The 70,464-nt window shown below is 32.1% G+C and overlaps 3 protein-coding genes and 1 pseudogene across 5 annotated transcripts; 2 read left to right on the top strand and 2 right to left on the bottom strand.

Moving 5' to 3' along the window:
• Positions 1-33,978: 33,978 nt before the first annotated feature.
• LOC107643610 (calcium-transporting ATPase 8, plasma membrane-type) lies at positions 33,979-41,333 on the bottom strand. The gene is made up of 17 exons (XM_021123758.2): positions 41,199-41,333; positions 40,999-41,088; positions 40,015-40,098; positions 39,097-39,234; positions 38,933-38,998; positions 38,745-38,843; positions 38,264-38,374; positions 37,808-37,978; positions 37,391-37,450; positions 36,727-36,891; positions 36,524-36,640; positions 36,073-36,171; positions 35,650-35,787; positions 35,468-35,568; positions 34,976-35,019; positions 34,703-34,818; positions 33,979-34,339 (listed from the first exon to the last, which is right to left on the bottom strand). Exons 2-14 carry the CDS (start codon positions 41,086-41,088, stop codon positions 35,470-35,472), a joined length of 1,437 nt encoding a protein of 478 aa, XP_020979417.2. The 5' UTR covers positions 41,199-41,333; the 3' UTR covers positions 33,979-34,339; positions 34,703-34,818; positions 34,976-35,019; positions 35,468-35,469.
• LOC148564654 (calcium-transporting ATPase 10, plasma membrane-type-like) lies at positions 41,199-46,354 on the bottom strand. Of its 2 annotated transcripts, none has more exons than XM_088486574.1 (4): positions 45,839-46,354; positions 42,542-42,658; positions 42,417-42,459; positions 41,199-41,330 (listed from the first exon to the last, which is right to left on the bottom strand). In XM_088486574.1, exons 1-4 carry the CDS (start codon positions 46,004-46,006, stop codon positions 41,275-41,277), a joined length of 384 nt encoding a protein of 127 aa, XP_088342700.1. In that variant the 5' UTR covers positions 46,007-46,354; the 3' UTR covers positions 41,199-41,274. The 2 variants fall into 2 exon arrangements, with proteins under 2 accessions (XP_088342700.1, XP_088342699.1); XM_088486573.1 differs by having other exon boundaries at positions 41,292-41,521.
• Positions 46,355-46,647: 293 nt separating this feature from the next.
• LOC148564653 (uncharacterized) lies at positions 46,648-50,722 on the top strand. Its single transcript, XM_088487069.1, has 3 exons — positions 46,648-46,681; positions 50,065-50,468; positions 50,546-50,722. The coding sequence occupies exons 1-3, from the start codon at positions 46,648-46,650 to the stop codon at positions 50,720-50,722; spliced, it is 615 nt and encodes a 204-aa protein (XP_088343195.1).
• An 11,087-nt stretch (positions 50,723-61,809) lies between these two features.
• Positions 61,810-64,550, top strand: LOC107643615 (uncharacterized; annotated as a pseudogene). The gene is made up of 5 exons (XR_015883349.1): positions 61,810-62,066; positions 62,211-62,541; positions 62,702-63,577; positions 63,619-64,077; positions 64,111-64,550. The product of XR_015883349.1 is annotated as an uncharacterized LOC107643615 (transcript).
• Positions 64,551-70,464: the final 5,914 nt, after the last annotated feature.

The raw sequence follows: 70,464 nt of genomic DNA, 5'->3' as shown, positions 1-70,464 counted from the left end.
TAGGATATTTTAGGGTTTTCAAGGATTTTAAAGGTTTTTTAGAGTTTTCTAGGGTTTTTAGCGTTTTTAGAGTTTTCTAGTGTTTTTCAGGTTTTTTTTTTGGGTTTTTAAGGTTTTCTAGGTTTTTTTAATGTTTTCCATAGTTTTCTATAATTTTTTTAAGTTTTCTAGGATTTTTATGGTTTTATAGGGTTTTCTAGTGTTTTTTAGGATTTTCTTTGGGGGTTTTTTAGTTTTTTAAGGGTTTTCAAGGGCTTTTAGGGTTTTTAAGATTTTTAAGATATTCTAGGGTTTTAGAGTTTTTTAGCGTTTTCTAGGGTTTTTTGGGTTTTTTTAGGGTTTTAGGATTTTTTAGGGTTTTTAGGTATTTTTAGGGATTTCTAGGATTTTCTAGAGTTTTTTAAAGTTTTCTAGGATTTTTTTGGTCTTCTATGGTTTTTAGGGTTTTTTATGGTTTTCTAGGACTTTTAGGGTATTTTAGAGTTTTTTAGGGTTTCTAGGATTTTTAGGGTTTTTGTGAGTTTTCTAGGTTTTTTAGGGTATTTAGGGTTTTCTACGGTTTTTAGGATTTTTTTAGGATTTTCTGGGGTTTTTATTATTTTTTAGGGTTTTCTAGAGTTTTTTATTGTTTTCGAGAATCTTTATGGTTTTCTACGGTTTTTTAGGGTTTTCTAGGGTTTTTAGGATTTTTTAGGGTTTGCTAATGTTTTTCAGGGTTTTTTTAGGGTTTTTAGGGTTTTTTAGGGTTTTTAGGGTTTCTATGGTTTCCTAGGGTTTTTAGGGTTTTTTAGAGTTTTCTAATGTTCTTCAGTGTTTTCTTGGGTTTTCTAGGATTTTCTAGGGTTTTTAAGGTTTTTAGGGTTCTCTAGGGTTTTTTAGGATTTTTAGGGTTTTTAGGGTTTTCTAGATTTTTAGGGTTTTCTAGGGTTTTCTAGGTTTTTAAGGTTTTTTTGGGTTTTTAAGGTTTTCTAGGTTTTTTAATGTTTTCCATAGTTTTCTATTATTTTTTAAAGTTTTCTAGGAATTTTATGGTTTTTTAGGATTTTCTAGAGTTTTCTCCGATTTTTTATGGTTTTCTAGGGTTTTTTAAAGTTTTCTAAGATTTTTTTTTCTTTTCTTGGGCTTTTAGGATTTTTTTTAGGGTATTCTGTGTTTTTAGGGATTTTTTATGGTTTTCGAGGCTTTTTTAAGGTTTTGTAGGATTTTTCGAGCTTTTAGGATTTTTTAGGATTTTTAGGGTTTTTTGGGTTTTTTAGGATTTTCTAGGCTTTTCTAGACTTTTTTAAAGTTTTGTAGGATTTTTTTGGTTTTCTAGGGTTTTTACGGTTTTTTTTTGTTTTCTAGGATTTTTTATTGTTTTCAATGATTTTTTGGGTTTTTTAGGGTTTTCTAAGATTTTTAGGATTTTTTCGGGTTTTCTAGAGTTTTTTAAAGTTTTCTACGTTTTTTATGGTTTTCTTCGGGATTTTAGGGTTTTTTAGGGTTTTCTAGGGTTTTTATTATTTTTTAAGGTTTTCTAGGGTTTTAAGGTTTTCTTGGGTTTTTTAGGGTTCTCTAGGATTTTTAGGGTTTTTTAGGGTTTTCTAGGTTTTTTAGGGTTTTTAGGGTTTTCTAGGGTGTTTAAGCTTTTCTAGGGTTTTTAGGGTTTTCTAGGTTTTCTAAGATTTTTAGGGTTTTTTAGGTTTCTAGTGTTTTTAGGGTTTTCTAGGGTTTCTATGGTTTTCTACGGTTTTTAGGGTTTTCTAGGTTTTCTAGGATTTTTAGGGTTTTCTAGGGTTTTTAAGGTTTTCTAGTGTTTTTAGGGTTTTCTAGGGTTTCTATGGTTTTCTAGGGCTTTTATGGTATTCTGTGTTTTTAGGGTTTTTTTATGGTTTTCGAGCCTTTTTAAAGGTTTTGTAGGATTTTTCAGGGTTTTAGGATTTCTTTTAGGATTTTCTAAGGTTTTTTTGGGTTTTTTAGGGTTTTCTAGGCTTTTCTAGCATTTTTTAAAGATTTCTAGGATTTTTTTTTGTTTTCTGGGGTTTTTAAGGTTTTTTTTTTGTTTTCTAGGATTTTTTAGGGTTTTCAAGGATTTTTTGGGTTTTTTAGGATTTTCTAAGATTTTTAGGATTTTTTCGGGTTTTCTAGAGTTTTTTAAAGTTTTCTACGTTTTTTATGGTTTTCTTCGGGATTTTAGGGTTTTTTAGGGTTTTCTAGGGTTTTTATTACTTTTTAAGGTTTTCTAGGGTTTTAAGGTTTTCTTGGGTTTTTTAGGGTTCTCTAGGATTTTTAGGGTTTTTTAGGGTTTTCTAGGTTTTTTAGGGTTTTTAGGGTTTTCTAGGGTGTTTAAGCTTTTCTAGGGTTTTTAGGGTTTTCTAGGTTTTCTAAGATTTTTAGGGTTTTTTAGGTTTCTAGTGTTTTTAGGGTTTTCTAGGGTTTCTATGGTTTTCTAGGGTTTTTAGGGTTTTTAGGGTTTTCTAGGTTTTCTAGGATTTTTAGGGTTTTCTAGGGTTTTTAAGGTTTTCTAGTGTTTTTAGGGTTTTCTAGGGTTTCTATGGTTTTCTAGGGCTTTTATGGTATTCTGTGTTTTTAGGGTTTTTTTTATGGTTTTCGAGCCTTTTTAAAGGTTTTGTAGGATTTTTCAGGGTTTTAGGATTTCTTTTAGGATTTTCTAAGGTTTTTTTGGGTTTTTTAGGGTTTTCTAGGCTTTTCTAGCATTTTTTAAAGATTTCTAGGATTTTTTTTTGTTTTCTGGGGTTTTTAAGGTTTTTTTTTTGTTTTCTAGGATTTTTTAGGGTTTTCAAGGATTTTTGGGGTTTTTTAGGATTTTCTAAGATTTTTAGGATTTTTAAAATTTTTTAGGGTTTTCTATAGTTTTTTAAAGTTTTCTAGGATTTTTATGGTTTTTTTCGGGATTTTAGGGTTTTTTAGGATTTTTTCGATTTTTAGGGTTTTCTACGGTTTTCAGGGTTTTTTAAGGTTTTCTAGGATTTTTAGGGTTTTTTAGGACTTTCTAAGGTTTTCTAGGGTTTTTTGGTTTTTTTTAGAGTTTTCTAGTATTTTTTAGGGTTTTTTTTGTTTTTAGGATTTTTTTGGGATTTCTAGGATTTTCTAGAGTTTTTTAAAATTTTCTAAGATTTTTTTTGGTTTTTTAGAGTTTTTAGGGTTTTCTAGTATTTTTCAGGATTTTTCAGGATTCTTCAGGGAATTTTCTAGAATTTTGTAGGATTTTTTAGGGAGATCTAGGGTTTTCTAGAGTTTTTTAAAGTTTTCTAGGATTTTTATGGTTTTTAGGATTTCTTTAGGGTTTTCTAGGTTTTTTGGAATTTTTTAGGGATTTCTATGATTTTTAGGATTTTTTTAGGGTTATCTATGGTTCTTTAAAAACCCCTAAAAACCCCTAAAAATCTTAGAAAAACATAAAAAAGCCCTAAAAACTTAAAAAACCTAAAAACCCAACTTTAAAAAACTCTAGAAGGACCAAAAAACCCTAAAACACCTTGAAAACCCTGAAAAACCCTCGAAAACCCTAAAAAACCAAAAACCCTAAAACACTTAGAAAACCATAAAAATCCGAGAAAACTTTAAAAAACTATAGAAAACCTTGGAAAACCCTAAAAAACACTAAAAAGTCCTAAAAAATCCTAAAAATCTTAGAAAACCCTAAAAAAATGCTAAAAATCCTAGAAAACACTAAAAAATACTAAAAAAACCATAAAACACCCTAAAAAACCCTAGAAATTCCAAAAAAAACCCTAAAAACCATAGAAAACCGAAAAAATCCTAGAAAACTTTAAAAACCTATAGAAAATTCTAGAAAACCCTAAAAAACCCTAAAAAACCCTAAAAACCCTAGAAAACCTTAAAAACCATAGAAAACTATAAAAAAAATCTAAAAAATTCTAGAAAATCCTAAAAAATTCTAGAAAATCCTAAAAACGCTACAAAACCCTAGAAAATCTTAAAAATCCTAGAAAACCCTAAAAAACCCTAGAAAACCATAAAAGAACCCTAAAAACCCTTGAAAATCCTAAAAATGCTAGAAAACATGAGAAAAGCCTAAAAACGCTAAAAAATCCTGATAAAAATTAGAAAACTCTAAAAAACTATTAAAACCCTAGAAAACTTTAGAAATCTCTAAAATTCTAGAAAACCCTAAAACACCCAGAAAATGATAAAAAATCCTAGAAAATCCTAACAACCCAAAAAACCCTAAAATTCCTAAACACCCAAGAAAACTCTAAAAAAACCGTAAAAAACCCTATAAACCCTAGAAATACTAAAAAGGCCCTAGAAAACTATAAAAATCCAAAAAAAACCTAGAAAATCCTAAAACATTCTAAAAACCCTAGAAAATCACAAAAATCCCAGAAAACTCTGGAAAACACTAGAAAACCCTAAAAAGCACTAGAAATCATAGAAAACCGTAAAAATCCTAGAAAACCCAAAAAAAAAACGCTAAAAATCCTAGAAAACCATAAAAAAATCCTTAAAAACCTTAGAAAACAATAAAAATCATAGAAAACTTTAAAAAACCCCAAAAACCCTAGAATACCCTAAAAAATTGTAGAAACCCCAGAAAATCCTAAAAATCCTACAAAACACTAAAAATCCTAGAAACCCTACAAAACCATAAAAAACCCTAGAAAACCCTAAAAATTCTAGAAAACTCTAAAAAACCCTAGAAAATCATAAAAATCCCTAAAAAACCTAAAAACCCTAAAAAATCCTATAAAATTTTAAAAACCCAAGAAAACCCTAAAAACAATAAAAAACTCTAGAAAACCCTAAAAAATCTTAAGAAACCCTAGAAAACGCTAAAAAACCATAAAAATCCTAGAAAACCCTAGCAAAACTCCAAAAAAATCCTAAAAAACCACTAGAAAATTCTAGAAAACGCTAAAACCCCGAAAAAGTACTAGAAAACCCTAAAAATCCTAAAACACCTAGAAAACCCTAAAACCCTGAAAAACCATAGCAAACCCTATGAAACGCTAAAAATCCTAGAAAACCCTTAAAACCCTAAAAACTCCTAGAAATCCCTAAAAATCCAAGAAAACCTTAAAAATCCTAGAAAACCCAAAAAAATCCTAGAAAACCCTAAAAAATCCTAGAAAACCATAAAAATCCCTAAAAAACCAAAAAAATCCAAAGAAATTCTAAAAATCCTAGAAAATCCTTAAAAGCCTAAAAAACTCTAGAAAACCTTAAAAATCCTAAAAAATCCTGAGAAACCCTAGAATGCCTAGAAAACCATAAAAATCCTAGAAAACCCTAAAAAAATCTAAAAAATCCTGAGAAATCGCAGAAAACTCTAATAAACCCTAGAAAAATCTAAAAAATCATAAAAACGCTAAAAACCCTAAAAAAAACCTTAGAAAACCCTAAAAACCCTAAAAAATCCTAAGAGACCCTAGAAAACTCTAAAAAAATCATAAAAATACTAGAAAAAAAACCCTAGAAAACTGTAAAAAACCCTTAAAACCCTAGAAAACCCTAAAAAAGCATAAAATTCCCAGAGAACCCTAAAACCCTAGAAAACCTTAAAAAACACTAAAAACCCTAGAAAACTATAAAAATTCTAGAAATCCTAGAAAACACTAAAAAACCCTAAAAATCCTAGAAAACCTTAAAAACCATAAAACACCCTAAAAACCCTAGAAAACCCTAAAAAAAACCCTAAAAACCATAGAAAACCCAAACCCCTTAAAAACCATAGAAATCTATAAAAAATCCTAGAAATTCGAAAAGACCCTAGAAAACCATAAAAACCCCAAAAAATCCTAGAAAACCCTAAAAATCCTAGAAAACTTTACAAAACTCTGGAAAACACTAGAAAACCCTAGCGAATCCTAAATAACTCCAAAAACCATAGAAAACTATAAAAACCAGGGAAAACAATAAAAAACTCTGGAAAACCCTAAAAAGCAATAGAAATCCTGGAAAACGCTAAGAAAACCTAAAAATCCTAGAAAACAAAAAACCCTAAATATCCTAGAAAACCCTAAAAACCATAGAAAATAATAAAAATCATAGAAAACTTTAAAAAACTCTAGAAAACCCAAGAAAACCCTAAAAATCCTAAGAAACCATAAAAATTCTAGAAAACCCTATACCCTAGAAATCCTAAAAGATCCTAGAAACCCATAAAAACCCCTAAAAACCTAGAAAACCGTAAAAATTCTAAAAAACCCTGGAAAACAGTAGAAAACCCTAGAAAACTAAAAAAAAAAACCGAAATACCCAAGAAAATCGTAAAAAAAACCCTAAAAATCTTAGCAATCAATAAAAATCATAGAAAAATTTAAAAAACTCTAGAAAACCGTAGAGAACCCAAAAAAATCATAGAAAACCCTAAAAATCATAGAAAACAATAAAAACCCTAAAATCCTAGAAAACCCTAAAAAAGGTAAAAATCCTAGAAAACTTTAAAAAATTCTAGAAAACCCTAAAACCCCAGAAAACCATAAAAACCCAAAAAACGCTAAAGTTTTTCAAGGGTTTTCTATAGTTTTTTAAAGTTTATTAGGGTTCTCTAGGATTTCTAGGGTTTTCTTTATGATTTTCTTGGGTTTTTAGGATTTTAAGGGTTTTCATTATGATTTTAGGATATTTTAGGGTTTTCAATGGAGTTTAGGATTTTGCAGGATTTTTAAGGTTTTTTAGAATTTTCTAGGGTTTTTAGCGTTTTTAGAGTTTTCTAGTGTTTTTCAGGTTTTTTTTTGGGTTTTTAAAGTTTTCTAGGATTTTTATGGTTTTGTAGGGTTTTCTAGTGTTTTTTAGGATTTTCTTTGGGGCTTTTTTAGTTTTTTAAGGGTTTTCAAGGGTTTTTAGGGTTTTTAAGATTTTTAGGGTTTTTAGAGTTTTTTAGCGTTTTCTAGGGTGTTTCGGGTTTTTTAGGGTTTTTTAGGGTTTTCTAGAGTTTTTTAAAGTTTTCTAGGATTTTATTGGTCTTCTATAGTTTGTAGGGTTTTTTTATGGTTTTCTAGGACTTTTAGGGTATTTTAGAGTTTTTTAGGGTTTCTAGGATTTTTAGGGTTTTTGTGAATTTTCTAGGTTTTTTCAGGGTTTTTTTTAGGGTATTTAGGGTTTTCTACGGTTTTTAGGATTTTTTTAAGATTTTCTGGGGTTTTTATTATTTTTTAGGGTTTTGTAGAGTTTTTTATAATTTTTGAGAATCTTTATGGTTTTCTACGGTTTTTTAGGGTTTTCTAGGGTTTTTAGGATTTTTTAGGGTTTGTTAATTTTTTTTAGGGTTTTTAGGGTTTTCTAGGGTTTTTAAGGTTTCCTAGGGTCTCTATGGTTTCCTAGGGCTTTTAGAGTTTTTTAGAGTTTTCTAGTGTTCTTCAGGGTTTTCTTGAGTTTTCTAGGATTTTCTAGGGTTTTTAAGGTTTTTAGGGTTTTCTAGGGTTTTTTAGGATTTTTAGGGTTTTCTAGAAAACTCTAAAAAATTCTAAAAACCCTAGAAAACTCAAAAAACCCTAAAAACCCTAGAAAACCCTAAAAATGCACAAAATTCCTAGAAAACCCTAAAAACCTAGAAAACCCTAAAATACTAGAAAACCCTAAGAACCCATAAAAATCCTAGAAAAGCCTAAAAACCCATAGAAAGCCATAAAAGAACCCTAAAAACCCAAAAAACACTGAAAAACCCTATAAAACTCTAAAGGATCCGAAAAACCCTACAAAATCTTAGAAAACTCTAAAAATAACCCTTAAATCCCTAGAAAATCCTATATACCCTAGAAATCCTAAAAGACCCTAGAAAACCCAAAAAAAAATCCTAAAAACCCTAGAAAACCATAAAAATCCTAGAAAACTTCACAAAACTCTGGAAAACACTAGAAAACCCTAACAAATCCTAAATAACCCTAAAAACCATAGAAAACTATAAAAACCAGAGAAAACCATAAAAAACCCTAGGGTTTTTAGAGGTTTGCTGTGTTTTTTGGGTTTTCTTGGTTTTGTTTTTTAGGATTTTGAGAGTTTTTTCCAATTTTCTATGGTTTTCTAGGGTTTTTAGGGTTTTCTTGGATTTTCTAGAGTTTTTTAAAGTTTTCTAGGATTTTTTTGCTTTTCTAGGGCTTTTAGGGTTTTTTAGAGTATTCTGTGTTTGAGTAAAGTATCGTTTTTGTCCCCAACGTTTGGGGTAAATCCTATTTGTGTCCCTAACGTTTAAGTCGTCCTATTTGTATCCCTAACGTTTGTAAAAGTGATTCAATATTTTCCTGCCGTCAATTACACTTCATGAACACTTTAGTTTGAGTTTTAAAAATCTTTTCCTGAGGTTAGAATACAAATGTCTAAGATAGAATCGATGATTTACTCTGAAAAATAGCTCATCGAAAGTTGAAACTAATTCCTACAACATTTACATAATTCACTTTTCAAGGGAGATAATTGAATCTAAACACAAATAGTGGGTATAATATTAAAGTTGAACACATCCAAGTGAGAATGAATACATCCAAATAAAAATAATTGAAAAATATAATTTGATTTGTTAGTAGGATAACATTGAATCAATTTTATAAACGTTAAGGATACAAATAGGACGATTTAAACATTAGGGACACAAATAGGACTTACCCCAACCGTTGAGGACAAAAACGATACTTTACTCTTCTGTGTTTTTAGGGTTTTTTTTAATGGTTTTTTAGGCTTTTTTAAGGTTTTGTAGGATTTTTCGTGCTTTTAGGATTTTTTTTTTTAGGGTTTTCTATGGTTTTTTAGGATTTTCTAAGGCTTTTAGGGTTTTTTTTTTTGTTTTCTTGGATTTTTTAGGGTTGCAAAGGATTTTTGGGGATTTTTAGGGTTTTCTAAGATTTTAAGGATTTTTAGGGTTTTTCAGGATTTTAAAATTTTTTAGGGTTTTCTAGGATTTTTATGGTTTTTTTTTTCGGGATTTTAGAATTTTTTTAGGGTTTTCTAGGATTTTTACGGTTTTTAGGGTTTTCTACGGTTTTTAGGATTTTTTAGAATTTTCTAGGCTTTTTAGGGTTTTTTAGAGTTTTCTAGGGTTTTTAGGCTTTTTTAGTGTTTTCTAGTATTTTTTCAGGGATTTTTGGGTTTTTAGAATTTTCTAAGGTTTTAGGATTTTTTTGGGATTTCTAGGATTTTCTAGAGTTTTTTAAAATTTTCTAGGATTTTGATGGTTTTCCAGGGTTTTTAGGGTTTTCTAGTATTTTTCAGGATTTTTTTTTGCGTTTTAGGGTTTTTTATGGTTTTCCAGAATTTTTAGGTTTCTTCAGTGTTTTCTAGTGTTCTTCAGTGTTTTCTTGGGTTTTTCTAGGGTTTTTTAGGAGTTTTTTTTAGGTTTTTTAGGGTTTTCAAAGATTTTTATGGTTTTTTAGGATTTTTTAGGTTATCTAGGATTTTTAGGACTTTTTATGATTTTTTAGGGTATTTTTTTGGGATTTTCATGATTTTTTTCGGGATTTCTTTTTAGGGTTTTCTAGGGATCTTTAAAGTTTTCTAGGATTTTTAAGCTTTTTTCTCTAACATTTAGGGTTTTCTAAGAAATCCTAGAAAACCCTAAAAACCCATGAAAATCTTAGAAAATCCTAAAAACTCTAGAAAAACTTAAAAAACCTAAAAACCCTAGAAAACTTTAAAAAACTCTAGAAAACCAAAAAACCCTAAAACACCTAGAAAACCCTGAAAAACCCTCGAAAACCCTAAAAAACCAAAAAAATCCTAGAAAACCCTAAAAATTCTAGAAAACCTAAAAAAATCATAAAAACTATGGAAAACCATAAAAATCCTAGAAAACTTTAAAAAGTTCGAGAAAATCCTAAAAAACCCTAAACCCAAGAAAACTCTAAAAAATTCTAAAAAGGCTAGAAAACCCTAAAAACCGTTAAAAATCCTAGAAGACTATAAAAAATTCTAGAAATAGTGGAAAACCATAGAAAACTCTATAAATTCCTGAAAATCCTAGAAAACCCTAAAAAACCTTAAAATTTCTTGAAAATCCTAGAAAACCGTAAAAATCCTTAAAAATCCTAGAAAACTATAAAAATCCTAATATACTAGAAAACACTAAAAAAATCCTGAAAATCCTAGAAACCCTAGAAAATCTTAGAAAACTCTAAAAATCCTAGAAAATCCTAAAAACCCCTAAAATTTCTAGAAAACCCTCAAAAACCATAAAAAACCCCAAAAACCCCAAAAAACTTAAAACCATAGAAAACCATAAAAACCCTAAAAGAAAACCCTAAAAAACCATAAAACCCTAGAAAACAATAAAAATCCTAGAAAAATTTTAAAAAACTCTGGAAAACCCTAGAAAAGCCTAAAAAGCCCTAAAACACCTAGAAAACCCTGAAAAGCCCTAGAAAACCCTAAAAATCCCTAGAAAATCCTAAAAAACCTAAAAAATCCTAAAAATCCTAAAACCCCTAGAAAACCCTACAAAATCCTAAAAACCCTAGAAAACTTTTAAACATTGAGAAAATTCCAGAAAACCCTAGAAAACCATAAAAACCCTAGAAAATCCTAACAACCCAAAAAATCCTAGAAATCCTAGAAAACTATAGAAACCCCTAGAAATTTCTAAAAAACCTAAAAAATCCTAAAAACCCTAAAAAAACCTAAAAATCTCTAAAAGACCCTAAAAATTCTAGAAAACTCTAGAAAATCATAAAACCCAAAAAGAATCCTGAAAAACCCTAGAAAACCCTAAAAAATCCTAAAAACCCTAGAAAACTCTAAAAAATGCTAAAAATCCTAGCAAATTCTAAAAAAGCATAAAATTTCTAGAAAAGCCTAAAGATCCTAGAAAACCATAAAAACCCTGGAAAATCTTAAAATTCCTAGAAAACCCCTAAAAATCCTAGAATACCCAAAAACACCCTAGAAAACCATAAAACCCCCCAAAAACCCTAGAAAATCCTAAAAAACCTAAAAACCCTAGAAACATTTAAAAAACTCTAGAAAACTCTAGAAAACCCTAAAAAAACCCTAAAACACCTAGAAAACCCTAAAAAAACCATAAAAATCCTAAAAACCTTAGAAAACCCTAAAAATCCAAGAAAACCCTAAAAACCCTAGAAATCCCTTAAAAGCCCTAGAAAAACCATCAAAAATCCAGAAAACCCTCAAAAACGTTAGAAAACTATAAAAAATTCTAAAAAACCTAGAAAACATTAGAAAACTCTAAAAACCCTAAAAACCCTAGAAAATCCTATAAATTCTAGAAATCCTAAAAAACCTTAGAAAACCATAAAACCCCTAAAAACCGAAGAAACCCAAAAATATCCTAGAAAACTAAAATCCTAGAAAATCCTAAAAAACCATAAAAACCCTAGGAAACTCTTAAAAACCCTAAAAAACCATAAAATTCCTAGAAAACTCTAAAAAACCCTAAAAACCCAAAAAAATCCTGAAAAACCCTAGAAAACTCTAATAAATCCTAAAACCCTAGAAAACTCTAAAAAAAACCATAAAAATCCTAGAAAAACCCTAAAAACCATAGATGACCGAAAAAATCCTAGAAAAATTTTAAAAACCTATAAACGCTAAATAATCCTGATAAACCTTAGAAAACTCTAAAAAACCCTAAAAATCCTAGAAAACTCTAGAAAACCCTAAAAACCCAAAAAAGCATAAAATTCCTGGAAAACCCTAAAAACCTAGAAAACCCTAGAAACCCTAGAAAACATAAAATCCTAGAAAATCCTAATATCCTAAAAAACCCTACAAAATCCTAAAATCCCTAGAAAACTATAGAAATCCTAGAAAACTTTTAAAAACTAGAGAATATCCTCGAAAACCCTAAAAACCCAAAAAACCCTGAAAAACCCTATAAAACTCTAAAAGATCCTAAAAACAATAGAAAAGGCTAGAAAACTCTCAAAAAACCCTAAAATCCCTAGAAAACCCTATAAACCCTAGAAATCCTAAAACACGCTAGAAGACCATAAAAAACCTAGAAAACTTTAAAAAACTCTGGAAAACACTAGAAAACCTTAAAAAATCCTAGAAAACTCTAAAAAGCACTAGAAATCCAAGAAAACCTTTAAAAAACCCCTAAAAATCCTAGAAAACCAAAATTACCAAAAAAATCGTAGAAAACCCTAAAAAAATACCCTAGAAAATTCTAGAAAACTCTAAAAAAACCCGTAAAAACCCTAGAAAAGCTAAAAATCCTTGAAAACTTTAAAAAATTCTAAAAAACCCTAAAACGCCAGAAAAGCATAAAAATCACAATAATGGTAAATTATTTCAAGGGTTTTTAAGATTTTTAAGATTTTTTAGGATTTTTTAGGGTTTTCTATGGTTTTTAGGGTTTTGCAGGAGTTTTAGGGTTTTTTAGAGTTTTCTAGGGTTTTTAGGATTTTTAGGGTTTTTTAGAGTTTTCTAGTATTTTTTAGGGTTTTTTTTGGGTTTTTAAGGTTTTCTAGGTTTTTTAGGGTTTTGCAGGGTTTTCTAGGATTTTTGGAGTTTTTAGAGTTTTTTTTATAGTTTTCTACATTTTTTCAGAGTTTTTTAGGGTATTTAGAGTTTTCTAGGGTATTTAGGATTTTTTAGAGTTTTTTAATATTTTCTAGGATTTTTTTTCTATGGTATTTAGGGTGTTTTTGAGTTTTCTAGGATTTTCAGGATTTTTTAGAGTTTTCTAGGATTGTTAGGGTGTTTTTAGAGTTTTCTAGGTTTTTTCAGGGTTTTTTTAGGATATTTAGGGTTTTCTAGTGTTTCTAGGATTTTTTTGGATTTTTTTGGGTTTTTAGGTATTTTCATGGTTTTTAGGGTATTTTTATGGTTTTTAGGGATTTTTTAGGGTTTTCTAGGATCTTTGGGAATTTTTAGGATTCTCTAGGATTTTTTGGTTTTTTAGGATTTTCTAGAGTTTTTTATAGTTTTCGACAATCTTTATGGTTTTCTACGGTTTTTTAGGGTTTTCTAGGGTTTCCTAGCGTTTTCTATAGTTTTTTTAAGTTTTCTAGGATTTTTATGGTTTTCTAGTGTTTTTCAGGGTTTTTTTTGGGTTTTTAGGGTTTATTAGGGTTTTCTAGGGTTTTTAGGATTTTTTAGGGTTTTCTAGAGTTTTTAGGATTTGTTAAGGTTTTTAGTGTCTTCTAGGGTTTTTAAGGTTTTCTAGGGTTTTTATGGTTTTCTAGGGGTTTTTTGGACTTTCTAGTATGTTTCAGGATTTTTTGGGTTTTTAGGATTTTTTTAGGATTTTTTAGGGATTTAAAGTATTTTAGAGTTTTCTAGTGTTCTTCAGGGTTTTCTTGATTTTTCTAGGGTTTTCTATTGTTTTCTAGGATTTATAGGGTTTTTAAGGTTTTTAGGGTTCTCTGGGGTTTTTAGGATTTTTTGGGTTTTTATGGTTTTCAAGGGTTTCTAAGGTTTTCTAGGGTTTTTAGGATTTTCTACGGTTTTTATGATTTTCTAGTGTTTTTCTGGGTTTTTTTTGGTTTTTCTAGGGTTTTTTAGGGTTATTATGGTTTTTAAGGTTTTCGAGGATTTTTAGAGTTTTTTTAGGGTTTTCTAGGGTTTTTAGGATTTTTTTTTGGGTTTTTTAGGATTTTTCAGGGTTTTTAGGGTTTTTTAGGGTTCTTTAGGTTTTCTAGGATTTTTTAAGATTTTTAGGGTTTTCTAGAATTTTTATGGTTTTCTAGGGTTTCTAGGGGTTTGTAGGGTTTTTAGGATCGTTTTAGAGTTTTCTAGCGGTTTTCAGAGTTTTTTAGGATTTTTAGAGTTTTTTCTGATTTTCTATGATTTTTTTTAAGGTTTTCTTGGGTTTTCTACAATTTTTTTAAGTTTTCTAGGATTTGTTTGCTTTCCTAGGGCTTTTAGAGTTTTTTTGGGTATTCTGTGTTTTTAGGATTTTTTATGGTTTTCGAGGCTTTTTTAGGGTTTTGTAGGATTTTTAGGGCTTTTAGGATTGTTTTAGGGTTTTTAGGATTTTTTAGGGTTTTCTAGGCATTTTTAGAGTTTTTAAAGTTTTCTAAATTTTTTTTTTAGTTTTCTAGGGTTTTTAGGGATTTTTCTTTTGTTTTCTAGGATTTTTTAGGGTTTTCTACGATTTTTAGAGTTATTTAGGGTTTTCTAAGGTTTTTGGGGTTTTTTTTAGGCTTTTTAGGATTTTTTAGAGTTTTCTAGGATTTTTAAGGCTTTTTGGAGTTTTCTAGTGTTTTTTCAGGGTTTTTTGGGTGTTTAGCGTTTTCTAAGGTTTTTAAGATTTTTTTTTGGGATTTCTAGGATTTTCTAGAGTTTTTTAAAATTTTCTAGGATTTTTATCATTTTCTAGGGTTTTTAGGGTTTTCTAGTAATTTTTAGGGTTAAGTACTGAAATCGTCCCTAAGGTAAGTGGCGAAAATCAAATTCGTCCCCGACGTTTTTTTGCTATTAAAATCATCCCGAACGTTTAGAAACACTTTAAAATCATCCTTTCCCAAATTTTTGGACCAAAATACCCTCATCATCATCATTCTCCTCTTCACCTTCATCACCCCACCATCACCACCACCACCACCACCACCACAGACACAAACACAAACACCAACACCTTAACCCCACTCCGGTAACCCCCCACCCCTCACCGCCCCCCCCCCCCCCCTCACCCACTCCCTCACCGTAAACCCCCCACCCCTCACCCCCTCCACCCCCTCATCCCCCACCCCTCACCCACTCCCTCACCCCCTCACTGTAACCCTCCACCCCCTACCCCTCACCGCCTCTCCCTCACCCACTCTCTCACCCCCTCACCCCTACCCCTCACCCTCTCACTGTAACCCTCCACCCCCTCACCCCCTACCTCTCACCGCCTCTCCTTCACCCACTCCCTCACCCCTCACTGTAATACCTCCCCCCCACCCCCTTTCTCATGCCCCTCTCTTCATGTTCATCATCATCATCAACAGAAAATTCAAATATGCACAACAAATTTTACAAAAAATTCAGTCCACAGATTCAACAAATTCAGTTCACAGAAGAAAAAGAAAAAGAAGAAGAAGAAGCGGTGTGCGGTGCGGTGCGGCGGTGAGGGGGTGAGGCGGCGGCGGTGAAGGGGTGAGGGGGCGACGGTGATGGGGGTGAGGGAGTGGGAACTGATGATGATGACGATGATGATGATGATGATGATGGGATGGGATCGGATTTGGGGGTGGGGTTTGTGGGTGGGTGTAGGAGGAAGGGAAATTGGGTGGTTGGGGGGGAGAGAGAAGCGAAGAGATGCTGATGGGTGAGGGTGGGGGTAGGGTTTTTTTTTATTTTTATTAATAGTCAAGGGTATTTTTGTCCAAAAATTCGGGAAAGGATGATTTTAAAGTGTTTCTGAACGTTCGGGATGATTTTAATAGCAAAAAAAACGTCGGGGACGAATTTGATTTTCGCCACTTACCTTAGGGACGATTTCAGTACTTAACCCTAATTTTTAAGAATTTTTTTGGATTTTTAGGGTTTTTCCAGGGTTTTTAGAGTTTTCTAGTACTCTTTAGGACCTTCTAGGGTTTCTAGGATTTTTGGAGTTTTTTAAGGATTTCTATGATTTTTTGGAGTTTTCTAGGGTTTTCAAGATTTATTTTTAGGGTTTTCTAGAGGAATTTAAAATTTTCTGGGATTTTTATGCTTTTTTAGGACATTTAGGGTTTTCTAAAAAATCCTGGAAAACCCTAAAAACCCTAGAAAATTTTAAAAAACTCTAGAAAACCAACAAACCCTAAAACACCTAGAAAACCCTTAAAAACCCTCGAAAAACCTAAAAATCTTAGAAAACCTAAAAATCCTAAAAAACCTAAAATCATAAAAATCCTAGAAATCTTAGAAAACTTTAAAAATCTTGAGAAAATCCTAGAAAATCGTAAAAATCCTAAAGAATCCTAAAAAACGCTAGAAAACCATAAAAGACCCTAAAAAAGTCTGGAAACCCCTAAAAACCATAGAAAACTCTAGAAAGCTCTAAAAACCCAAAAAATCCTGAAAACTCTAGAAAACCCTAAAAAAAATCCTAAAACACATAGAAATCCCTGAAAACCCCTAGAAAATCTTAAAAAATCCTAAAACCCCCTAGAAAATCATATAAACCCTAGAAATCCTAAGTAACCCTAAAAAACCGTAAAATTCCTAGAATACCCTAGAAAACCATAAAAATCCTAGAAAACTCTAAAAAAACTCTAAAAAACCCTAGAAAATCCTAAAAAACACTAAAAAAACCCATAAACACCCTAGAAAACCCTAAAAAACCCTAGAAAACCTAAAAAACCCTAAAAATCCTAGAAAACCATAAAAATCCTAGAAAACATGAAAAAACTTCAAAAATCCTAGAAAACCCTATAAATTTCTAAAAACCCAAGAAAACCCAAAAAATTCTAGAAAACCCTAAAAAATCCTAGAAAACCATAAAGAACCCTAAACACCCTAGAAAATCCTAAAAACCCAAAGAACACTAAAAAATCCTAGAAAACTCTCAAAAATCCTAAAAACCCTACAAAATCCTAAAAATCCTAGAAAATAATAAAAATCCTATAAAATATTAAAAAACTCGAGAAAACCCTAAAAAACCTGGAAAAGAATAAAAATCCCTAAAATCCCTAGAAAACTCTAGTAAATACTAAAAAACCCTAAAAACTAAACCTTGAAAAACCCTAGAAAACTCTAAAAAATCTTAAAAATCCTAAAAACTCTAGAAAACCCTAGAAAACTCTAAAAGACCTCCGTAAAAAAACCTAAACCCTAAACCCTAAACCCTAGAAAATCCAAGAAAAGCCTAGAAAACCCTAAAAAAGCATAAAATTCCTAGAAAACCAAAAAAATCCTAGAAATACCTAAAATTCCTAGAGAAGCCTAAAAACTCCTAAAAATCCTAGAAAATCTTAAAAAAACCCTAGAAAACCATATAAACCCTAGAAATCCTAAAACACCCTAGAAAACCATTAAAACTCCTAAAAACCCTAGAATACCCTAAAAAACCTAAAAACCCTAGAACACCATAAAAATCCTAGAAAACTTTAACAAACTCTAGAAAACCCTAGAAAACCCTAAAAAAACCATAAAAAAAAAACCATAAAGATTCTAGAAAACCCTAAAAAACCCAGAAAACCGTAAAAATTCTAGAAAACCCTAAAAACCCTAGAAAATTCTAAAAACCCAAAAAACCCTGAAATACCCTAGAAAACCATACAAAATCCTAAAAATCTTAGAAATTAAAAAAATCATAGAAAACTTTAAAATACTCGAAAAAATCCTAGAAAACCCTAAGAAATCCTAGAAACCCAAGAAAATCCTAGAAAATCATAAAAAATCCTAAAAACCCCTAGAAAACTATAAAAATCCCTGAAAACTTTACAAAACTCTGGAAAAGCACTATAAAACTATAGAAAATCCTAGAAAACCATAAAAAACCCTGAAATACGCAAGAAAACTCTAAAAACTCTACAAAATCCTAGAAAACACTAAAAAACCCTATAAACCTTAGAAAACCCAATAAACCCTAGAAATCCTAAAAGATCCTAGAAACTATAAAACCCCGAAAATCCCTAGAAAACCATGAAAACCTTGGAAACCCTAAAAATCCTAGAAAATCCTAGAAAACCATAAAAAAAAAAACCCTAAATACCCTAGAAACCCTAAAAACCCTAGAAAACTTTAAAAAACTGTAGAAAACCCTATAAAATGCTAGATAACGCTAAAAATCCTAGAAAACCCTAAAAAAGATTAAAAAAAAACCCTAAAAACCCTAGAAAACTTGAAAAAATTCTAGAAAACACTAAGAATTCCAGAAAACCCCAAAAACCCAAAAACCCCTAAAATTTTTCTATGGTTTTCTATAGTTTTTAAAAGTTTTTCTATATTTTCGAATTTTTAGGCCTTTATTTTAAGTTTTTTTTTTTGTTGTTGTTAGAGTTTATTGAAAAATTTTGATTTACTTTTGGTTTGTTTAGTAGTACTTTTAGGGATTTTAAATTTAAATCAAATCTGATCTAATCCAATAAGATCAAATCTGATTTAAATTAGTTATCTTATCTTATCTTTTAGCTAGTTTGTTTGGGGTGTATTTAAACACCTTCTGGTAAGACAATTTACACAACTTTTGATGAATAAATTTTCAGTTGCTTTTAAGCACGTTTTATTGTGTGAGGAGTGAGGTGAGTGATTTGCTTCGCTTGTTGCATGGAGAAGATTGAGTGATTCAATTTTCATCCCTCTGATCTAGGTTGTCAAAGACAAGTTCTTTGAAGGTCTAGTAGGGAATACCTAGGTTGCTAAGAACAGGTATCTTAGAGGTCTAGTTTTTATGTTTCCGCTGTGTCTTTTTGGGGTATTTATCTTTATGCCAATAAATTCCTTTCGTGATGCCATTCTTTTCTTGTCCCCCTTTCATTAGGATTTTATTACTTTGAATGTATTAATCCCCATTTAAAGTCCCATCAGACACCGTAGAAAATCCTAAAAAACTCTAAAAAATCTTGAAAACCGTAGAAACCCTAAAAAGGGTTAAAAATTCTTGAAAACTCTAAAAACCATAGAAAACCCTAAAAACCCTTAAAAACTCTAGAAAACTATAAAAAATCATATAAATCGTAGAAAATCCTAGAAAACCCTAAAAAACCCTAAAAATTCTAGAACCCTAAAAAACCCTAAATACCCGGAAAAATCCTAAAAACCGTAGAAAACTTTAAATACCATAAAAAAACCCTAAAACCCTATATAACCCTAAAACCCTAGAAAACCCTAAAAAACCTTAAAAATTCTTGAAAACCCTAAAAACCAAAATCATAAAAACCCTTGAAAACCATAAAAAACCCTAAATAACCCTAAAAATCCTTAAATACCCGGAAAAATCCTAAAAAACCTACAAAATCCTAAAAATTCTAAAAAACCATAAAAATCGTAGAAAACTTTTAAAAACCCAAGAAAATCCTAGAAAACTCTAAAAAGGACTAGAAATCCTAGAAAACCCTAAAAAAAACCCTAGAAAACTTTTAAAAACCCTAAAAAACCCTGAAAAATCCTAGAAAACTCTAAAAAAATCATAAAAATCCTAGAAAACTTTAAAAATCCCTAAGAACTGCAGAAAACCCTAAACCCTAGAAAACCGTAAAAATTCCTAAAAATCCTAGAAAGCCATAAAAATCCTAAAAAACCCTAAAAAGCACTCGAAATCCTAGAAAATCCTAGAAAACCATAATAAACCCTAAATACCCTGGAAAGCCCTAAAAAAAAACTATAAAAACCTTATAAACAATAAAAATCATAGAAAACTTTAAAAACTCTAAAAAACCCTAAAAAGCACTAGAAATCCTAAAAAACCCTAAAAAACCTAGAAACCCTTGAAAACCATAAAAAATCCTAAATACCATAGAAAACCGTAAAAAACCCTAAAAATCTTAGAAAACAATAAATATCATAGAAAACTTTTAAAATCTATAGAAAACCCTAGAAAGCCCAAAACAATCCTAGAAAACCCAAGAAACCTCTAAAAATTCTAGAAAATCCTAAAAACTATAGTAAACCATAAAAGCCCTAAAAACCCTAGAAAACCCTAACAATCCAAGAAATCTTTAAAAGATTCTAGAAAATGCTAAAAACCTCTGAAAAGCATAAAAACCCAAAAAACACTAAAGTTTTTATTGTGTTTTCTATAGTTTCTTAAATATTTTTTAGGGTTCTCTAGGGTTTTTTGGGTTTTCTTTATGGTATTCTAGGGTGTTTAGGGTATCCTTGTACTTTTAGTGGTGGTTATGGTTTTCATGGATTTTAAGATTTTTTAGGGTTTTCTATGATTTTTCTTGTGTTTTATAAAGGTTTCTAGAATTTTTATGGTTTTCTAGGGTTTTTAGGGTTTTGCTAGTATTTTTCAGGGTTCTTTTAGGATTTTAGTTTTTTTAGGGTTTCCTAGGACTTTTTGGATTTTTATGCTTTTCTAGGCTTTTTAGAGTTTTTTAGGGGTTTTTAGGTTTTTTTAGGGTTTCTAGGTTTTTCTAGGGTTTTCTAGGATTTTTTGGAATTTTTTCCGGTCTTCAGGGTTTTTTAGGATATTTTGGGTTTTTTAGAAGTTTTAGGATTTTTTAGGGTTTTCTAGGATTTTCTAGAGTTTTTTAAAGTTTTTTAGGATTTTTTAGAAAACCCTAAAAACCATAGAAAACCCTAAAAAACTCTTAAAAACCTAGAAAATCATGAAAAATCCTAGAATACCCTAAAAAAATTCTAAAACACCTAGAAACCCTAAAAATCCTAGGAAACGTAAAAAACTCTAAAAACCCCGAGAAAACCCTAAAACCCTAAAAACCGTAGAAAACCATAAAAATCGTAGAAAACTTTTAAAAATCCTAAAAACACAAGAAAACCCTAAAAACCCTGAAAAATCCTAGAAAACTATAAAAAAAAACCTAGAAACCGTAGAAAACCCTAAAAAACTCTAAAAATCATAAACCGTATAAAATTCTAGAAAACTCTAAAAAATCCTGAAAACCCTAAAAAACCCTAAAAATCCTAAACCGTATAAAACCCTAGAAAACTCTAAAAAACCCTGAAAAACCCTATAAAATCCTAAAAAATCCTAGAAAACCCTATAAAATCCTAAAAAACCCTAAAAAACACTAAAGATTCTTGAAAACCCTAAAAACCCTAGAAAATCATAAAAAATCCTAAATAAAAACCCTAGATAACACTAGAAAACCCTATGAACCCGGGAAAAGTCTAATAGGCCCTAGAAAACCATAAAAACCCCTAAAAACCCAAGAAAACCCTAAAAAATCCTAAAAAATAAAAAAAAGCACTAGAAATCCTAGAAAACGCTAAAAATAAAGAAACACAAAAATCCTAGAAAATCCTACAAAACCATAAAAAACACTAAATACCCTGAAAAACCCTAAAAAAACTTAAAAACCTTGGAAATCTTAGAAAACAATAAAAATCATAGAAAACAACAAAAGTCCTAGAAATCCTAGAAAATTCTAAAAAGCACTAGAAATCCTAAGAAACTCTAAAAAACGATAAAAATCGTAGAAACCAAAAAAAACCATAAAAAATCGAAAATACCCTAGAAAACCGTAAAAAAATTCTAAAAAACTTTAAAAAAAATAAAAATAACAGAAAACATTAAAAACGCTAGAAAACCCAAGAAACCCCTAAAAACTATAGAAAACCATAAAAATTCTAAAAACGCTAGAAAACCCTATAAATCCTAGAAAACTTTAAAAAATTCTAGAAAATCCTAAAAACCTCATAAAACCCTACAAACCCAAAAAACACTAAAGTTTTTCTAGTGTTTTTAGGGTTTTCTTTATGGTTTTCTAGGGTTTTTAGGGTATTTTGAAATTTTTGGTGTTTTTAAGATTTTCTAGGGTTTTCTATGATTTTTTGGATTTTTTGGGTTTTTAGGATTTTTTATGGTTTTTTTAGAGTTTTATAGTGTTTTTCAGGATTTTTTTTGGGATTTTAGGGTTTTCTAGAGTTTATAAAATTTTCTAGTATTTTTACGGTTGATCTTGGGTTTATAGGGTTTTCCTAGTATTTTTCAGGGTTTTTTAGAGTTTTTTAGGGTTGTCTAGAATTTTTTAGAATTTTTTAGGATTTTTAGGTTTTTCTAGGGTTTTTAGAGGATTTTTCGAGGTTTCTACGGTTTTTCAGGGTCTTTTTAGGGTTTTCTAGGATTTTCTAGAGTTTTTTAAGGTTTTCTGGGATTTTTAGGGTTTTTTCGAGTTTTTTAGGGTTTTCTAAGGTTTTCAGGATTTTTTAGGGATTTCTAAGATTTTCTAGAGTTCCTAAAAACCCTTGAAAATCCTAAAAACACTAAAAAACCTGAGAAAAGCCTAAAAACGCTAAAAAATCCTGATAAAAATTGGAAAACTATTAAAACCCTAGAAAACCCTAGAAATCTCTAAAAAACCTTAAAAATCCTAGAAAACTTTAGAAAATTATAAAAACCCAAAAAGAATCCTGAAAAACCCTAGAAAACTCTAAAAAAAATCCTAAAAACCCTAGTAAACCCTAAAAAAGCACAAAATTCCTAGAAAACCCTAAAAATACTAGAAAACCCTAAGAACCCATAAAAATCCTAGAAACCCCTAAAAAATCCTAGAAAACTTTTAAAAAAACTCTAGAAAATCCTAAAAACCCTACAAAAATCTTAAAATCCCTAGAAAACCATAGAAATCCTAGAAAATCCTAAAAACCCAGGCAAACCCTAAAAATCCTAGAAAAGCCTAAAAAACGCATAGAAAGCCATAAAAAACCCTATCAAACTCTAAAGGATCCGAAAAACCCTACAAAATCCTAGAAAACTCTAAAAATAACCCTTAAATCCCTAGAAAATCCTATATACCCTAGAAATCCTAAAAGACCCTAGAAAACCATAAAAACCCCTAAAAATCCTAGAAAATTTTACAAAACTCTGAAAAACACTAGAAAACCCTAACAAATCCTAAATAACCCTAAAAACCATAGAAAACTATAAAAACCAGAGAAAACCATAAAAAACCCGAGAGTTTTTAGAGGTTTGCTGTGTTTTTTGGGTTTTCTTGGTTTTTTTTTTTAGGATTTTTAGAGTTTTTTCCAATTTTCTATGATTTTCTTGGATTTTCTAGAGTTTTTTTGCTTTTCTAGGGCTTTTAGAGTTTTTTAGAGTATTCTGTGTTTGAGTAAAGTATCGTTTTTGTCCCCAACGTTTGGGGTAAATCCTATTTGTGTCCCTAACGTTTAAGTCGTCCAATTACACATCATGAACACTTTAGTTTGAGTTTTAAAAATCTTTTCCTGAGGTTAGAATACAAATGTCTAAGATAGAATCGATGATTCACTCTGAAAAATAGCTCATCGAAAGTTGAAACTAATTCCTACAACATTTACATAATTCACTTTTCAAGGGAGATAATTGAATCTAAACACAAATAGTGGGTATAATATTAAAGTCGAACACACGGACACAAATAGGATTTACCCCAACCGTTGAGGACAAAAACGATACTTTACTCTTCTGTGTTTTTAGGGTTTTTTTTTTATGGTTTTTGAGGCTTTTTTAAATCCAAGTGAGAATGAATACATCCAAATAAAAATAATTAAAAAAATATAATCCAAGGATACAAATAGGACAATTTAAACATTAGGGACACAAATAGGACATACCCCAACCGTTGAGGACAAAAACGATGCTTTACTCTTCTGTGTTTTTAGGGTTTTTTTTTTTTATGGTTTTTGAGGCTTTTTTAAATCCAAGTGAGAATGAATACATCCAAATAAAAATAATTGAAAAATATAATCCAAGGATACAAATAGGACGATTTAAACATTAGGGACAGAAATAGGACTTACCCCAACCGTTGAGGACAAAAACGATACTTTACTCTTCTGTGTTTTTAGGGTTTTTTTTTAATGGTTTTTTAGGCTTTTTTAAGGTTTTGTAGGATTTTTCGTGTTTTTAGGATTTTTTTTAGGGTTTTCTATGGTTTTTTAGGATTTTCTAGGGCTTTTAGGATTTTTTTTTTTGTTTTCTTGGATTTTTTAGGGTTTCAAAAGATTTTTGGAGATTTTTAGGGTTTTTTAGAGTTTTTAGGCTTTTTTAGTGTTTTCTAGTATTTTTCAGGGTTTTTTGGGTTTTTAGAATTTTCTAATGTTTTAGGATTTTTTTGGGATTTCTAGGATTTTCTAGAGTTTTTTAAAATTTTCTAGGATTTTGATGGTTTTCCAGGATTTTTAGAGTTTTCTAGTATTCTTCAGGATTTTTTTTGCGTTTTAGGGTTTTTTATGGTTTTCCAGGATTTTTAGGGTTCTTCAGTGTTTTCTTGGATTTTTTTAGGGTTTTCTAGGAGTTTTTTTAGGATATTCTAGGATTTTCTAGAGTTTTTTTAAGTTTTCTAGGATTTTTTAGGTTATCTTTTTAGGACTTTTTATGATTTTTTAGGATATTTTTTTGGGATTTTCATGATTTTTTTCGGGATTTCTTTTTAGGATTTTTTAGGGATCTTTAAAGTTTTCTAGGATTTTTAAGCTTTTCGCTAACATTTAGGGTTTTCTAAGAAATCCTAGAAAACCCTAAAAACCCATAAAAATCTTAAAAAACTCTAAAAACTCTAGAAAAACCTAAAAAACCTAAAAATCCTAGAAAATTTTAAAAAACTTTAGAAAACCAAAAAACCCTAAAACACCTAGAAAACCCTGAAAAACCCTCGAAAACCCTAAAAATTCTAGAAAACCTAAAAAAATCATAAAAACTATAGAAAACCATAAAAATCCTAGAAAACTTTAAAAAATTCGAGAAAATCCTAAAAAACTCTAAACACAAGAAAACTCTAAAAAATTCTAAAAAGGCTAGAAAATCCTAAAAACCCTTAAAATACTAGAAAACACTACAAAAACCCTGAAAATCCTAGAAACCCTAGAAAATCTTAGAAAACTCTAAAAACCCTAAAATTTCTAGAAAACCCTCAAAAACCATAAAAAACCCTAAAATCCCCAAAAAACTTAAAAACCATAGAAAACCATAAAAACCCTAGAAAGAAAATCCTAAAAAACCATAAAACCCTAGAAAACAATAAAAGTCTTAGAAAAATTTTAAAAAACTCTGGAAAATCCTAGAAAAGCCTAAAAAATCCTAAAACACCTAGAAAACCCTGAAAAGCTCTAGAAAACCCTAAAATCCTAAAAAAAATTCCAAAAAACACTAAAAACCCTAGAAAACCATAAAAATCGTAGAAAACCCTAACAACCCAAAAAATCCTAGAAAACTATAGAAAACCCTAGAAATTTCTAAAAAACCTAAAAAATCCTAAAAACCCTAAAAAACCCTAGAAATCTCTAAAAGACCCTAAAAATTCTAGAAAACTCTAGAAAACCATAAAACCCAAAAAGAATCCTGAAAAACCCTAGAAAACCCTAAAAAACCTAAAAACCGTAAAAATCCTAGAAACATTTAAAAAACTCTAGAAAACCCTAAAAACCCTAGAAAACACTACAAAATCCTAGAAAATCCTAGAAAAACCATCAAAAATCCAGAAAACCCTGAAAAACGCTAGAAAACTATAAAAAATTCTAAAAAACCTACAAAACACTAGAAAACTCTAAAAAACCCTAAAAAACCTTAGAAAACCATAAAACCCCTAAAAACCGAAGAAACCCAAAAAATCCTAGAAAATCCTAAAAAACCCTAGAAAACTCTTAAAAACCCTAAAAAAACCATAAAATTTCTAGAAAATCCTAGAAACCATAGAAAACCCTAAAAACCATAGATGACCGAAAAAATCCTAGACAAATTTTAAAAACCTATAAACGCTAAATAATCCTGATAAACCTTAGAAAACTCTAAGAAACCATAAAATCCTAGAAAACCCTGAAAATCTCTAAAAAACCCTAAAAACCCAAAAAAGCATAAAATTTCTGGAAAACCCTAAAACCCTAGAAACCCTAGAAAAAATCTAAAAATCCTAGAAAATCCTAATATCCTAAAAAACCATAAAAAAACCCTACAAAATCCTAAAATCCCTAGAAAACCATAGAAATCCTAGAAAACTTTTAAAAACTAGAGAAAATCCTAGAAAACCCAAAAAACCCTGAAAAACCCTATAAAACTCTAAAAGATCCTAAAAACAATAGAAAAACCTAGAAAACTCTAAAAAAACCCTAAAATCTCTAGAAAACCATAAAAATCCTAGAAAATCTTAAAAAACTCTGGAAAATACTAGAAAATCTTAAAAAATCCTAGAAAATCCTAAAAATTGCTAATATCCTATAAAACCCTAAAAATCCTAGAAAAATAAAAATACCAAAAAAATCGTAGAAAATCCTAAAAAAATCCGTAAAAAAAAAACCGAAATACCTTAGAAAACAACAAAAATCGTAGAAAACCTTAAAAAACTCTAGAAAATCGTAGAAAATCCTAAAAATCCTAGAAAACCCTAAAAAGGCTAAAAAACGCTAGAAAACTTTAGGATTTTTTTTAGTTTTCTAGGATTTTCAGGGTTTTTTAGAGTTTTCTAGGATTTTCTAGGATTGTTAGGGTGTTTTTAGAGTTTTCTAGGTTTTTTCAGGGTTTTTTTAGGGTATTTAGAGTTTTCCAGTGTTTCTAGGATTTTTAGGTATTTTCATGGTTTTTAGGGTATTTTCATGGTTTTTAGGGTTTTGTAAGATTTTTGGAGATTTTTAGGATTCCCTAGAAAACCATAAAAATCCTAGAAAACATGAAAAAACTTCAGAAAACCCCTAAAAAACCCAAAAAATCCTAGAAAACCCTAAAAAAAACCTAGAAAATCATAAAAACCCAAAGAACCCTAAAAAATCCTAGAAAACTCTCAGAAATCCTAAAAACCCTACAAAATCCTATAAAATATTAAAAAATTCGAGAAAATCCAAGAAAATCCTAAAAAACCCTGGAAAAGAATAAAAATCCCTAAAATCCCTAGAAAACTCTAATAAATACTAAAAAACCCTAAAAACTAAACCTTGAAAAACCCTAGAAAACTCTAAAAAATCTTAAAAATCCTAAAAACTCTAGAAAACCCTAGAAAAACCTAGAAAATCCTAGAAAACCCTAAAAAAGCATAAAATTCCTAGAAAACCAAAAAAATCCTAGAAATACCTAAAATTCCTAGAAAACTTTAACAAACTCTAGAAAACCTTAGAAAACCCTAAAAAAACCATAAAAAAACCATAAAGATTCTAGAAAACGTTGAAAAACTTCAGAAAATCCTAAAAAACCCTAGAAAATTCTAAAAACCCTGAAATACCCTAGAAAACTCTAAAAAATCATAGAAAACTTTAAAAAACTCGATAAAATCCTAGAAAACACTAAAAACCCTATAAACCTTAGAAATCCTAAAAGACCCTAGAAAACTATAAAACCCCGAAAATCCCTAGAAAACCCTTAAAAATCATTAAAAGCCTAGAAAACCATGAAAACACTTGAAAACCCTAAAAATCCTAGAAACCCTAAAGAACACCAAAAATCCTAGAAAACCATAAAAAAAACCCTAAATACCCTAGAAACCCTAAAAACCTTAGAAAACGATAAAAATCATAGAAAACTTTGAAAAACTGTAGAAAACCCTAAAAAAGATTTAAAAACCTTAAAAACCCTAGAAAACCTTAAAAAACCCTAAAAACTTGAAAAAATTCTAGAAAACACTAAAAATTCCAGAAAACCCCAAAAACCCAAAAACCCCTAAAGTTTTTCTATGGTTTTCTATAGTTTTTTAAAGTTTTTCTATATTTTCGATTTTTTAGGCCTTTATTTTAAGTTTTTTTTTGTTAGAGTTTATTGAAAAATTTTGATTTACTTTTGGTTTGTTTAGTAGTATTTTTAGGGATTTTAAATTTAAATCAAATCTGATCTAATCCAATAAGATCAAATCTAATTTGAATTAGTTATCTTATCTTATCTTTTAGCTAGTTTGTTTGGTGTGCATTTAAACATCTTCTGCTAAGACAATTTACACAACTTTTGATGAATAAATTTTCAGTTGCTTTTAAGCACATTTTATTGTGTGAGGAGTGAGGTGAGTGATTTGCTTCGCTTGTTGCATGGAGAAGATTGAGTGATTCAATTTTCATCCCTCTGATCTAGGTTGTCAAAGACAAGTTCTTTAAAGGTCTAGTAGAAAATACCTAGGTTGCTAAGAACAGACATCTTAGAGGTCTAGTTTTTATGTTTTCGCTATGTCTTTTTGGGGTATTTATCTTTATGCCAATAAATTCCTTTTCTTGATGCCATTCTTTTCTTGTCCCCCTTTCATTAGAATTTTATTACTTTGAATGTATTAATCCCCATTTAAAGTCCCATCAGACACCGTAGAAAACCCTAGAAAACTCTTAAAAATCTTGAAAACCCTAAAAATCATAGAAAACCCTTAAAAACTCTAGAAAACTATAAAAAATCATAAAAATCGTAGAAAATTCTAGAAAACTCTAAAAAATCCTAAAAACTCTAGAAAATCCTAGAAAATCCTAAAAAACCCTAAACACCATAGAAACCCTTGAAAACTATAAAAAACCCTACAAAATCCTAAAAATTATAGAAAACCATAAAAATCGTAGAAAACTTTTAACAACTCAAGAAAATCCTAGAAAACCCTGAGAAATCCTAGAAAACTCTAAAAAAATCATAAACTTTTTTTGGATTTTTTACGATCTTCTAGGATTTTTATGGTTTTCTAGGATTTTTTAAGATTTTCTAGAAAACCTTAAAAACATTAAAAACTCCTAGAAAAACCCTAAAAACCCTAGAAAACACTAAAAATCCTAGAGAACCCTAAAAACCTTAAAAATTCTTGAAAGCCCTAAAAATCCCAGAAAATCCTTATAAACCCTAGAAAATTATAAAAAAATCCTAAAAAATGTAGAAAATCCTAGAAAACTCTAAAAAACCATAAAAAATCCTAAATAAAAATCCTAGAAAACCATAAAAATTATAGAAAACTTTTAAAAACTTGAGAAAATCCTAAAACACCCTAGAAAGCACTAGAAAATCCTAAAAATCCTAGAACACCATAAAAAACACAAGAACACCCTAAAAGCCATGAAAAACCCTTGAAAACTATAAAAAAAATTCTAGACACCATAGAAAACCCTGAAAACCCTTAAAAACCCTATAAAATTATAAAAAATCCTAAAATCCTAGAAAAGTCCAAAAAACCTGAAAACCCTAAAAAACCCGAAAACACCTAGAAAATCCTGAAAAACCCTAGAAAACCTAGAAAACCTAAAAAACTCTAAAAACCCCAAGAAAACCCTAAAAACCCTAAAAAATTATACGAACCTTAGAAAACCATAAAAATCCTAGAAAACTTTTAAAAACTCGAGAAAATCCTAGAAAACCCTAATAAACCATAAAAACACAAGAAAACCCTAAAAACCCTGAAAAATCCTTGAAAACTATAAAAAAATCCTAGACACCATAGAAAATCGTAGAAAACTCTAAAAACCCTAAAAATCCTAGAAAACCCTAAAAAACATTTAAAATTCTTGAAAACCCTAAAAACCTTGAAAACCCTAGAAAAATCCTAGAAAACCCTAAAAAACATTAAAGATTTTAGAAATGCCTAAAAACCCTAGAAAACCCTAAAAAACCCTAAAAAATCCCTAAAAATCCTAGATAACCCAAAAAAATCCAAGTAAACCCTAAAATCTATAGAAAAACCATAAAAACCCTAAAAACGCCAGAAAACCCTAAAATTCCAAGAAAATTTTAAAAAATTCTAGAAAACCCTAAAAAACTCAAAAAATACTAAAGTTTTTTAGGGTTTCTTTAGGATTCTCTAGGGTTTTCTTTATGGTTTTCTAGTATATTTAGGGTATTCTGGGATTTTTAGTGTTTTTAGGATTTTCTATGGTTTTTGGGAGTTTTTAGGGTTTTCTGGGCTTTTTAGGATTTTTTTAGAGTTTTATAAAGTTTTCTAGGATTTTTAAGATTTTCTAGGGTTTTTCAGGGTTATGCTAGTACTTTCAGGATTTTTTTAGGTTTTTTAGGGTTTTCGCGTTTTTAGGGTTTTCTAGAGTTTTTTAAAGTTTTCTAGGATTTTTTTGTTTTCTAGGATTTTTTTGGTTTTTTATGATTTTCTAGTATTTTTTTAGGATTTTTGGGGCATTTTACGATCTTCTAGGATTTTTTAGGGTTTAGGGTTTAGGGTTTTTAGCGTTTTCTAGGATTTTTTTGGTTTTTTTACGGTTTTCTAGAATTTTATAAAAGTTTTCTAGGATTTTTTTATGCTTTTCTAGGACATTTAGGATTTTTTAGGATTTTCTACGGTTTTTAGGGTATTTACGATTTTCTAAAAGTTTTCGAGTTTTTTAGGGTTTTATAGAATTTTCTAGAGTTTTTTAAGTTTTCTAGGATTTTTCAGAGTTTTCTAGGGTATTTGGGAATTTCTAAGATTTCTAGAATTTTTTAGGTTTCTTTTGGGTTTTTAAGATTTTTTAGGAATTTTTAAGATTTTCTCGAGTTTCTTATGGTTTTCTAGAGTTTTTTAAAGTTTTCTAGGATTTTTCAGGATTTTTTAGAGTATATAGGGTTTTCTAGAGTTTTTAAAGTTTTCCAGGATTTTTGGGGTTTTTACGAACTTCTAGGATTTTTAGGTTTTTAAAATTTTCTAGGATTTTTATACTTTTCTAGGACATTTTGGATTTTGTAGGCTTTTCAGAGTTTTTAGGATTTTTTTTATCCTTTCAGAGTTTAAACTCTAAAAAACCGTAATAACTGTAAAAAACCTAGAAAACTCTAAAAATCCTAAAAACCGTAGAAACCCTTAGAAAACTCTAAAAAACCCTGAAAACCCTAAAAACCCCTAAAAATCCTAGAAAATCCTAAAAAACAATAAAACACCTAGAAAACCCGAGAAAAACTAAAAAATCGTCAAAAACTTTTAAAAACTCGAGAAAATCCTAGAAAAACCCTAAAAATCCTAAAAAACACTAAAAACCCAAAAAACACTAAAGTTTTTCTTGTGTTTTCTTTAGGCTTTTAAAGTTTTTTTAGAGTTTTCTAGGTTTTTACGATTTTTCAGGGTTTACTATGGCTTTTCTTGTGTTTTATAAAGTTCTCTAGAATTTTTCAGGGTTCTTTTAGTTTTTTAGGGTTTTCTAGGGTTTTTTAAAATTTTTTTAGAGTTTTTTAGGTTTTTACGATTTTTCAGGGTTTTTTTAAGGTTTTTTTTTAGAATTTTTTAGAGCTTTCTACGGTTTTTAAGGATTTTTTAAGGTATTTACGATTTTCTAAAAGTTTTCGAATTTTTTAGGATTTTCTAATATTTTTAGAATTTTTTAGGATTTTCTAATATTTTTAGAATTTTTTAGGATTTTATAGAATTTTCTAAAATTTTTTAAAGTTTTCAGGGTTTTTAGGGTATCTGGGATTTTCTAGGATTTTTTAAAATTTTTTAGGATTTTTAGGGTTTAGGAATTTTTAGGATTTTCTAGAGTTTTTTAAAGTTTTCTAAGATTTTCTAGGATTTTTTTACGATTTTTTATGGTTTTTAAGGAATTTCTAAAATTTTTAGAGTTTTCTAGGGTTTTTCAGGGTTTTAGTGTATTTAGAGTTTTCTAGGGTTTTTAGAAATTTTTAGGATTTTCTTAGTATTTTTGGAGTTTTTTAGGGTTTTCTAGAGTGATTAGGATTTTCTAGGATTTTTTAAAGTTTTCTAAGATTTTTATGGTTTTCTAGGGTATTCTAGGATTTTTACGATTTTTTAGGGATTCTAAGATTTTCTTGAGATTCTTATGGTTTTCTAAGATTTTCTAGGATTTTTTTTTGTTTTCTAGGGTTTTTAAGGTTTTCTAAGATTTTTAGAGTTTTTTAAATTTTTCTACAGTTTTTCAGAAGTTTTTACGGTATTTATGATTTTCTAGAATTTTTAGGATTTTGTTTCATTTTCTAGGGTTTTTAAGGTTTTCTAGGATTTTTTGTCTTCTATGGTTTTAGGTTTTTTTTTTATGATTTTTTCCGGATTTTTAGGATTTTTTATAGTTTTCTAAGGTTTTCTAGAGATTTTCAAGATTTTTTAGAGTATTTAGGATATTTTTCTAGAGTTTTTAAGGTTTTTTTTATGATTTTCTAGGATTTTTGGGGTTTTTTAAGAATTTCTAAGATTTTTATGCTTTTTTAGGACATTTAGGATTTTTTAGGATTTTCAGGATTTTTAGAGAGTTTTATCCTTCTAGAATTTTTAGGGTTTTCTTTCTAGAAAACCCTATAAACCCTGAAAAAACCTAAAAAACCGTAGAAAACCATAAAAAATCCTAGAAACCCTAAAGTTTTTCTTGTGTTTACTATAGTTTTTTAAAGTTTTTTTAGGGTTTTCTAGGATTTTAAAATTTTTTAAGGTTTACTATGGCTTTTCTTGAGTTTTATAAAGTTTTCTACGGTTTTTATAGTTTTCTAGGGTTTTTAGGAGTTTGTTAGTATTTTTCAGGATTCTTTTAGGTTTTTAGTTTTTTTAGGATTTTTAAAATTTTTTAGAATTTTTTTTTATTTTTAGAATTTTTTAGGATTTTTAGATTTTTCTAGGGGTTTTTTAGAGTTTTCTACGGTTTTTCAAGATTTTTTAGGGTATTTACGGTTTTCTAAAAGTTCTAAAAGTTTTAGGATTTTTTTAGGGTTTTATAGATTTTTTTAGAGTTCTTTAAAGTTTTCTAGGATTTTTAGGATTTTTCAAAGTTTTCTAGAATTTTTCACTTTTTTTAGGACATTTGGGATTTTCTAGGATTTTATAGGATTTTCTAGGGTTTTTAGGATTTTCTAGAGTTTTTTAAAGTTTTCAATGATTTTTTTGGTTTTCTAGGATTTTTAGGTTTTTTATGGTTTTCTAAGATTAGAATTTTTCGAATTTTTTAAGATCTTCTAGGATTTTTAGGGTTCTTTAGGGTCTTCTAGAGTGTTTAGGATTTTCTAGAATTTTTTTAAGTTTTCTAGGATTTTTTAGGATTTTCTAGAATTTTTTATTAACGTTTTTTTATGGTCTTCTAGGATTTTTAGGGTTTTCTAGGATTTTTACGGTTTTTAAGGAATTTCTAAAGTTTTTAGGTTTTTTTAAAGTTTTCAAAATTTTTTATAAATTTCTAGGATTTTTAGGGTTTTTTACGATCTTCTAGAGTGTTTAAGGATTTTTTCTAAAATTTTTTAGGTTTCTAAGATTTTTGGGGTCTTTTAAGGATTTTTAAAATTTTCTATAATTTTTAAGATTTTTTTTAAGTTTTTAAAGTTTTTTAGGAAAACCATAAAAACCCTAGAAACCCCTAAAAAACCATAAAAATCCTAGAAAATCATAAAAAAACCTCTAAATAGCCTGGAAAACCCTAAAAAAACTTTAGAAAATCTTAGAAACCAATAAAGATCATAGAAAATTTTAAAAAACTCTAGAAAACCCTAAAAAATCCTAGAAAACTCTAGAAACCCCTAAAAACTATAGAAAATCATAAAAATCCTAGAAAATCCTAAAAACCCAAAAAAAAACACTAAAATTTTTCTAGGATTTTCTATCGTTTTTTAAAATTTTTTTAGGGTTCTCTAGGGTTTTTAGGGTATTCTGAATTTTTTAGTGTTTTCTGAGTTTTCTAGGATTTTTAGTGTTTTCTTAAGTTTTATAAAGGTTTCTAGAATTTTTCACCTTTTCTAGAGTTTTTAGGATTTTGTTAATATTTCTAAAATTTTATGGTTTTCTAGGATTTTTAGGGTCTTGCTAGTATTTTTAGATTTTTTTAGAGTTTTAGGATTTTTATATTTTTCTAGGATTTTTAGATTTTTTTTTTTGTTTTCTAGAATTTTCGAGGATTTTTTTAAAGTTTTTAGAGTTTTCTGCGATTTTTCAGGATTTTCTAGGGTTTTCTAGCGTTTTTAGAATTTTTTTTAAGATTTTCTACGGTTTTCTAGGATTTTTTAGAGTTTTCTAGGATTTTTTAGGAATTTTGTAATTTTTTAGGATCTTCTAGAATTTTTACGGTTTTTTAGGATTTTCTAGAGTGTTTAGGCTTTTTTGGAATTTTTTGAAATTTTCTAGGATTTTTATAGTATTCTGGGATTTTTACGATTTTTTATGGTTTTCTAGGCTTTTTTTAGAGTTTTTTAGGATTTTTACGAATTTTTAGAGATTTCTAAAGTTTTTAGGGTTTTCTAAGACTTTTAGGATTTTTTAGGGATTTCTAGGATTTTCTAGAATTTTTAAAAGTTTTCTAAGATTTTTATGGTTTTCTAAAGTTTCTAGTATTTTTCAGGATTTTTTTAGGTTTTTAAGGTTTTTTAGAATTTTCTAGGATTTTGTAAGGTTTTTAGAGTTTTTTTATGGTTTTCTAGGATTTTCTAGGGTTTTTATGACTTTTAAGAGTTTTTAAGATTTTTAGGTTTTTTTAGAGTTTTTTAGGATTTTTTAGAATTTTTAGGGTTTTCTTGAGTTTTTTAAAATTTTTTAGGGTTTTCAAGAATTTTTAGGATTTTTAGGATTTTTTTAGGATTTTTAGGGTGTTCAAGATTTTTTAGAATTCTCTAGGATTTTCTAGAGTTTTTTTGTTTTCTAAGATATTTAAAATTTTTTTATGGTTTTCAAGAGTTTTTAAGATTTTTAAGATTTTTTAGAATTTTTTTAAATTTTTTATGATTTTTTAGAAATTTTAGGGTTTTATAATTTTTTTGAATTTTCTAGAATTTTTTAAAGTTCCTAGGATTTTCTAGAGTTTTTAGTTTTAAGCCACTGCTTCCAATTAAGCCTGACTGTTGAAGTGAACTTGCCGAGAAATTCGATGATGATGATCTAAACACTAGCAATTTTAGGGTGACCTTGAAAATATTTCATACGAGAGACAAATAACGAGGAGTTAAAATAAGACAAACCTGAAGCACAACAGTTAATCCCACTATACCCATGAAGAGGTAGTTTTTCGTGACTCCACTGAATATGTTAAACTCATCTGGCTTTCGTGCATTGAACTCATTAAAGATCTGCAGTTTTGAACACATTTTTTTAGAATTGAAATAAGATGAGCACACTACAGCAAAGCTACCAAAATGACAACGAATATATGGTGCATGAACTGGGCATGCATTGCCAACCACTAACGCATCACAAGGATTTATAGCAGTAATGTAAATAAGAGTGAGTAGCAAGATATCTCAGGAAAATTGCAATAGGCTTTGGTTTTCTAGATACAATTAGCACCTATTGGAAATTAGCAATCACCATTACAGCACAACCACCAATACTATTATAGAACATGCATAAAAAGATAAGGAAACTAACATTGGTAATTCTTCCAACACAAAACTTTACCATTTAAAATGCAAATGGACTAAAGACAAACTTACTTGAAGATCAGAGTGTTTTTCACTTTAATTGCATGATCATTTTTGTCATGTGTCAGACCCAGTATGCTCCTACCTCGGAAATTCAGAACAAGCAACACAGATACTTGGTACATTGCCTGAAGAGTTCAAATCATAATCGGCAATTCAGTTTACAGAAGAGTATATAGCATAACAACGGTAATTGAAATGCAGGACATCATAAACCAATAGGTAAATAATCCTTGCAGACTACAATGACAAGCAGTTAACTGAGAAATGAGAAACAAAACTCACCTGTATCAGCAAATTTCTCCACATAATATTTGTTGAGAGGTTCTCTGAAAAGGATACAAGACAAAACTCCATGTCAAAAAAACCATTGAAGCACATAGGCACTGCATATATGGCTTGGATAATAAAGCTGCAAATGAAATAGGACCAATATCGATAATGTAAATACAAAATAAATGCAGCCTTCAATATGCTGTTTAGGACTGTTGGCAACAATTTTGTTTCCGAGGGGTATGACTATTATTCATTGCACTTAAAATTTCTCTCCTGTTGAAATAACCAAAATCTTTAGATTTAATAATAAGCTGCACTATTCACACTTTCAATTAAATTTCTTTCTTTATTCTTGGGTGCATCATTCAAAAATGCATCTACAAGGAACAAAATTTTATGACATTCATCCAATTCTTAAGGTGCTGTAACACTAGAAAAACATAGCAAGAAAATGTCATGATCCAAAGAAAAAGGCACAATTAGAGAAACTGAAGTTCCGACCTTCAGCCCACTGGAGGCCAATCCATAAGGTGATCAGTTGGTGGTTCAGTTGCCAATGCTAGTGCTCCCAAAGTATCCATGATAAGATTTACCCACAAAAGCTGTAGAAAGAGCAATAAGTCAGCTGAAACATAAATTGAGGGGCAAAGCCAGAGAGCAAAACACACAGGGAGACAGCAGACCTGCACTGCATTCAGTGGGACATCACCAGAGGAAACAGCAGCAACAACATTTATAACAAGAGCTACTACATTTACTGTAAGCTGAAACTGGATAAATTTCTGAATATTTGCATACACACAACGTCCCCATCTCACAACCTACAAGCACATAGATTTTGAAAGATATAAGAGGTATGCTAAAAATATCAAATTCATGTTCAGCTTGCAAAACACTATACAAAAGCAATCCAAAACGGTGCAATTCAATTATATACAAACCTTTCATTGGTTGGCATATTGACTAACTACCTAAATACCCATCTAGTAATGCCAGAAATAAAATTATTTTTTAAGATGTAAATACTAACCATAAATGATGCATCATTTATTAAGATAATTTAAGAACAAACTAGATCTCTCAAATCGAAAAGAAATAGGTCCAACCTTTACAACTGAAGCAAAATTGTCATCCAAAATAATAATATCAGAGCTTTCTTTTGCAACTTCAGTTCCTTGAATACCCATTGCAAGACCTATATCAGCCTATATTCAGAAAGTATAGAAATAAATTAAAAAGGGAAAAAAGAAAGAAATAGTTCAATTCATTAGAACAGAAAATTCTATGATCAAGAGATAGTAGATTCATACATCGAATATAGAAAAGCATGACATAATGAAATCAGAATCATTAATAAACCTAGGGACTTGTTATCACGTGATTACACAAACAGGAAAACAAGACAGGTATACCAGGGGTAAACAAACTCTCATGGTGTTCAATATACAATTACAAGTATTGACATCGATAAAGATTGTTGTGGTACTTAAAATTTGAGAAAACAACACAATCACTAGCACAAAAAAGAAGATAGTAGTAGTGTAGTAGCAGCCAGACCTCATGTAGTGCAGGAGCATCATTTGTTCCATCCCCAGTTACAGCCACAACATGTCCCTTCCTCCTCAATGCTTGCACAAGTAATAATTTGTCATTAGGAGATGACCGTCCCATAACCTAGTAATCATATTGCCAATAAATATCATTCACCACGAAAAATACCTCTCTTAAGAGCCTGAAAATATTGTTGTCAGGATTCTTACTGATATTGCTTCAGCTATTTCATCTCTCTGTGCATCTGTCATGGCACGAAAAGTTTTTCCTTCAATGATGATTGGCTCTGTAGCTTCAGCAAGGGAATTAAGTATTCCACACTCCACAGCAATTGCTTTTGCAGTTTTGACATTGTCACCAGTGACCATTTTTACCTAGAATTAATCGAAACAAAAAAAAGAAAGGGGCAGAAAAGGATTATTTATAGAATGTAGAAACTGGATATGGAAAGCACCATTGTATTTCATTATCATCAAACGTAGTTATTAATGTTGGTCTTGCTAATCTTTAAGCCGTCAAATTTGAAAGCAATAAACACGTTTGAAAATAAAGAAAAATTTAAGTCCATAGACCAGGGCGTAATTCAGCACTCCGTATGTTATTCCACCTACATGCAATGCATCTGTCTCTAGACGCACAGAGTCAGTGCTTCTTTGGCATCAGTTATAATCACATGAAGTCATTGACAATGAAAGTAGCTGGATTGAATTTTTCTTATTTTTATTATTATAGTCTTGTAGCATATTTTACAACTGCTAACATGGCCACCATGCATATTCTGCTTTCTGTAATGAGCTTCCATCGCATCACCTCCAAGAATACAATGGACACGGTAATTTAACAATTCTATTGAGGATAATTGAAAATAAGTACCTTAACCCCAGATTTTTGGCAAAGCTCCACTGAATCTTTGACTCCAGGTCGACAAGGATCCTGCATGTCAAATATGAGATTAAGAATCAGATATTTAACCAGCAGAAGCGTATCCTAGAGTCAAATGCTATCATAAGTTAGAGTTTATCAATGATTCCCGTGTTAAATCCAAATGCACAGAATCCACTTACAAGATATTGTCATGGACAGTAAATTAAATTAACAAAACTATAATCCCTGCAGAGTCCCAAGTCCCAACCACTTGCAATTAAGCAAACAGATGAGATTGGCAGATAGGAATGAGTGTGCAAAGCACAATAAATTTTAAATTAGAGAAAAACAAAAGCACAAGAAAATATTAATACATTATAAACATCAATGACAATGATAGACATGTATTCAGAGGAAAATACTTGCCTTCAGACCAACAATAGCTAACAAAACAAGATTATCTTCTGGTAAAGACCAGTGAGCCCGTTCTTCTTCAGTGGCTGGAACATTCTCCTTTTCAAATGTTCTATATGCAATGGCAACACAACGTAAACTCTCGGCAGCCATGTCTTCAATAGCTTTTCTGAAAGATACCATCTGCAAGCCAGGAAAATTTCACTATGTAGGACTTTCTCCAGATCAAGCGAGTGAACTACTAAAGGTTGAATCATCCAAACTACATTTGTTTGCTTTGTAAAATAGGTTGACACAGTCCAGTGAAAAACAGAGAGAGAGAGAGAGAGAGAGAGAGAGAGAGAATGGATAATACGCCTTGGCTGAGATTATTTCCAAACAGGAAAAGAAAGTGAAAACAAACAAACAAAAAACAGAAGAATGCCTTTATGAAATCACAGATCAGAATATAAAACTGCTTTATCAAACCTTTTCCTCATCCATGTCTATCAACTGGTCATTTGCATCAATGTACCGTGTACAGCAGGCTAGGACAATCTCAGCAGCACCTTTCCAGTGTATGTGAACTTCAGAGTCAGCCTGCATACAGAGATAAAATTTGCTTATTTAAGGTGCACGATATGATAAAACAGATGATTACATCATTATGCAGTACAAGCATATTGTGATGATATTCCAGTCAACTTGCATACTTTACTGGGTATGCAGATAATCTCACAACTTGAAAGTGAAACGGACATATCAGTGTTTAATTCAGATTTAAGAGTGAGTTGACAGTTATTAATATTTAATATGACATTGGAGTTACTTGTTAGTGCTCATAGATGTGAATGAAACACAGGGACAACACAGGCACAAAATAGTGATCCAACTGAAGCAATTAAAAATAGAAATCCACATTACAAAGAAGATACAGCAGCAATAGCTTAAACTGTCTATGAGAGAATACCGTTTGTACTGCAACTCCGCCTCGTTTTTTCTCAGAATTGAAAGGGAAAACGTGAATAATTGATGATTCCGATCTAGTAGAGTCGAAGTTCATCCCAATCTGATATTTGATTAACATTTACAAGCAACTGTAAGAATATAAGCTTCACACACAAAAATAGGGAATAAACTGTATTACTGAAAACAGACCTCTAATCCCCAATGTAAAATTGCCTTTTCTGTTGGTGATCCGGAAACCTCAACATCGTTACCACCCTGTCAAGGACAGACTTTAGCAGAATGCAGCAGCACCAAAATTATTGTCCATACAGAGAAGAGTAAAACAAAGTGTAACAAGATCAGTTCAAGCAAACCTCAGGGACAAAAACACTGCCATTAGTGTTCTGTGCAACACCTTCAATGAGCAAAGAGTGGAGCTTGGGAGAGAGCTCTGACTTGTTACCAGGAGGATCATTCTTCTTCCCACCAGCATAAGCCTCCACCACAGTCATCTATCATAAAGTATTTTGTGCTCAATCGATATCTTCCAAATTCCATAGAATCAATGAAATTTTGTGCTCCTAATTTACCTTAAATGCGGAAGGCTTATTATATACAACCTAAACTGGTGAGCATCGACATGGGATGCCAGGAGCAACAATACTATGGTTGAATTTTCACCTGAAGTTTCTCCTGGCCTCTACTTTCAACAATTGGAAAATTCTCCATCTGATCAACTCTTATGAAAAATTCTATTTCAGTCAATAGGCACTATCCTTTCTTTCTCCACCACCCACCCACCACGCACGGGCGTGCGGGGCCTTCTAAGTTCTAATACATTCATTCCTGATCTCTTCTAAATCCACTACAATATCCATATATTTATAACTCTTAGCTTAGGCTCTTCTTGACATTCTACTACAAGACATTTTTACAGTAAAAGGCATTGTGCTTCTCCAGCTGTAAAACAAACTTTTCATTTTAAGGATTCACAATCTCTTCTATTCATCTACCAAACCTGAATTCTATGGTTTACATCTCCATCTATTCTCCCGTTTTGTGTGATCTCCGAATTTCACAGCTAAAATAGCACTAGTGAGAATATTGATAAGTCCGGTATGTCAAAATCCATGTGAAGTGTGCAGACGAAGGTTTTAACCCCACCAAGCATGTATTTGATTGCTGAACCACTAAAACAGATACAGCTTCTTGAAGTGTGATCTCCAGAAAATTTATGAAAATTGCCTAAAACCAGAATCCAATGAAAATTCAAATGATACATCCCAACATACCTGATTCATGGTCAACGTGCCAGTCTTATCACTGCAAATGGTTGTTACAGAGCCCATTGTCTCACAAGCGGAAAGCCTCCTCACCTGCAATTCGATGCTTCAGATTTAACAGAGATTCACATGTATGTCAAAATCCAATCAAAGAACAAACACCGACATACCAAAGCTTTATCCGCCATCATTTTCCTCATTGAGTAGGCCAGGATATAACATAGTCAAGAAATGATGCGTAAGAGATAGGGAAAAATAATATATAATATATTCCAAAGAGCAAATTAACAAATACTAGGTACGGATAAATCTTTATCTTTTATCAAAAATACAGCCAGTACTTCAAAAAAAAAATTAAAGGGATCAAAATTATAAAATATAATGAGATACAAGCATAACAGCAAAATTTTACCACCACATTTTCTGGCACCAACAGTAACACATCATTCAGACTATACAATAAACTGTTCCTTCTGTTTTTAACTAAAAAAGGTCAGCTAAAACCAAGACTAAGCAACAGAATGAAGTAAAAGTACTAGGTCAGAGGGAGGGATTGAAACAAAAAAGTAATGCCTCCCCCAAAACTGCAAAAGCAATGCTTCCCCCATCATACCATCCTTCCTCAATACCCTGAAACAGAAAAGTAGCTCTGCTGAAGGCTAAATCAAGATAGACCATGATATGCTCCAGTATACTCTTAGAGTAAGGGAGGGATTGAAAGTAGCTCTGAACAGGCTACTAACAGTTGTATTATTTACATAATATAAAACTACCAAGAAGCAAGAAGAACAAGGAAACGAGAGAAGAAAAACTCAAATTTCCAGTCAAAGTCAGCAAGACTGAGCTGGTAATAAAAGGAAGTATGTGAAGACCAGAATAAATATTTAAGTATAATATTTGCATGCAGATAGAGGGAAAAAAACAGGCCAAGTTACAGTGTCAATCCCCACACTAAACAAATTATTGCATCATAATTTTGCCACCAAAGCTCACCTCAGATTTTATCCCAATGCCAATGAAGCCGCTGCAGCTACCATTAAAATAATCAAAGTCAGATCCTTGCAAGCATCCCACATAAAACATCTGTAGAAGGAAACCGAAACAAATAGGTCACTACAATATCACTCGGCCAATAACATCGGATACTACAGAAGCATTAAGGATCCAATGGTTCATAATGCGCTAAAATTTACCCAGAAACTTCTTCCTTTCTTTCGAGGATAATCATTGGAACCAAATGCATTCCTTCGTTTTAGTAAGTCAGCATCATCACCATGAATCCCCTTCTCTAAATTGGTTTTCAACAAATTTGATATCCCAGCAACCTGATAGTGATTCAGAACAAAAAAGAGTGATCAACATCATTACAAAGTTGAGAGAGAAGGAAGGTCCACAGCAAACTTGCCCCTCCATATTGCTGAAGAGCAACGGTATCATGCTCCCCTTGAAACTGAAGCAAGTTGCTCTTGTCCAATTGGAAATTCACCAGCAGAGGCCGCAGGAGGCTTTGTGGTTTCTACCAGTAATTAAAATGCATTCATCATCGATAAATGTCCAACCACATCATATCAGATGAAAATAAAATACAGCTTGGAACTACCCAGAAATAGTTATATAAATCCTTCAAACATTGAATTGCACTAGTGGATTACTCGGCACTAATCTATCCTTTATTCAATGTGTAAAATAGTAACAAATGTGAGATTAGTTGAGGTAGTATGTTGGCATTAATACAAATGATTTTGGGTTCAAGTCTTTGAGAACGGGAAAAAAAAATATATTCCATTAAATCATTGGACACCAAAAAGGGGATTTCCCTTAATATATTGTATAGGTTTTTCAAGAATAAGAAGGGAGGTAGTTCACAGAACAAAAATTGACCCAAAAAAAAAAATCCCCTTTAACCCATTTATTTATTAAACATGCATAATTAGTCAAGATGGTGACTATTTTACACTCTAAGATCTCAAGTTTTAAGTTTTGAGATACCCAAAAAATATATTTTTTCATGGAGATATATACTACAAAGGGTATCGCGCGCGTGCCCACAGGGTTTTGTTTTTGTGGGGGGGGCATCAAACCCCTCCCATATAACTTTTAATGCCCCCCCCCCCCCCATATAACTTGATTAAAAGGTTTTGGGTTCAAATCTTTGATATAACAAAAAATAAATGTTTAATAGGTTATATATAATGAAGGGTATTTTAGGGTAAAAATTGGACATCAACCCTTCTCATATTAACATTAACATTAATAAATTGAAAACAAACATTTAGCCAAAAAAAAAAATTCAAGTCCAAGATGATGATCATGACAGGAACTTTTATCCAGATGATTATTTATTTGTAAGTATTGGGAAACACCATACTTAAGTATCCAAAAATAACAATGAGCGTGATCTGATTACTCACCAATCACTTGACCATCCCCGGCTGCTTTGAAAAGATATGCTGCCTAGAAGGCCAAAATGCATATTCAGTACACTTATATTTTTGTAACACCAAAATGATAGACATTCCAGTTGAAGGAAGCATACCCTAATGGCTTGTGCATGAGCTCTAATCTTTCTCAATATTTGTGTCTTCTCTTCTTGTTTTTTCAAGTCCAAGGTGTAACGAAATCGACGAGAAGCATTAAGCACCAGTGCTGCTTGCTAAAGATAAATAAAATAAAAAAAAAAAAAAAGGATTTCTCCTCTCATTATTTAAGAAAAAGTTACCTCCCCAGTAACACACACACACTAAGAAAAACAACACTCCATCAGATAGAATAAACAAAAATGAGAAGAAATTCGTTATAATTCCTCAAGCAAATTTTGAGAGCAGAAGTTTGCATTACTTGTGCTCCTTTGAATCTCATACAAGTCAAACTCATCATGAACAGCAACAACAATGAAGTCTTGTCCTAATCAGGCGAAAGTGCTCGATCATGAATCATATTCAGTTATTCGCATTTAAGCATTAAGTCAAGTTTCCCTTTCTTTTTAGTAACTTCACCTATGATTCTTCTTCTAAGTCTTCCTCTACCTATGGTTACTAAACTACCCTTCGTTTCATTTACTCTCTCCTTACTTGGGCATCTACAGTCTTCTCCGTTCGAGCCTTTAAAAGTCTAGGTTTCTTTTAATAACTTCACCTGGAAAAGGGTAAAATAGCCCGTCTCAAGCCTGGATAAAGGTAGACCTTTGTATTAGACAGTCAACGGCCAATATAAAATGTTGTCAAACCTTATAAAATAGATCCAAAATGGGACGAACGAAACTGATATGTTTAATTTTATCTTGACTCTTCAAATTAATGGCAGAAGTCAAAATATCTACCGGGAGCAAACTCTCGCAATTGAAGCATTACTCAAAAATAGAAGAATCCGAATATACTACATTCTCAAAAAGGTATGTGGCAGTAGCCAATATTACAACCATCTTACTACAGAGTAATTGACACATCAGTCTTTCACAACAGACTCTGTGTTTTTTTTTTTTTTTTCATTTAAACACATGGAGCAGAAAACAAAACTAATTCTTGAAACCAAATAAGACGTAGGAGTGGGATTGAACAGGGAATTTTTTTTTTTAAGTTTATAAGAACATGAGATGTATACAAGTATAATTATAGAAAGGAACATTAATATATATTTAATTTATGATCAAAATAATTTAATTCTCCCACACACTAAAAGAAACACAATAAATAAATTTAATAGTAAGATATATAAAAAATATATTTGAACATATGTTAGACTAAATATACTTATACAACAAAATTAAATATTTGAACATAAAGCTGAAAAGGTAAAGGTGGCTGGATGATATGGTGTAGTCTATTTTGAAGTGCCTTGAGTATAAAAGGAATACTTAGCTTTAAAATTTTTTTTCAATTTTTCATGAGAAAGAATATAAATAGAATAGTTGGAATATGACAACCGCGGGCATCCAGAGCCTACAAGTCGCATGCACGCTTGTCATCCTCAAGCCCCATTTTCAAATTACAACAGCTACTTCAACCAGAAATCAAATTCAGTTTCACATAGTTAAATAGTTACTCCCTTCCAATAATGTCAGAATATCTCCAAGCATTTAAAGAACTCTTATCCTCACAAACATCCCTTTCAATAATGGGTTATTTCCTTCATACAGATTGAGAGAACAATTCTTTCTTTCTCCTCACTTCTCTTCTAGGGTGAATTGCTGTACTGAAACAAACAACAACAACAGAAACAAAGCCTCATCCCAGTAGGTGGGGTCGGCTACATGGATCAAACGACGCAATTGCGCCCCATCATGAAACAACATCCTAATTTCAAATTCCGTTCTTGCCTTTTCCAGCCCCAAATTACATCAAAGCACTTATCGTTATCATTCAAACTTTGAAGATAAATCTTGCTGTACTCTTTTTTCCATTTACATCCTGCAGGAAGCACCCATGAAATCCAGCAACTACTTCGTAATTAGAATACAAATCTATTAAAGCCATAACCGAATCCTTAACCCTGAAGTTGTCTTCTTTAACCTCCAATAATCAACTCGAGAAAAGAAAATGGCTGTTCCATGGAACGTGAAAACTTTCGAATGACAGCGTAGAAATCAAATCCTAGAAGGGCTGGATCCTCTCTTGTCTGTTTCTGATATGTAAAGCACATCATTCAAAAAGTTACTTTACACAAAAAATAAGGCTTAGATCTCACTGAAGATTCCAACTGATGCATTATCCTCACTTCCCATTGAACAATAGTTCCATTCAGTCAATCGCTTCATTTCCAATCACAACTCGGTCAACATAGAGACAGGAACCCTAACCCTACACCTCATATTATGATAAAACTAGGAATGAATGCAACCCAATCTACCACTCAACTTTTCTCCTCCGCCAGGATACAACTCAAAGGCTCCCAAAAGTGGCCTCATAAGCCTGAGATTAAACCTAACAAGCTCTTCTCCAGAAGGATCAGAAGCTGAGAATTATTGTGCCACTGTTGGGGAGAATCTCTGCAGTATGTTCTGATGCATTTCATTTAGCTTTTTACACACAGAATGAATTGTTGATTCTGTTAGGTTATTTTGCATCTAACCCACACTGGAAACTAAAATGTTTCCTTTCCTACAAATAAGTGCAAACTCTACAGAAACCACACGCTGACTGAAATTTTCCCTCTAAATCTATCTCACACTATATCACTAGAAACTTTCCTCATTGAGAGAGTCCAATAATACTATGTTATTGACTCGTACTTCATTTTGTGAGTGTACAAGGCTCCAGGAGACATAACTTGAAACTAATCACCACTAAATTTAGTGTAATCCACCACAGTGTTGATACTCAGTTTTCTCCATCGCACGAAAATCATATCAGACCAATTATTCCTCTAGCCCTACACTTATAATTAGGAATAATCAGTACTCCCATTAACCCTAAATTCAACTAAAATATAGCAAATGACAACACTAACCAGTAAGAACAGCGGGCAATGAACAATACCAAAACAGATATAAACATATATAGATACCGAAGGAAACATTAATTAACCGAAAACTTAAATATAAAAAAAGGATAACACTGTGCAAGATTGTGTGTGTAGAAGAAGAGAAAAAGTTGCTCACTCCCTACGCTAATAATTAGGAATAACCAGTACTCAATAAACCCTAAATTCAACTAAAATATAGTAAATCACAATACTAATCAGCAGGAACAGAGTGACAGCAAAACAAATAAAAAACAGAGAACATATCCAACAGCACAAACCCGAAAACATAAAACAAACCGAAAATTAAACAAACAAACAAAAAGGAAACGTGTGCAAGAGTGAGTGTAGTAGAAGAAGAGAAAGAGTGACGAACCCTCCATCGTCTGAGTCGCTCAATATAGGCGTTCTTAGTCCTGGTGATGTCAAACGGATCAGAGACATCGCCATCGTCGAAGTCGCCGGAGCGTGCTGTTGGAGGCCCCGCCTCCAAGTCAGTATCCGGAAGCGGCGGCCGGTGCGGCGAGCCATTCGCGTAAATCATCGGAGTAACTGTCGCAGGAGAGATGGCACCGTCAAATCACACTTTCTCAACAATACAGTTTCAACAACAATCTCTTTGCTTCGTACCAAACCATAACAGCCACTATTACAATAACACAACACACCGCTTCACACACACACACTTTTCTTTGTGACTGTAACTGTAACCACCTAATCAGAACGCGATTTCGAAGAAAATGTAGCAGAAGAAGAATCGTATCCTTTTTTTTATTTTTTCTAACGCGCAAAACCTATCTTTGGAAAATACGCAGTGTTTTTTCTTCTTTTGTTCTCGAAATGAGACTCACTAATTGATTCGAATTTCAAAATTCAAAGTCCATCTCAAAACATTGACTCTCAGTCTACCCAGCTATCTCACTTTTCTACCGTAGTATCAGATAAATAAATAAATAAATAGTAATTAATTATAGGAAACTTCACTCGCTATTTCGTTTTCGTGTTTCCTGGATTTAGTTGTACGGCACTACAACGTATAAAATGAAATTTAAAATAAAAAATAAATTATCAATTTAGTCCTGGAAAATAAATGATGACTTGCACAATTTAGCCACGAAAACATTTTCAGTGAAATATTCCAACAATTTTGAACAGTAAAAAGAGACATTCTGCGACAAAATATCTATGATTAAATTAATAGTTTACTCTAAAAAGATTACCCTTCTTTTGTTCGTATATTATAAATATCCAATTGGTTAATATCCCTGGGTTGAGGGGAAGAAGAAAGAGAGAGAGAGAGAAATAAGAATAGAGGCATACCGGATAAAAAAGACAAAGTAGCTTGTGTTGCCTTTTATTGTTTATGGGGTTTGTAACTGTGGCACTCTTGTTTCTTCTTTCTTGCTCGCTTCCTTCTTCAGTATAACACCTGAAAGAACTTCATAGAAAAGAGGCATGCATAACTCATGAGATGAGGACCCAGCACCCTGTTTTAGATAACCGCCACCGCGTAAATTTAATTACGTTTATTAGATGATGATATAGATATACCATACATTAACATTAAGCAATGTAACCTGCATCTGATCACAATTCTTTTTCTTTAATTATTAATTTTTATTATTCTTAAAATCCACTTTAAGGATTTATAAATAAACATCTACTTTTACTTAATATATCAAAATTGGGTTTTTCTCTAATTTATCATGGTGAGATGTCATTTTTCGTTAATCTATTTTCCCTCCAAAATTATTACACTATTCGCTCTTCTAAAATTTATTTTAGAAAAATATCTTTAATTAATATAATTATATTATAATTAATATTTAATGAATAATATATAATTATACTAATTTAAGATACTGTCTTTAATATAATCAATATATTTTAAGAAAATATCTTTTTTATAATTATATAAAATTAATATTTAATACATTATTATACTAATTGTCAATCATTAAATATTTTTAATCATTCTAATTATTATATTAATTTATATAATTCTATTTCTCTATCATTATGCAAGTTGATATATACGTTGATACAAGTTTATACTAATTATTATATTAATTGTATAATACTAATTGTCATAATTATCAGAACCGAACCGGCAATCGACTCGACAAAGTTACTGGGTCATTGGATTAATGGTTCAATCGGTGGATCACTGGTCGAACCGTTTAATCCGGTAATAATTAAATAAATATATACAATTATAATAAAATTAAAATTTTGATGTATTATATTTATTTATGTAATGCTACGTCAACAAACATAATTATTTTTTATATTAATCACATGAATGATTATTTAAAAGAAAAGAAGTGATTGATAATTATGTAAAATATCTTATATTATTAGTATATTAAAATTAACTATAAAATAAATAAATACAATATTATTATGGAAGAATAAAAATAATATTTTATATTTTTTAAAGTGTATTGCTTTAATTTAAATATAATTACTTTTAGTATAATATATATAATTATTAGTCTTTAGTATGGTAAATTAATAAGGTCATTAGCGTTGTTTTTATAATATATATAATTATTTACCCTAATAAAGTTAAAGGACAAATTGCCCTAGTGGAAGTTCAACACGATTTTATTTCAAAAGCCCCACTTGGCCACTTCTGTTAATTTTTTAATTTAAAAGGGTGTCAGGGTGTTTCCTACTGTGATCCATGGCACCGCTTGTGCATTATGGAAGTGCGCAGCACATTGACTCGCCGGTCAAATATGTCCGGTGCGAACGGATTTGACCTGTTTAAAGCAAATCAAACCAGTTTTCTACGGGATAAATACAGGAACGGTTAGAAGAGTCACCCGGATCGGTTTAAGGTCCGGTTTACTGGTTTTTTGGTCGGTTTGATAACTATGCTAATTGTCGATCATTAATATTTTTCAATTATTATTTTTAATCAAGCATAATTAGTAACAAATTGATACATACATTAATGGTGACTGTTCCGCGCTGGGATTCTTTTTCCGAGCTATGACTCGAGCGAGTGCTTCTTCGGCCTGTTGCTTATTGCTCAAAGAGAATTCCTTGGGATTCCGTTAACGTCGGCGTGGGACCTGCAAAAAGGACTCCGATGCCCAAGTCAGTAGGTTTTTTAAGAATATGAAATGCTTTGTGAAAATAAAATTGGTATGTGGTTTCTTAGCGTAGCTCAGTATTGTGGGATATGACTTAGCTACACTTGGGGTTGCAGCTTGTTTATATAGACTTTCGGGGACTGAGCTTTGTAATGGCATGATGGACGAATAGTCCGGGATCCTTGGGTTTGTTTTTCGTATATTTGTTGTCATCCGGTTATAGCGCGGAGATCCTTGCGAATGGATATGAAGAGATGTTTTCGGTTGCGCTTAATGCTCGGTCAATGATTCTTTAGCCGAGCTTATCGGTATGGTACACAGCCCCCAAGCTTATCTTGTAAAAAACATGTTGAGCTTTATTTCGGCTTTAGAATCATTGTGCATGAAAATATAGTGTTTATGGGCCCCCCAAGATCAACTTGTTTTTTTTTTTGTGTGCCAGGTAGGGGCTGCGTTTGGGCCTTGGTGCGCCGCTTCATCTGGTTATTGGAGAACGTGCGGGTGTTGGAAAAGTTGTCTTGGTAACTTCCACTTGTTTGTTCAATGTTGTCCGCTTGTCTTCTGTTCTAGTAGAAACGATGAGTAAGAAAGGTTAGTCTTCTGACTTTTCACTTTCACTGTCTTGCTGTCTTTTTGCTTTCTCTGTGTTTTTTTCCTTGTTGTCGTGGTATGGGTAAAAAGGAGAAGGTTGTAGCGGATAGTAATGACCCGTATGGTTGGGTGGATATTGATGTGAGAAGTCGTGTTTCTATTTTTAGTTCCGCTGAGCTAGTTTCCCATTTAAACGAATGTAGGTGGGTAAGAAATGGGGATCAGTTAGGGATTAGGATTCTGCCTTGTGGTAAAGATGATAGAGTTTGTGAACGGCGTTCGGACTGGTCTTACTTCTATGTATATACTTGCATGTTGACCGAATTGGGGGTAAGGTTCCCCTTTTCTGATTTCGAGTGTGGTGTGTTATCTCAACTTAACTGTGCTCCCACACAGTTGCATCCAAACTCCTAGGCTTTTGTCCGGGCCTTTGAGTGTCTGATGGAGTATCTTGAGTGCTATCCGTCGCTTGATTTATTCTTTTCTTTGTTCCAAGCTAAGGGGGTGTGGAGGGGAGGTTGGGTTAACTTGAGCAGTCACCCTGGCCGAAGTATCTTTAGTTTGTATAAACAGTCTTTCAAAGATTTCAAAGAAATATTTGTTAAGGTGCAGATTGAGGAAGAGTTTTACCCTTTTTTTTTGGATTCGTTAATGGTTGAGAGATTTCTTGTTTATTGGTCTCCTGAGCCTAAACAAATTTTGGATTGTGAGGATAGAGTAAAGAGTGAAGAGTATGTGTTAGATTTTTTAATTTCTGCAATGTCCTCGTCTGAGTTGTTGTCGATATCAAGTATTTTGAAGCTGGAGGGAGATAGAGAGGTTATTGAGGAATATTTGGGTAATTTGTTGTGGTACTTGGTGTTTTTGTGTTGATTTTTGTAATGATTGGTTATGTTCGTTTGTGTGTTTGTAGGTGATAAGGCTTCTACTCGTACTATCGCTAATTTGAAGGCATTTGTTTCAAAGGCTAAGAAGAAAGAAAAGGAAGGCTCGTCAACGAATGTGAGGGAAAGCGAGGTTGTTTTTTATCGTTCAACTGCTGATGGTGGTCTGAAAAGAAAAAGGGGTGATGGGTCGTTGAGGGTTCTTGATCTTACTGGTGTTAAGGAAGATGCTGGGGCTTTCACTGCGGAGGAGATCTGTTCGGCTCATGAGAGCCAGGTAATGCTTCACGGCTATAAAGATGGTCCTGAACGGTCGTTGTGGTCTGCTGGTTATCCCTTCATGGCCGTTTCGGACGAGTTTGCCCAAGTTGATTCCGACGTAAAGATCATTCATGAGGCTGGGAAAACTGGCGTAGCATGGTATTTGCAAGTCAGCATATATATTTTCCTAATTCTTTGCTTGTTTTTCTTACATGCTGTTACAAATTTTGTGTATGCTCTTGTTAGGTCATTGGGGCTCGGTTGATGTCCATTGGGAGGACCTCCGAGTTAGATTCTATTCTGGAAGGGGATAATGTTGCTGCCATAAAAAAGCTGAAGGCTTCTTTGCAGGAAAAAGATTACAAGGTTTTGAAACTAAGGAATGAGTTGAAGGCTGCGAGAGATTGGGAAATTAACCTCTAGGATTGCTGAGCTTGAGGAAGAAGTGCTTTCTGCTTTTACTTTAGGTTTCGATTGAGCAGTTAGCCAGATCGGTGTTGTGGCACCTGAGGTTGACGTCAGCATGTTGGATGTCACAAAGATTGTTCAAGATGGGCAGTTGATAGAAGATGGGACATTGGGTGAGAAACAGGATGAGAGTGAGTCAGTGGGGAAGGCTGATTAGTGCTTCCTTTGTATTTTGATGTTTTCTTGTATTGGTTTGCTTGTTTGAAAATTTGGATTTTACTTGTTTTGTTTCGCGAAACTGGAATTTGGATTCCTTATTGGAATGTTTTGGAATGTTTATCCCTATGTAGGGTTTGTTTGTTTGCAATGAGAGTAGTTGATAGATAGTATGTTCGTTTACTATTAAACTTGACATCATACATGGAGTGATGAGGGGTGAGGGACCTCATTAAAACTTCTCCGTGATAAAAAACCCAATGTGGGAAAAACCACAGTAGTAGGAAAAAGAGTGTCTCCTCTTGTCCTCATCACAATTACATAAAGTAGTTTCTTAAAGATGAGATATTCCAGATTCCAGGGACCTCGTCCCCCTCTAGTGTTTGTAATGAGTATGCGCCCTTGCCGAGGACATGTCGAATTCGGTATGGTCCTTCCCATGTCGCGGCGAGCTTTCCATGTGTGGGTAGTTTCCTGGCTTCCTCTGTTCGTCTGAGTACTAGGTCGTGCTCGGCGAATGTTCTGGGTTGTACTCGCCTGTTGTATTTTCGTTTGATTATTTCTTGCATTGCTTTTTGTTGTAGCTTCGCTTTGTCTCGAACTTCTTCTATTACATCTAGCTCTGCACGCCTTATTTTGTCGGATGGTATATTCTTGGCCCTTGGTGAGTTTATAGCGATCTCAACTGGTATCATGGCGTCAGAGCCATAAACCAATCTGAAGGGGGATTCTTGTGTAGTTGTCTGTCTTGTTGTGTTGTATCCCATAGGATTTATGGTATTAGCTCAGCCCATTCTCCTTTGGCTTCGCCCACTTTTTTCTTGATCGCTTGGAGGATAACCTTGTTTGCAGCCTCGGCAAGTCCGTTCGTTTGTGGGTGTTCTACTAAGGAAAATGGTGTTTAATTTTGAAACCCTGCAAAAATATGGCTAAGCTTTGATCGGTGAATTGCCGACCATTGTCAGTGATAATTTCATGTGGTATTCCAAATCGGCAGATAATATGTTTCCATATGAAAGAACGTACTTTATTAGCCCCGATCTTTGCTAAAGGTAGGGCTTCAATCCATTTTGAAAAATAATCAATTGCTACGAGTAAATATTTTACCTGGCCGGGGGCTTTTGGGAATGGACCGAGGATGTCAAGCTCCCATTTGTTGAAGGGCCAGCTTACCTCCGATGTGTGTAGTAGCTCGGCTGGGTTTCGTATGCTTGGTGAGTGCTTTTGACAACTGTCGCATTTTTTGACTTTGTTGATGCAATCTTGTTTTATTGTTGGCCAGTAGTACCCGGCCCTGGTTATTTTGGATGCTAAGCTCATTCCCCCTATGTGGTTGCCGCATACTCCTTCGTGAACCTCGTTCATGATGATGTCGGCGTCTTCTTTGTTTACGCATCGTAACAGGGGTTGGGAGAACCCTCTCTTGTATAGGTTGTCTCCGATTAGGGTGTAGGAGGCTGCTCTCCTCTTGAATGTCTTCTCGTCTTTCAATCCTTCCGGAATGTCCCCAGTTTGTAGGTATTGTTTGTATGGTGTTCACCAGCCATTTTCCTGTGATATTGAGAAGATCGAATTGTTGCTGAAGCTGGGCTCATCTATTGTTAGTTGAGATATGATAGATTCTTGTTGAGTTTTTCTAGTTGTTGCCAATTTTGATAGTGCATCCGCTCGGGTGTTTTGTTCCCGAGTTACGTATGTGATTTTTATTGAATGAAGTTGAGACATAAGTTCTTTAGCTATTGAATGGTATTTTTCTAATGACTGGTCTTTTACCTGGAACTGCACCGTTACCTGTTGCACGATTAGTTGTGAGTCGCAATATACTTGAAGGTGGGTAATGTTGAGGGATTGTGCCAGTCTGAGCCATGCGAGCAATGCCTCATACTCGGCTTGATTATTGCTCGCCTTGAATGTGAAACGTATCGATTGTTCGGTTTGGAGGTCCTGTTTGTTTGTGAGCAGTACACCTGCTCCGGATCCCTCTGAGTTTGAAGCGCCATCCACGTATAGTTCCCACACATGATCTTCCTCTGCTTGTTCGGCTAGTTCAACCACAAAGTCAGCCAAAAATTGTGCTTTCATGGCTGTTCTTGGTTCGTAGGAGATGTCGAACTCTGATAGTTCAATTGACCATTTTGTTAATCGTCCAGATGCCTCGGGTATTAGCAAAACTTGTCGTATTAGTTGGCTAGTCCTGACCACGATTGGATTGCTTTGGAAATAGTGTCGCAATCATCGTGCTGTTACTATCAGTGCGTATGCTAGCTTTTTCAATGGTGTGTATCAAAGCTCGGCGTTTTGCAATGTTTTGCTGACAAAGTAGACCGGGTGTTGCTGTCCTCCTATTTTTGTGACTAGGACCGAGCTTATTGCATTAGTAGAAATGGATAGGTAAAGTAGCAAGGGTTTACCTGGTTCTGGTTTTTGGAGAATTGGTGGAGATGAGAGGATTGACTTGAGCTTTTGGAAAGCTGCTTCACACTCGTGGTCCCATTTGAATCTTTGTTCTTTCTTTAATATGTTGAAGAAGTGTTGGGAATGTGTAGAAATTGCTGGGATGAATCTGGATAGGGCTGCGAGCCTACCATTGAGTCGTTGCACCTCCTTGATTGTTTGAGGGTTCCTCATCTTTATTATTGCGTCACATTTTTCTTGGTTGGCCTCTATTCCTCTGGATGTCAACATAAAGCCGAGGAATTTTCCTCCTCTTACCCCGAATGCGCATTTTTCGGGATTTAGTCGCATATTATGCTTCCTTAGTTGTGTAAAGATTTCTTTGATATCTTCTCCGTGGTCTTTGGGTTGTTTTGTTTTGATGACTATGTCATCGACGTATACCTCGAGATTTCGCCCTATTTGTTTGTTGAAAACTTTATCCATAAGTCGCTGGTAGGTGGCACCTGCATTCTTTAGTCCAAAAGACATTACTTTATAACAATAGTTCCCCATTTCAGTGATAAATGTTGTTTTATCTTGATCTTTGGGGTGCATCAGGATTTGATTGTATCCTGAATATGCATCTAAAAAACTCAAAACAGTGTATCCTGACGCATTATCTACTAGTTTGTCAATGTAGGGGAGGGGGTATGCATCTTTGGGGCATGCTTTATTTAGATTTGTAAAGTCGACGCACATGCGCCATTTACCTGATACCTTTCTTACCATTACTACATTTGATAACTAGGTTGTGAAGCGTAGTTCTTTGATGAAGCCGGCATCTAAGAGCTTCTGGGTTTCTTGTAGGCAGGCCGACCTTTTTTCGTTTCCCATGTTTCGTTTCTTCTGTGCTATAGGTCGGACCTTCGGGCCGATCTGTAGTTTGTGGCAGATAAAGTCTGGGTCGATCCCTGACATGTCGGCAGGGGTCCATGCGAAGAGGTCAGTATTTTTTCGTAGAATTTTTGTTATTTGTTCTTTAATATCTGCAGGCAACGAATGGCTAACGTAAGTGACATGATCATTATTAGAATCTAAAATCACCTTCTCAAGGTCGTCGGTCGGTGAAGGTCAGTCTTGTCGGTTTTTGCGAGGATCGAGGTCGGCGATCTCGGATATGTTTGACACCTGAAGGGTCTCCTGTTGTTTCATTCCTTCTGTGTTTCCTGCTGTTTTGATTTTTAAGCTCTCATTATAACATCGTCGAGCTTGAATTTGATCTGAGTAGACGGTTGCTGTTTTATCGTCATCTGCCTGAAATTTGACACAGAGATGGACAGTGGACACAATGGCACAAAAAGAGTTTAATGATGGTCTACCGAGGATTATGTTATAAGGGCTCAGGCAGTCGACGACCAGGAACAGGATGTCTTTTGTTCTACAAAGGGGGTGGTCTCCTATTGTCGTTTGCAACCAAACGCTCCCTAGGATGGAAACTCGTTCCCCAGAGAAACCAACCAACTCGCCTGAAGATGGTTGTATTGTTTTTATGCTGAGCTTCATTTTTTGGAAGGTGGAGTAGAAAAGGACATCCGCACTGCTTCCTGGGTCTAAGAGTACTTTTCGGACTTGGAGGTCTCCTGCTTGTATTGATATCACTATAGGGTCGTCAAGGTTGATGGTCTTGGGCTTATGATCATTCTGATCGAACGTTATCGTCGGTGTAGCCGGTTGTTTTGTGGTAGTTTCTCGGTATAGAACCTGCAGGAATTTTTGAAAACCAGAGTAAAGCAGCCCCATCTAAATAAGTAGGAAAGGAACGACAAAGTACAGGGTCCGAGGCACCGTTAAAGAACATCATGGATTGAAACATTTTAATGTGCACTCGGGGATCACCGAATCCTTCATAGGGTTTGAGTCTTGTTGGAAGTACGAAATTTTCTGGCATCTTGACGTTCATGACTTCCTTGGAGAAGGGGTTGTCTAGTGTGAGCTTTTCTTTCGGAGGAGTGATCTCCACGAACTCGGATTCTCGAGTGTGGAGGGAATTCCCATTAGGAGCTTTGGACGATTGTTTAGATATTTTCCGGACCTCTGCTTGGAGGCTCGCAATCATGGCCATTAGCTCCGCTTGGGAAGGTGGCGACGCTCCGTTGTCCGTCATTGAGCGGATAACCTGCTAAACAGAGAAGAGAAGTTGTAGAAAATTGAGTGGGGTTAGTTTCTCAGGACTAAGGAGGGCCCTACGATGGGCGCCAAATGTTCCGCGCTGGGATTCTTTCTCCGAGCTATGACTCGAGCGAGTGCTTCTTCGGCCTGTTGCTTAGTGCTCAAAGAGAATTCCTCGGGATTTCGTTAACGTCGGCATGGGACCTGCAAAAAGGACTCTGACGCCCAAGTCAGTAGGTTTCTTAAGAATATGAAATGCTTTGTGAAAATAAAATTGGTATGTGATTTCTTAGCGTAGCTCAGTATTGTGGGATATGACTTAGCTACACTTGGGGTTGCAGCTTGTTTATATAGACTTTCGGGGACTGAGCTTTGTAACGGCATAATGGACGAATTGTCCGGATCCTTGGGTTTGTTTTTTGTATATCTGTTGTCATCCGGTTATAGCGCAGAGATCCTTGCGAATGGATATGAAAAGATGTTTTCGGTTGCACTTAATGCTCGGTCAATGATTCTTTAGCCGAGCTTATCGGTATGGTACAGTGACAAATTGATATTGATATTAATTAATTAATTAATTAATAATAATAGAAATAATAATAATAATAGAAAAGGTCCTAAACAGCACATTGCTTTTAAGTTGGGAACCGGTTCAATTGGCTACTTCAGATAGTGAGCAATTCGAGGCTGAATGAAGTTGTCAGAACTGCCACCATCGAGAAGAATGCGGACGGTTGTGCCTACAATCGACCCCAGAAAAGTAGATAGTACATTTGCCAGAAGTGCCATGATAAGCTTGTAATGACAAATGATGCAAAGTTGGAGAATCATCCGACGGAAGGTGGAATAGGTTCGGCGACAACAGAGGAGGAAACATCGCCATCCGGTTCATCCACCTGCAGAATCATGTATTGGCGATTCGGACATTTGTGCTTCCATGAGAATTTATCGTCGCAAGTAAAGCACAACCCCTTTTCCCGTCGCAGTTGCATTTCTGCTGCCGACAATTTCTTCACTGGTGGCAGAGGCTTAGTTGGAGGAAACGGAAGGAGAGACGGCAATGCAGATTTAGTTGACATAAGTGAAGGAGATGATGAATTGGACGGAGAGGTCCGCATCGATGAGGAAGGCACCCTTGCTTTTTATCGTGCAACCGAACTCTGTAACAGGTAGCGCTCGTCAAATGAACGAGCCAGTGATGCAGCTCGTACCAAGGAAGTAGGAGACTGGGAGATGACATCACGTCGGACCTCAGGTTTAAGACCATCAATAAAGAGGATCAGACCAGATCCAAACTAGCGTATGAAATGATTATGGTCTATCTAGTATAGTATGATCGATCAAGTCATTCAGTAAAGTCTCTTAGCTGGGTCTTTATGAAATTCTATCTATTAGCAGGTCGATGTATATTGATCCTGAGAAATGAGTTCTTCCCTTTGTGCATCTTTCTTTTCCCATGTCTTTCTTTGTTGGTAAACCCAACCAGCGATTGACAACAAACAAATCTCCTTCCTAGAGCAAGGAGCGGAACTACAGTACAGAGATTCCACCATGCCTCAACTGGCCCCCTTGACTTATTTCACACAATTCTTCTGCTTCTGCCTTTTCTTCTTTACTTTCTATATTCTCATCAAGGTCTTTTTCCCATATGATTGGGAAGCAAAAGTGTATTGCTTCTATATTACAAAACCTTTATTGCGGACAATTCTTTCTAGTTTATAACGGGCCTTGTTTTACTATTTTTTTGTACGCCTTGGATTCACCCTGTACCACTTTTTTTCTCTTTATCAATTCTTTGATCTTTCCCTGTTCCCATTGCTCCCGAATACTAGCCATTCCTCTGGTGAATCCAACTCCATAGTGGGTGTGGGTTCACACGAAGGTTCGAGCTCGGGTTGGACCTCTTTCGACCTCGACGTTTTAGCGGAAGAGGAAGATGAGATTGCCCGCCCCCGCCCCCTTCCTCAGCTCGACCTGGATACAGAGGATGACCACATATATAAGGTTGTAGACGCAATAAATAGGAGGTGCGGGAAAGAAGAGACTCAGATAATCGATAAAGCTCAGACTTTACTTGAGCGGAAGGGCATTATTCTCACAGACGATGAAAAAAAAAAGATGTTTCGTCCGCAATGAAGATGGCTCTGTACGATACTTGGGAAAGCGACATAGATACACGTTTGGAAGATTTTATAAAAGTGAAACGCTTCTTAGGGAAAAGAAGTTGTTCCGTGCACACGTTATATTTTAAAAAAGAAAAACATATTTTTAAAAAGATTAAGATATCAATAATTAAAAAAAATAAAAAATAAACATAATTCTATAATTCTAATTGCCATAAATATTATACTAACATTGATAGTGGTAAATTGATATTAATATCAATAATTAATTTCTATAATTATTTTTGTACTACTAATTGCTATAAATATGATACTAACATTAACAGTGGTAAGTATATAGTGTTTCTTTTGCGATTTGTGAGTCTAAATCTAACAAGCAAAGCATTTTTTTTCTAATTTGTTATTCTTCTTTGATTCAGCAATTGTTTCCAAGTAGTTTTGTAGGTCTTGTTCAAGTCTCATTCCCTCCACGCTTTCTACGTTTGTCCAAAAATATTCGAAGTGTAGCATCTAATAAGATTGATTTTTCTCAATTTTGAAAAATTCGTTCAAATTTGAAGATGCAATTTCAAAGATTGGTACTATATTTAAATTTTCTTCTCTTAAATTTTTTTATTAAAATAATTTTATAACATACTCTCATTGAGGAAAGTTTTCTAGGATTTTTAAACCCTAAAGAAAATTCTAAAAAACTCTAAAAAATCATAAAAATACCCTAAAAACCCTGAACAGCCAAAAAAATCCTAAATGTCCTAGAAAAGCATAAAAATCTTAGAAAAAACCCTAAACAAACCCTAAAAATCCTAGAAATCCCTAAAAAACTCCAAAAATTCTAGAAAACCCTAAAAATCTAGAAAATCATAAAAAAACCTTAGAAAACCCAAGAAAAAGCTGAAGAACACTAGAAAACTAAAAAAATCCTAAAAAACCCTAAAAACCTAAAAAAATCCTGAAAAATATTAGAAAACCCTAAAAATCCTAGAAAATCATAAAAATCCTAGAAATTTTTAAAAAACTCTAGAAAATCTTAGAAATCTCAAAAAAATCCTAAAAACTTTAGAAAACCTTAAAAATTCAAAAAAACTCTGAAAAACACTAGAAAACTCTAAAAAACCATAGAAAACTCTAAAAAAGCTCCTAAAAATCCTAGAAATTCCTAAAATCCTTAGAAAACTCGAAAAAACCTAAAAATTCTAGAAAACCATAAAAATCCTGAAAACCGTGCAAAATCCTAAAAATTCTAGAAAACCCTAAAAAATCTTAGAAAACAAAAAAAACCTAAAAATCCTAGAAAACCAAAAAAATCCTAGAACACCCTAAAAAATCCTAAAAGTCCTAAAAATCCTACAAAACCCTAAAAAAGCCTAGAAAATCATAAAAAACTCTAGAAAACCCAGAATACCCTAAAAAACCCTAAAATCCTTAGAAAAGCAAAAAAATCATAGAAAAATTTAAAAAAAACTCTAGAAAACCCAAGAAAATTCAAGAAAACCCTAAAAACCCTAGAAAACTCTAAAAAAAATCATAAAAAACTCAAAATCCTAAAAATCCGTGAAAAACTCAAGAAAACTCTAAAAAACTCAAAAAATCCTGTAAATCCCTAAAAACCCTAGAAAACTTTAAAAAACCCTAGAAAACTTTAAAAAACCGTAGAAAATCATAAAAACCCTAGAAAACTATAAAAATCCTAAAAAACCCTAGAAAACCATAACAAACCCTAAAAACCCTAGAAAACTCTAAAAAACCAAAAAAATCCTGATAACCATAAAAATCCTAGAAAACTTAAAAAATGATAAAAAAAAACCCCTAAAAAATCTAAAAAAATCCTAGAAAACCCTAAAAAATCTTAGAAACCCCTAAAAAAAACTCTAAAAACCTTAGAAAACCCTAGAAAACCCAAAAAATCCTAGAAAACCCTTAGAAAATACTTAGAAAACCCTAAGAATCCTAGAAAACGCTAAAAAAATACTAAAAATCCCAGAAAACCCTAAAAACCCTAGAGAACGTTAAAAAAATTTAAAAAAACTATAGAAAACCCTAGAAAAACTTTACGGTTTTTGGGTTTTTAGGGGTTTTAGGGTTTCTATGGTTTTTAGGATTTTCTAGGATTTTTTAGGGTTTTCTAGGGTTTTCAAGAGTTTTTTTACAGTTTTCTATGATTTTTATTATTTTCTAAGATTTTTAGGGTTTTTTTTACGGTTTTTAGGGTATTTCGGGTTTTTTATGGTTTTGTAGGGTTTGTAAGAATTTTTACAAATTGTTAAGGTTTTCTAGGCTCTTTAAGGTTTTTTAGGGTTTTCTTGGATTTTCAGTGCTTTTTAGGAATTTTTAGGGTTTTCTAGGATTTTTCCAGAGTTTTTTAAAGTTTTCTTGAATTTTTATGATTTTCTAGGGTTTTCAGGATTTTTTAGGGTTTTCTATGATTTTTAGGAGTTTTTATGGTTTTTTAGGGTCTTTTAGGATTTCTAGGGTTTAGGATTTTCTAGAATTTTAAAAGTTTTCTACGGTTTTTAGGATTTTTTTTAGGATTTTCTAGGATATTTAGGATTTTTTTTTGTTTTCTAGGATTTTAGAGTTTTCTAGGATTTTTAGTATTTTTTAGGGTTTTCTAGAATTTTTAGAGTTTCCTAAGATTTCTAGTTCTTTTTAGTATTTTCTAGGGTTTTTTTATGGTTTTCTATGATTTTTAGGATTTTCTAGGGTTTTTTTATGTTTTCTAGTGTTTTTCCAGAGTGTTTTAAAGTTTTCTAGAATTTTTATGATTTTCTAGGGTTTTTAGGATTTTTTTAGGGTTTTTTTAGGATTTTTAGTGGTTTTTTAGGATTTTTAGTGATTTTTTTAGTGGTTTTTTTAGGGTTTTTTTAAGATTTTTCTAGGGTTTTACGACAAACAATATTGTTTCTTACAAAAGATACAACGATGTTAGCATTATCATTGTGGATTGAAATTAGTTCCACCCACTTTAAAACATAGTCAACCATTAACAAGATGTAAAAAAATCCATTTGAACTAGAAAATGGTCCCATAAAATCAATATATCCCAAACCAACATGTTAGGACATTTTATCACTTTGGGATGTATTTTCAAATTTTTGACATTGATGCAAGATTAACAAAAATGGTTTGCATCTTTGAATAATTTGGGCCACCAAATTTACAATCTAATATCTTCCTAGTAGTTTTTTGAAGTTAAAGTGGCTTTCAATTTCAAATGAGTGGCGAAATTGAAGAATGAATTAGAATTTAGTTTTTCACGCACACTTTTGAATTATTTGGTCTCCACATCTCCACAACTAAAATCATCCTAAATACAATATTTAAAATCCCTCTTCAACTTATCTTTTTAATGTTTTGAAAAATTTGGAGGAAAGATATGGGATACCAAATAATTTGTAATAGGTGCAAACTATGGAGTATTATGAGATATTGCATGCAGATTATAAAAGAGGGAATGAATCAATTAACACGTCTATAAAATTGATAGTTAAAAGTCGTTAGATAATAATTTAGTTAAACATGTCAAATCATCTAACGATTTTCAAATAATTTGTTAAAAATATTAGGGAAAAGTATAATTTTTGTTCTTAAAATTTGTTAAAAATCTAAAAAATACTCCTAAATTTTATTTTGTTTTAATTTTGTCCCAAAAATTTTTTATTTGCATCAAATATATCTCTGGTGGCTAATTTTTCAAAAAAAATTTAGGATGAATTTAGTAATACACAAAAATAACTTTCTATACAAGCAAAGAGACATAGGTGTCATGCATTATTACTGAATTGGTTCTAAATTTTTTAAAATTTTTGAAAATTTAACTATCAATAGCATATTTAATGCAAATAGAAAAACTTCAAAAATAAAATTAAAACAAAATAAAAATTAAAAATATTTTAAAATTTTTTAACAAACTTCAGAAATAAAAAATATACTTTATTATTATTATTATTATTATTATTATTATTATTATTATTATTATTATTATTATTATTATTATTATTTTGGAAGGAATTGCAATATTATATATTTGCATGTGCAAAGGTTGCGTTGTCAGTGTATAAGCCCAGCCCATATGAAAAAGTTAGCCTCTACCCTCTATTCCTCCAACGGCTAGCTTATTCCAACCGTTCAGATTTGTTGACCGTTTAAATTCCCAGACTCAAATTTAAATTCTCGTTTGGAAAATATACACGTTACAAATTATATCCCAGTCGAGAATTTCTCAAATCTTCCTCCTCCTTCTTCTTCGTCACTATCATTCTGTTCCTACTCAATTCGTGGCCATGCCTTCTAACAACAAGTCCTTGCCATCAGTGGCATCAAATTCAAACCCTAGCCCAGCCCTAGAAGAAGTTCAGAAATCAGCAACCCTATGAGGAAGAGTTTTACCGGAAACCCATTCTCTATGCCCTCCCTAGTCGCAAACCCTACTAGTTCTAGATCCGTTTTCCCCAACACTCCCGCCAACAGTCCTTCAGGTTCCTTTCCTTTTTTCCTTTCCCTCTTTTAATTTTTTTTCCGCTCCTATTTACTTATTACTGGTTGTTTGAAATGTGCTTAGATTTATGTTCAAAAGATTTTTAATTTTCAATTTGTGGTTTTGGACTTTTGGTATCCTGTAGATTTTCAGGTAAGGAACAGTGTTGCGGGCAGAGAAAGAGGGGGGGGGGGTCTTTGCGGTACGTTGATGACAAAGAAAATGGGAAAGATCAGACATTGAAGCCCGGGAAGGTTCGATCACCAGCTGCTTGCTTGAAGGGCTCAAAGAATTTCATGTCTCCGACCATCTCTGCTTCCTGCAAGATTATTGAATCTCCGAGGAAAAAAGTGCTGATTGAGAGGAATGGGCCAGTTCAAGATTCTGTTCCATCTGCAGAGGCCAAAAACAACGTTCGCAAGGTAACTTTTGCAGAACCCTTGGAATGTGGTGGCTTGCAATCAAAGACCACCTTGATCTAGAAGAGAGAAAACCTGATTCTATATTTGATGGGGTTCCAAATTTTGAGGAATCACATAGTAGCCGCTCTAGTTTGACATCTGAGGAAGATTTGAGTGATGAAAGTGAAACTGTCCATGATATCAGTGTTCCTTTGGTTCCAAATAATGACACTGATTTGTCATTGAGGCTGAACATGATCTGAATGTTCCTTTGGTTCTAGAGGATGATAAAATTGAGACAGAACCTTCATTTGAAACTATCAAGCTTAGTCCTACCCCACCTCCAGCTTCATCTACAGCAACCATCTTAGCTCCTCTTGATGCCGATCCCTTGATGCCACCTTACAATCCTAAAACAAACTATCTCTTCCCTAGACCGCAGTTACAGAGGATTCTCAGTCCGAAGAAGCTTCACAGAAAGAAGCAGAGGAGGTCTCTTCGGATGAGGCAGTTATGGAGGAAGGAAAGCCAAAGTTCTGATGAACCAAGTCCTGCAGAGGGAACCATTGAAGCCAACCCTAAGCGCCGCTTCTCTATGAAATAATTGGCTTTGGTCTGATTATTCTCCTCTCATTTGCTGTTCTCTCCATCTCAGTCATCAATTCTCCGGTGGTTCATCATACATGTATGAGGCTTATGAAGCGTCTCAACTTTCAGATTTTGCAAGGGCCAACTTTGATCAATTCACCCAGTTTGCAAAAGCAAAATTCGATTGTTTAGCTCAGAGTGGAATCCGGTTTATTAAGTCCTTAACGATCTGAGCTGATATCCAAAGTTAGAGGACTACAAATTCATAGTTTGGCCCAGTTGCAATACTACAACTTGACCGTTGTGCCGGATCATGTTGTGGTTAATCAGTACCATGTATTTCGTAGGGGCAAAAATGAAGTTGTTGATGCCGAGATTGATGCTGAAAGTGCTTTAGATGCTCCACAACCAGAGCAGTCTTTGCAACTGACTGAAGCGGGAAATTCAGATGCAAAGCAAGAACAAGAAGGCAACGTTTATTTCAATGTTGAAGGTGTTTCAGAATTGGATGAAGTACTTAAGGGCTAAGCAGGAATTACCAGAGCAGGTAGGCTTTGCAACTGGCTGAAGCAGAAATTTCAGAAGCAATGCATTTACAAGAAGAGGATGCTCACTTCTTCAGTTTTTTCTTACCTCTTTCACTAGGAGATGGTGCCAGGTTCAATATTGAAAAACCAAGTAACGAAGGTCTAGAGAATTTGCCTAGTTTAGTCTCAGGAGTTGAAAAAATTTATGCAACAGTAGATGCTGCAATCACCAGGAATGAAAGGAGATCTGAAACAACTGACATAACTCCACGTATGATGCTATATTTGCTGCTCTGTGGAGGTGCACTTATAATTGCTCTTGTATCTTTCAAGTTTTCAAGGAAAGGTAAAATCGGAAGCAAAAGGGTCACCAGATCTGTGGAGCAACCTTTGATTGGTAAGGAGTTGCATGCCAACAACTTCATTGCAAACTCTGAACAAAAAGCAAATTTCTCCAGAGAAGTCATCTCTCAGGAATGGACCCACAGAAATGGACGTGCTTGAACTTGAAGAGCATATTGCCCTTCAGAAATGAGCAGCTTTCAGCAGGGTTTCATCCCAAACCAGTCGGATGAAGATCATAGCGTAGAGAAGAAGCGCAAGAAGCACTATAGGAGAGAATCTTGGGCCTCTTCAGACTATTCCATGGGTTCGACATCATCCTATGGAAGCTTAATATTGTACGAGAAAATTCCAAGCAAGCAGGTATGTATTTTATTTCCCTTTATTTTATTGTCACAAAACCTAACAAAACATGTATCTTTCATCCACTATAAATTTGTTTCTTATAAAAACTCTAAAAACACTATTCATGGATCGGATCCGTATTTATTCGAATTCGATCTGAAAATTGCGGATATGGATCCGATTCGCAAGACTTTCGGATCGGATCAGCACACTAATCGGATCGCATTGCGAATTTTTTGTTGGTATCTGCATATCTGTGTATCCGCAAAAATAAAGAAATAATAAGTAAATATTCTTTTTATGTTTTATTTCAACTAATAATTATCATATATATGCTGTATTATTCTAATTTATTATTTAAGAGTAAACATATTTAAAAGAATGGAAAAAACGAATTTTATTGATATTTTTTTAATTTTAGAAATATTTTTGTGTTTTGCGGATATATCCGATATCCGATCCTCAAACATCCAACCTTAAAAAACTACGGATATTGCAAAATTTCGATCCGATCCGCGTTCAAAACCCTAAAAACCCTAAAAAACCATAATAAAATCCTAAAAAATCCTAGAAAACTCTAAAAAACTAGAAAACCCAAAAAACCCTAAAAATCCTAGAAAACCATATAAACCCTAGAAAGCCATAAAAACTAAAACCATAAAACCCGAGAAAACTTTAAAAAACTCTAGAATACCCTAAAAAACCCTAAAAAATCATAAAAATCCAAAAAAAACCCTAAAAACCTAAAAAACCCTAGAAAGCTATAAAAAACTAAAAACTCTAAAAACCTTAAAAATCCTAGTAAATCGTAAAAAAAAATCCTAAAAATCCTAGAAAAACCCTAAAAAACTCTAAAAAACTCTGGAAAACCCAGAAAAATCCTAAAAAAATCTTAAAAAACCCTAAAAACCCTAGAAAACCATAAAAATACGAGAAAACTTTAACAAAACCCTAAAAACCCAACCCAAAAAAATCCTAGAAAATCCTAAAAAACCTTAAAAATCTAAGAAAACCAAAAATCCTAGAAAATCATAAAAACACGAGAAAACTTAACAAAATCCTAAAAACCTAAACCCTAAAAAAACCCTAAAAACTCGAGAAAACCCTAGAAAACTCTAAAAAACCCTAGAAAACCATAAAACCCGAGAAAACTTTAAAAAACTTTAGAATACCCTAGAAAACCCTAAGAAATCCTAAAAACCCTAAAAAACCCTAAAATTCCTAGTAAATCGTAAAAAATCCTAGTAAATCCTAGAAAACCCTAAAAACCCTCGAAAACCATAAAAATCTTAGAAAATTTTAAAAAAATCTAGAAAACTCTCGAAATCCCAGAAAAATCCTAAAAACCCAAAAAAATCATGAAAAACACTAGAAAACTCTAAAAAACCTTAACAAACCCTAAAAACCGTAGGAAATCCTAAAAATCCTAGAAAACCATAAAAAAACTGTAAAACCCCTAGAAAACCCTAAAGTCCCTAGAAAACTTTTAAAAACTCTAGAAAACCCTAAATAACCCTAAAAACCCAAGAAATCCGAGAAAACTTTAAGAAACCCTAGAAAAGCCTAGAAAAACCTAAAAAACCCTAAAAATCCTAGAAAATCCTAAAAACCCTTAAACCCTTAAACCCTAAACCCTTAAAAAGCATAAAATTCCTAGAAAACCTTAAAAATACTAGAAAACCCCTAAAAAAATCTAAAAAACCATAAAAAAAACCCTACAAAATCCTAAAAACTCTAGGAAATCCTAGAAAACTCTAGAAAACTATAAAAAATCCTAGAAATTTTTAAAGTTTTCTAAGAATTTTATTGTTTTCTAGGATTTTTTAGGGTGTTCTAGGGTTTTCTATGGTTTTTAGTATTTTTAGGATTTTTTAGAGTTTTCTAGGATTTTTTAGGATTTTTTGGATTTTTATGATTTTCTAGGGTTTTTAGGGTTTTCTAGAGTTTTTTAAAAGTTTTCTAGGATTTTTATGCTTTTCTAGGACTTTTAGGATTTTTTTTGGGTATTATGGGTTTTTAGGGTTTGTTATAGTTTTCAAGGGTTTTTTTAGACTTTTGTAGGATTTTTAGGGCTTTTAGCATTTTTTTGGTTTTCTAGGGTTTTTTAGAGTTTTCTAGTGTTTTTCAGGATTTTTTTGGATTTTCTTAGTTTTTCGGATTTTTCCGGAATTTAAGGTTTCTAGAGTTTTTTAAAATTTTCTAGAATTTTTATGGGTTTCTAAAGGTTTTAGGGTTTTTTCGTATTTTTCAGGATTTTTTTTTATTTTTAGTGTTTTTAGGCTTCCTAAAAAACCCTAGAAAACCCTAAAAAATGCTAAAGGTCCTAGAAAACCATAAAAAACCCTAGAAAACAAAGAAAATCCTTCAATTTTAAAAACCGAAAGAAAATCCTAAAAAACCCTAGAAAACTATAAAAAAAAAACTCCTAAAAACCGTTGAAAACCCTAGAAAACCCTAAAATCCTAGAAAACCTCGAAAACTCTAGAAAACTATATAAAAAATCCTGAGAAACTCTAAAAAACTCTAACAGACCATAAAAACCTTAGAAAACTAAAAACCCTAAAAATCGTAGAAAACTAAAAGCAAAAAAAAAAAAAACCAAAAAAATCCTAAAAAATCCTAGAAAACTCTTTTAAAGCCCTAAAACCCCAAGAAAATCCTAAATATTCTAGAAAACTTTAAAAAACTCTGGAAAACCATAAAAAATCCTAAACACCCAAAAAATTCTAAAAAACTCTAGAAAACTCTAAAAAATCTTAAAAACCATAGAAAATCCTAGAAAACCATAAAAAAAACCCTAAAAATTCTTAAAAACGCCTAAAAAACGTAGAAAACCCTAAAACACCCAAAAATCCCAATAAAAAATCCTAAAAAACTCTAAAAAATCTTAGAAATCCCTAAAAAACCATAAAAACCGTAAAAATAATAAAAAATCCTAAAAGCCCTAAAAATCCTACAAAACCATAAAAAAAATCGTAAAAACCCAGAATACCCTAAAAAAACCCTAAAAGCCCTAGAAAACTCTAAAAAATCCTAAAAACCCTAAAAATCGTAGAAAAATCCTAAAAAATCCTAAAAACCATAAAAAAACCGTAAAAACTCTAGAAAACTTTAAAAAATTCTAGAAAACTCTAAAAATCCTAGAAGATCCTAAAAAACCCTAAAAATTCCTAAAAAACTAATAAAATTTTAGAAAACTTTCTAAAAACTCTAGAAAACCCTAGAAAACTCTAAAAAAACTTTAAAAAATCCTAAAAACTAAAGAAAACCCTAAAATCGCTAGAAAAACATAAAAATCCTAGAAAACTTTAAAAAACTCTAGAAAACCCCAAAAAATGCTAAAAATCCTACAAGCCCTAAAAATCCTACAAAACCCTAAAAAACCCTTCAAATTTTTAGAGTTTTCTAAGGTTTTTCAGTGTTTTTTAGAATTTTTTGAATTTTTGGGGTTTTTTTTATAGTTTTCTAGGGTTTTTAGGGTTTTCTTGGATTTTCTAGAGTTTTTTTTAAGTTTTCTAGTATTTTTATGCGTTTCTAGGGCTTTTAGGGTATTTTGGGTTTTTAGGATTTTCCATAAAAACCTTAGAAAAAAACCATAAAAAAACCGTAAAAACCCTAGAAAATTTTAAAAAATTCTGGAAAATTCTAAAAATCCTAGAAGATCCTAAAAAACCCTAAAAATCCTAAAAAACTAATAAAATTTTAGAAAACTTTTTAAAAACTCTAGAAAAGTCTAAAAAAACTTTAAAAAATCCTAAAAATCGAAGAAAACCCTAAAATCGCTAGAAAAACATAAAAATCCTAGAAAACCTTAAAAAACGCTAAAAATCCTACAAGCCCTAAAAATCCTACAAAACCCTAAAAAACCCTTCAAATTTATGAAAAATCCTAAAAACCCAAAATACCCTAAAAGCCCTAGAAACGCATAAAAATACTAGAAAACTTAAAAAAAACTCTAGAAAATCCAAGAAAACCCTAAAAACCCTAGAAAACTATAAAGAAAACCCCAAAAATTCAAAAAATCCTAAAAAACACTGAAAAACCTTAGAAAACTCTAAAAAATCATAAAAACCGTAGAAAACCCTAGAAAACCCTACAAATCCTATAAAACAATAAAATTCCTGGAAAGCTTTAAAAAAAGCCTAGAAAATCAGAAAAAATCCTAAAAATCCTAGAAAACCTTAAAAACCATAAAAAAATTCTAAAAATCCTAAAAAAAAATCCTAAAAAGGTAGAAAACCCTAAAAACCCTTAAAAATCATCAAAATCCTAGAAAATTTTAAAAAATATAGAAAACCCTAAAAATCCTAAAAAAAATCTTAGAAAATCCTAAAAAATTCTAGAAAATCTTAGAAATTTCTATAACACCCTAAACCTTAGAAAACCATAAAAATCCTAAAAAACCATAAAAAACTTTAAAAAATCTAGAAAACCCTAAAAATCTTAGAAAACAAAAAAATTCTAGAAAACCCTAAAAAACTCTAATTTTAAAAAACTCTAGAAAACCCTAGAAAACCCTAAAATAACCCAAAAAAATTTTTGAAAAACACTAGAAAACTCAAAAAATCCTAGAAAATCCTAGAAAGCTCTAAAAAACCCAAAAATCCTAGAAAACACTTAAAACCCTAAAAATCCAAGAAAACCTTAAAAAATCCTAAAAACCGTAGAAAACACTAAAAATTGTAAAAATCCTAGAAAACCATAAAAAATCGTAAAAACCCTAGAAAACCCTAAAAATCCTAGAAAATCCTAAAACATCCTAAAAATCCTAGAAAACCAAAAAAATCCTAGAAAACTTTAAAAAACTCTAGAAAACCCTAAAAAATCCTAAGACCCCCTAAAAATCCTAGAAAACCCAATCCCAGAAAATTTTTAAAAACTCTAGAAAAGCCTAGAAAACCCTAAAAACCCTAGAAATCCTACAAAACTATAAGAAACCAAGAAATCCTAGAAAACCCTAAAAACCCTAAAAGCCCTAGAAAAGCATAAAAATCCTAGAAAACTTAAAAAAAAACTCTAGAAAACCCTAAAAACCATAGAAACCCTGAAAACCCCTAGAAAACTCTAGAAAACCCTAAAAAATCTCAGAAAACAATAAATTTTCTGAAAAACTTTAAAAATCTCTAGAAAACTCTGAAAAACCCTAGAAAATCCTAAAACACAAACAAACCCTGAAAAACACTAGAAAATCTTAAGAATCCTAAAAAACCATAAAAAATCCTAGAAAACTTAAAAAAAAAATTTAAAAAAAAAGCCTAGAAAGCCCTAAAAAACTCTAGAAAATCTTAGAAATCCCTAAAAAAACCATAAAAGCCTTAGAAAACCCCTAAAATTCCTAAAAAACCCTAGAAAATCTTAAAAATCCATAAAAAACCATAAAAATCTTAGAAAATCCTAAAATCAGTAGAAAGCCATAAAAAATCGAAAAAAATCCTAGAAAATCCTAAAAAACCCTGGAAAACCATAAAAATCGTAGAAAACTTTAAAAAATTCTAAAAAACCCTAAAAACAGTAGAAAACCAAAAAAATCAAAGTAGAAAACTTTAAAAAAATCTAGAAAAGCCTAGAAAACCCTAAAAGTCCTAAAAAACCTTAGAAAACTCTAAAAAATCCGACAAAACCCTTCAAAACTATAAAAAACTGTAAAAACACCGAATACCCTAAAACCCCAGGTCAAGGAAGAAAGGTGTGTGGTCCATAACGTCATCAGCTCTCACCCTAAAAAACCTAAGAAACGCTAAAAATCCAACAAAACCCTAAAAAACGCTTCAAAACTATAAAAAAAAAACCCTAGAAAAGCATAAAAATCCTAGAAAAATAAAAAAAACCTCAAGAAAATGCAAGAAAATCCTAAAACCCCTAGAAAATCATAAAAAACTCTAAAAATGAAAAAAAAAATCCTAAAAAATCCTAAAAACCTAGAATACCCTAAAAGCTCTAGAAAAGCATAAAAATCCTAGAAAACTTTAAAAAAACTCTACAAAATCCAAGTAAAACCCTAAAAGCCTAGAAACCCTGAAAAATCCAAAAAACCCTATAAACCCAGAATACCCTAAAAAACCCTAGAAAACAATAAAATCCCAAAAAAACCTTGAAAAACACTAGAAAATCTTAAAAATCCTAGAAAGCCGTAAAAAACTCTAAAAATCCTAGAAGATCCTAAAAAACCACAAAAGTACTATAACCCTAGCACCAT

Source organism: Arachis ipaensis, chromosome B5 (genome assembly GCF_059453495.1).
Source record: "Arachis ipaensis isolate K30076 ecotype BB chromosome B5, ASM5945349v1, whole genome shotgun sequence".
Lineage (NCBI taxonomy): Eukaryota > Viridiplantae > Streptophyta > Magnoliopsida > Fabales > Fabaceae > Arachis > Arachis ipaensis.
Note: the sequence above shows the minus strand (reverse complement) of the source record. Positions and strands in the feature narration are given on the sequence as shown.

What these genes read in the sequence shown, in the direction of transcription:
- LOC148564654 (XM_088486573.1), bottom strand. Translation starts at nt 46,006, where the DNA reads ATGATTTACGCGAATGGCTCGCCGCACCGGCCGCCGCTTCCGGATACT. An exon ending in AGCGACTCAGACGATGGAGG is followed by an intron (nt 42,659 to 45,838) that starts GTTCGTCACTCT and finishes ATTTATCTTTAG; the next exon opens with CAAGCAGCACTGGTGCTTAA. An exon ending in CGGGGATGGTCAAGTGATTG is followed by an intron (nt 41,522 to 42,416) that starts GTGAGTAATCAG and finishes AATTACTGGTAG; the next exon opens with AAACCACAAAGCCTCCTGCG.
- LOC148564653 (XM_088487069.1), top strand. Translation starts at nt 46,648, where the DNA reads ATGATTAAATTAATAGTTTACTCTAAAAAGATTA. An exon ending in AGTTTACTCTAAAAAGATTA is followed by an intron (nt 46,682 to 50,064) that starts CCCTTCTTTTGT and finishes TTTGTGTGTTTG; the next exon opens with TAGGTGATAAGGCTTCTACT. An exon ending in GCGTAGCATGGTATTTGCAA is followed by an intron (nt 50,469 to 50,545) that starts GTCAGCATATAT and finishes TGCTCTTGTTAG; the next exon opens with GTCATTGGGGCTCGGTTGAT.
- LOC107643610 (XM_021123758.2), bottom strand. Translation starts at nt 41,088, where the DNA reads ATGTTTTATGTGGGATGCTTGCAAGGATCTGACTTTGATTATTTTAAT. An exon ending in GCATTGGGATAAAATCTGAG is followed by an intron (nt 40,099 to 40,998) that starts GTGAGCTTTGGT and finishes ATCGAATTGCAG; the next exon opens with GTGAGGAGGCTTTCCGCTTG. An exon ending in TAGCTATTGTTGGTCTGAAG is followed by an intron (nt 37,451 to 37,807) that starts GCAAGTATTTTC and finishes TTTGACATGCAG; the next exon opens with GATCCTTGTCGACCTGGAGT.